Source organism: Pimephales promelas, chromosome 10 (assembly GCF_988280905.1).
Source record: "Pimephales promelas chromosome 10, fPimPro1.hap1.1, whole genome shotgun sequence".
NCBI classification, from domain to species: Eukaryota; Metazoa; Chordata; class Actinopteri; order Cypriniformes; family Leuciscidae; genus Pimephales; species Pimephales promelas.
In genome coordinates, this window is record NC_142778.1 from 10,813,186 (window position 1) to 10,885,274 (window position 72,089).

General features: G+C 40.0%; 1 protein-coding gene across 1 annotated transcript; it reads left to right on the forward strand.

The window, feature by feature from the left end:
* Nucleotides 1–16,145: 16,145 nt before the first annotated feature.
* LOC120485895 (uncharacterized) lies at nt 16,146–57,203 on the forward strand. Its single transcript, XM_089116670.1, has 6 exons — nt 16,146–16,398; nt 16,964–17,102; nt 17,350–17,371; nt 17,433–17,497; nt 17,590–17,710; nt 55,805–57,203. The coding sequence occupies exons 1-6, from the start codon at nt 16,146–16,148 to the stop codon at nt 56,501–56,503; spliced, it is 1,299 nt and encodes a 432-aa protein (XP_088972796.1). The 3' UTR covers nt 56,504–57,203.
* Nucleotides 57,204–72,089: the final 14,886 nt, after the last annotated feature.

Here is a 72,089-nt window from a genome sequence, read left to right on the forward strand (position 1 = left end):
CCAGTAACCAGAGACGTTCTCTTTCATAGGTTTACTCAAAGCTGCATTGCTAAGACACAGTGGGAACGAAATACAAACTCGCCAAGCTAACCGCTGCGTAACTAGTACAATGACCAGATAACTTATGTGACTGGTTCAAGCAGAAAAAACATGGGAAAATGTAGCCATGTCGATATTAGATTACTCTGGTAGTTATATCTACAGTATTAATCTCCAGTATTATTAAATTGTTTGATACAATATTGTTTTATTTGATATTATGTAAATGTGAATTTTTATTTTCTATTGGTTTATTCATTATCACCATATTTTACTTGTATTTTGTTTAAAGATTTAAGTTAATATTGTGTCCAGTTTGGCCCTGAAAATAAAAGGGTATTATTTTTTGACAAAGTGTGTGCAGTTTTGTTTTCTTAAGTACCGTTTCAAGAACTGTTTAAGCACTGGAACCGTTTAAAAAATACAGAGTAGGTACTGGTATCGGATAAAACCCAACCGATACCCAACCCTAGAGGTATGCCACTTCCGCAGGGAACAATAATAAATATATAAATAAATATACTGAGAAATGTAAAAAAGCAAAAATACATTAATACATAAATAAATATACAAAGAAATGTAAAAAAGTACAAAAACATGAGTATTTATAATTTTATTTCCTTATTTGTATAATTGTATTTTCACACATTTATTTATTTATACATTTATTCATTTATTTATTTCCACTTTTATTTATTTCCAAATTCTTTTATGTATTTATGTTTTTGTCTACATTTATATATTTTCACATTTATTTATTTCTACATTTATTTATTTCAACATTTCTTTCTCTGTATGCTAATGAGGGGGCGTGTTTTAACTCAGACATCAGCAATCGAGCTCAGAGTGGCAGTGCTGAAGCTTTGAGGCCACAGTGAGACCTTGTGGTGAGTGACCAAACAAAACACAAGATTTTTGAAGACAATATCACATTTTAAGTCATGTACATCACCAACTGTATGTACAGTGTTGTGCATGAACGTGTTCAATGAACGACGTTCACTGAACTCGTTCATATTTTCGCCGAACGCTGAACTGAACGAATCACTTTTCATACAATGAACGCGAACGAGAGCGGTGCTCACTCTGTCAGGAATGAACGAGCATCACGCACAGTTCACGTTCACGCTCATTTGAAAAGTCAGGTTTTACCTCCAACCCCCGTTTTGAGTCGCCGAATCCACCCCCCGACAGTATTGTGGTGGAGACTTTGTCTATTATCACTGGGTATGTTAGACTAGGTCGAAGTATTCATAGTACGGAGAGGGGGTCACGTGAAGGCAGGGTGGGGAGTCGCATGTGTGCATACTTGGAGCGCGCGAGAGGCAGATCTGGCCGCGCTCGCGCTGCTCGTATCATCACTTATGATCTGCGCTTTTCCATAACGAGTGATATTTTTAACTAAACAGGTCTTATCTACTTGTGTTTGTGTGTCATATGAATAATAAATGCCCCATACATGGAATCAGAATGCTACTGTATGTTGTAAGTTAAGTTTTTCAGCTGCTAGCTGTTCATTTTCTTTAGACAAATATAATCAGGAAGATTGTTTTATTATAAATGAATGTAAATGGCATTTTCATCGTTTACTCACTGTTTACTTCCTTTCGAAGGTGTGAAAATGTGTTGGTTGAGTATTGCACATTACTTTGGTCTGGTTTAGTTACTGCCGTTCAGAATATGCTGGATTTTTGTCAGTAGACTGGTCTTTTCCCCATTAACCTGATCTTTTTAAGTCCTGGGTAATTTGGTTCATGCTGGCTAAATAAAAGTTTCACTGAACATACAGTATACCTTGATTGCACCTTATATTTTCCAATTTCTACATATCATGATTACACATTATTTAAGGGGTAAATATATTCTCTATCTCAACATTATTTTTCTCCTGGCTATAATAATTGTCTCTTGTTTATTGGTACAATAATTTTGATTAGTTTTGGAGTGGCAGTGATTTGCAGCTGGTAATGGATGGTAAAGACGTTCTATTGAATAAGATAGTGGCCTATCTTAAAAAGAATTTAACAAATGAACGTGAACTAGTTCATTTTTAGATATGTGAACTTAGTTCATTTTCTAAAAAAATTAACTATGAACGTGAACTAGTTCATTATCATCTGTGTGAACTGAACTTCGAGCTAGTTCTTTTTAAGTATGAACTGGCACAACACTGTATATGTAGGGTATAGGGTTAACACACAAAGCACACATGAACAGAAACTGCACTTCTAGGGGTCTGATAGCAGACGCTTGGACATGAAAGAGCATGAAAGTATCCACTATTAACAATGTAAACGCGGTGGATAGGGCTAACAGCTTGCGTTTGGCTTTTGCGTTTATTGTCGATGAGACTCACACACCAGCGCAGAATGTGGAGAGAAACCAGCGCACATTTCACTGATTCCTACTCCTACAAAACTTAGCAAACATTGTTCTTGTTCCGGCTTTAAATTCTGTATATTCGACAATTTTCCAACAACGGACCGAATAGCTTATATCACGTCTTTCTCCGCTGCCATTACTGAACTCAAACTGATGCGCTACATCAAAGTCATCATTCTCAGCCACTCCCTCTATTTGCTGATTGGTCCTACAAAAAAACTGATTTCTGGAAAGCTAAGAATATACAGCAGTCCCAGACGTACTACTGGAGGAAAATGTAATGAGCGGAAGTGCGTAGAAGGGCGCAGCCAGGCTAGGTTTGACCCATAGGCATTGGAAAGATCGAGCCAGAGGCCTGCCAGAAATGCCTTCACATTTTTGCCTTCACAGTTTCAGGTAGCCCTTGGTTCTGGTATTAGTCTTGGTTAAGCTGTTTAGTTTTATTAATTTTCCTATGATACCCTTGTCTTCTGTTTGGTAATTCGAATAAGACTTGGATTTGGATTCTTGCTTTCAGTGAGTGTTTGAAGTATACAGTAGGGATGGGGAAATGAAGTCTCTTGAAGCACTGAGGCTTTCCCTTGATTGTTTCGGGACTAGTTTTCAAAGCTTCGGAAAAATGCTTGTCCAAGCACTTGTTCTATTCAGACTGGAGTATTGTAATACTCTTCTGGCTGGTTTTCTAGCTTGCATTGTCAAACCTCTGCAACTGATCCAAAATGCTGCAGCTAGAGTGGTCTTTAACAAGCCAAAGAGAGCACACGTCTCTCCTCTCATCACAAAATTGCACAGGTTGCCTGTTGTCGCTTGCATCATATTCAAATCACTGATGTTTGCCTATGAATCACCACTACTGCTCCCTTTTACCTAAACTTTTTACTTAAGACTTATAAACCATCCAGAAAATTGCACTCTGCAAGTGAACGTCGTCTTGTTCGTCACAAAATCTTTTTCTCTGACCTTTACCTTGACTGTTCCCTGCTGGTGGAATGATCTACCTAACTTAACCAGAGCTGCTGAGTCCGTAGCCATTTTCAAGAAACGGCTGAAGACGCATCTTATTCGCCAGCACTAGATCTAGTGATGCCAACACTTTCTCGTCTATTCAATTTATAAAAAAAAAAATTAAAAATTATTATTATTATTTTTTTTTTTTAGATTAAACTGAGACATATCATATTACTTGCATAGTGTTTTCCCTTCTGTTACTTTAACTGCTTATATTGTTCTCATTTGTAAGTCGCTTTGGATAAAAGTGTCCGCTAAATGTAAATGTTGTAAAAAGCAATCATACTTAAAGGACAACTCCGGCGCAAAATGAACCTTTGGTCTAATTACACATTGCTACCTAGTCAACCGTTATCAGAGATTTGTTTTCATGATTGCCGAATGTAAATAGTTTTATCTCTAAAAACAGTTTAGCCTATAACGCTAGTTCAATGCTAGTATATAGGGCATAGAGTAATGACAAATAAAAATCGCTTGTTATTACCACTAACAAGGCTTAAAATAGCCCCACACCAAAACGACAGCATAACAAGGGTCCCTACATTCAAACCGAAGCGTTGAGAACTTTTTCAGTGTCCACACAGTTTAATAAGAAGATATTTTATACACACAGTAAATTTCGCGAATACAGGAAGAAGCCATCTTTGAAAAATAGTCTCTACCAGTCGATCTACGAACGCCGATCCAAGTCCGCTGAACTGTGCAGAATCTCATATGATCCGTTGTTTCCAGAAGAAACACAAACACAAACCGTTTACTTGTCCTCAATATGTACACGTAGCCTACTGTTCGCGCTCACCTTATCACCTTATTCACATCTCTCCAGCGCACTTGGATCGGCGTTCGTAGATCGACTGGTAGAGACTATTTTTCCAAAGATGGCTTCTTCCTGAATTCGCGAAATTTACTGTGTATAAAACATCTGCTTATTAAACTGTTTGGACACTGACAAAGTTCTCAATGCTTCGGTTTGAATGTAGGGACTCTTTTTATGCTGTCGTGTTTGTGTGGGGCTATTTTGAGCTTTTTAGTGGTAATAACAAGCGATTTTTATTTGTCATTACTCTATGCCCTATATACTAGCATTATACTAGCGTTATAGGCTAAACTGTTTTAAGAGATAAAACTATTTACATTCGGCAATCATGAAAACAAATCTCAGATAACCGTTGACTAGGTGTAATTAGACTAAAGGTTCATTTTGCGCCGGAGTTGTCCTTTAACTCCATCCATCAGACCAAATCTTGACAGAACTGAGTTGAGTTAAAGTTTCTAACAAATGTTTAATAGTGGGAATATAGTGTTTAATTTAATTGGCATACAATTTAAATATATGACCTCATGTTGATTAGATGGACTGGAACATTGACTGTGATTCACACAAATCATATTGTTACCAAATTAAAATCATATTGAAACCAAATTCAAAACCATGGCTAGCTTCCTCGATCAGCAGGTTCAATATTGTTAGGGTTTATTATAGGTGTAGGGGTGGGCTTTTGGGATGGAGAAAGTAAAGGACAAGTAAAGTCCAGAAAATGCTGCATCCATTAAAGGAGCATTTCACCCATTGCAACATTAATCTTTATTGAAAGTGGATCATATGTAGTCAAAATGTAAAAGATTTTTTTTTTTTTAAATTTGGTGCCCTCTTGACCAAGAAAAGACATGCATTAACCAAGGGGCGCATTTGTATGAAAGACAAGTCCCACAATGCACCGCATTGCACAGCTCTGCAAGCCACACCCACTAATCCGGAACAGCGCAAACAGAGAATTCACTTCCGTCTACAAGGCTAACATTAGCTGTCACCAGAGTTTGAAATTCATTTCACACAAAATGTCTATTTGGCTGTGGTAGAGGACGATCGAGGTTGAGGGAAATAATAGGACAGCACGCTGCGCGAGGCCGGTGGCGTGAGTGATAATGAAAGACACCTGTGAGGTGCGTGCCGGTCTCGCGTCTCTCACGGAAGAGCGAAAGCATAAAATGAGGAGTGATGACAGCAAATCGAGAGAGAAACAGGCCTGATTTTATGTTGTTTCATTTCTGTTGTTTGTAACATTACAGCAGTCGTCAATGAGGGGCTGCTGGCTACTTTCGTTTTTATATTTGTTTATTATACTATTAAAATGTTTAAATGTTCGACGGTTCCTGCCTCCTCCTTCCCACAACAACAAACCCCGTAAATACCTCGTAAATACCTCGTTTGTATTTATTTCTGTATGGTGAATTACTGCATGATACCTGGATGTTCTGTCAGGCGAAACTATCACAACACAAATGTCCGCGTGCTCATCTGAATCAGAGATTTCCTCCAGGAGAAATTGCCATTGTTGAAATTCTCTGCAGCAGACGGACTCTATCTATGTTCATAGTTCACAACGTGAGCACAGGCAACAGCAGTCCGCCCAGCTCGAGCCAGTCCAGGCTCCTCGACCGACAGGCAGCCGCCTCCTGTTCCTCCATCATCCTCAGCTGTCTTCACTATACTGTGGCTCGTAAAGATAGCCAGGAAGATCGGATTTGAGTAGCAGACTTTCAAAATGCTCTTTTTCAATATCATGTTTAGTTTCTTCCATCATTATCATACTTCCTATCTCCACAGCGCTTGTTAGCTTAGCTTCCAAACAAGATGGTGGATATTGATTCAGCATCTGCAAGAAGTGAAGTCCCACCCACTGATCTGTAATAGGCTCTTAGGGTGAGTGGGTCCCACAATCTGAAATAATAATGAGCTATGTTTGTAGTCTATACAGATTATAATGAAATATGACTTCCTGCTTATTGTGACGCAAAATGATGATTTTTACGTCATGATAAGCAGCAAGTAAACTGTTACAACTAACTGTGTTAGTTGTGTGTGTGTGTGTGTGTGTGTGTAGTGTCTGCTGTGCATAAGTGAATATTGCTGCCAATGTGTTTCAATGTAGTCATGTATGGGTCATGCCAGACAAAATCAATTGACTTTTATTTAGTATTTTCATTGGTCAGTTTTTACATAAAATATGCAGAATAGAAACATGATGGGTATGCAGAGCTGAAAATACTACACTCCACTTGGTAGCTGAATTCACTTAAACTGAGCTTAATACAGTTTATGTGAAACTTAACTTCCATATTCTGTAAAACAGACTGCATCACTTCCGGTTCAAGTCTTTTGTTTGGGCTATGTGAAAGAAAAAAAAAAAGCTGTTTTACTCATAATGACTCAAAACGAGTGAGCAGAGATTAGCATAACCAATGTACAATGTCAATATGCATAAGCGTAGTGAATGACTAAACCAGATTGAGCAATGAAGCATATTCTCTCACTAATATACAATCAACATAAAAATGTGTTTATTTAATCATACAACTAATATAATGTATTAGAGGACAATGAGTTCTTATTAACTTTTAGATCTGATTTATATGGGCGAAAATTTTGCTGCATTGTAATTCAGTTTTTTTTCTTTGTAGTTAAATGTTTTTAACTGCAAAGAACATTTCATTACTGGTTTAAGGACTTTCCCACTTGTATTGCCAACAGATCATTTCGAGGAGATGAGAGATGCAGGCATTGCTCAAAAAAAAAAAAAAAAAAAAAAAAAACCCTGGACAGACTCTTTTAGAGCGATGGCGCACACTCGCTCTGAATGCCATTAATTGCCAGTCTTTCTCTCCATGACGGCTTCTTCCAAAGGAATCTTTTTTTTCTCTTTCTATTTGAATAGCCAGCCTGCAGGGTTGATAGCGAGCCGGCTGGCGCTTCCTTTAGCCTGTGGTCATAGGAAAAGCCACGCAGTAGCCACATAACGACTAGTGTCTGAGAGCAGGGCTAATTTTTATGTTTTTTTTTTTTTTCCTTTTGCTTTGCATGTTTTTTTTTTCTTACAGACTACAAGTTAACGCAATGCCTTCTGCATGTCCCATTCAAAGATTATATTTTGAGTTCTTACAGCATTTAGATGTAAAAAGACATGTTGTCAATTAGCTGGGATAGAAAGGTATGTATAGCAGCATTTAACTTAACTTGACCTTTTGTAGCGATGTTATTAAACACTGTCACACTGATTGACAGTCATTACATATATATATATATATATATATATATTTTTTTTTTTTTTTCTCTGACAGAAAATGTGTAATTTACACACAAATACACACACACACACACATGCTTTCCCCCAAATCAATCAAGGGCTCAGAGTATAGCAAATCCAGACATGACTCCACATCATCCCCTCATATAGTATTCCCTCAGTGATGGATGATGTTACCAGCTCATGCACCTGGTCAGACATGTTAGGCTCGGGCTCCAGGACGATAAATGGCTCAGATGCTGGGAAAGGCATCACTGCAGGCTCAGGCTCTTTAAAATAAAAAAATAAATAAAAAAAGATCCTTCCCTTGGCTTTGATTTGGTTAGCTGCTCATTGTGTTGTGAAGCTATAGTCTCAAACTTGCTTTGGCAAAACTTTGGTCAAGCTCTCAAGTCATTATTCAACTTCCTCCTAATATTTTATCGTTGCATTCAGTCTTCAAATTTACTGCTGTCATCCCCCAGTGCAGAAAAGATGGGAAAGGTCATTTACAAAAATTAACCATGGTTTTGCTAGACTAACCATAGTTTAACCAGGGCTGCAGTGTGACATATGCGTTGCACATGCTACAGAAAAATTGGTCTGTGCGATGAATACATTTTCCACTGTAGCACACGTGCAATCAAGTTTTGCATGTTCATAACACAGCCGCTTAGTAGTTTGAAGTGATTGTGCTTATTTCTGCATGAGATTGATGGCGCACTGCTATTATACTTGGTAGTTGTAGTATATTGTGTGATTAAAACTCATTGCTGCATTGAGTCACTCGGCTGCATCAACTCCATTTCCCACAATGCAATTTCTACGCAGCTTGCTAGTTGATGACAAAATGAGCCGCTATATTCTAGAAAGCTAAAATTGCTTTTTTAATTAAACAGCAGTGCTTTAATGAATTAATTGTGTCCTTATCTTTAAATTAATTCAATTACAAGTAAACATATTGCAAGGATAAAATAATAATAATAATTATTATTATCTTCTAATGCCCTTACGTGCACATTACTAAAGCTTAACAACAGAGACTTTTAGCCTAAATTCAGTTGATATTTATTTCTAGATATAATAATAATCAACAGTCAAATAACAAATTGTATGAAAACGTAAACTGCACATAAGGCAGTTTCTGCATTAACATAATGTTTTTACACTAATGTTACTGAAATAATTTACACAGTTGCTGTTATATTCATTACAGATATTTTAAACATACATTAAATAATCAAGCATAACAGGTTAACCCTTTGATGCGCAAGCTATGGATACCCCTTCTAATGCACAACGTAGGTCTAAAAAGACCCGTTGTGACGATCTGCGGCTGGAGTGCCCGCTTGAGCCTCTAGGGGGCACTCCTTCCTAGTTTATTGTTCCATTCATGTTTTACCCTGGACTCATTATGGTTTATTTGTTGCACCTGTTTTAGATTGAGCTCCCTGATTTAAGCCTATCCCTGCATCCCAATTCGCTTACTTATACTACGCCCTAAAAATGTACTCTTTTTGTGAAAAAAAAGTACATACTTTTGAGTGTGTAGCAAAAGAGTAGGCAAGCTTTGGGACGCATTATCACGTCGTGCTGCGTGCATCATGTCACCATAAACTGCCCTGTCAATCATCTTGTCACAGTTAAAATCCACCATTCAATCTAATTTGATTTCCTACCGTTTCGGGAGCACGTTCATTTGCCAATCGTGGGTCTTTAATGCGGATACTTTCCTCGTGTTTTGCTATTTGAATATAATGATGCATTTAAAAAGTAATGGCTAAACGTATCCTTACAAATGTTCACAATGCTGCTGCAGATGCAATTTAATGTGGAGAACATTGAATAAATTATTTTCGTTAGGTTAGATAGTGATATTTAATCACTCAAACCTCTTTATCTAAACCTCTCAACATAACCGCGGGACTCACGCGACCTCCGTGTCTGTAGTTGTTTTTTTTGTGTTTTTTAACACTTTTTTACTCGTGTTTTATAGTTCTCTAACCGAATACTCGTCCAACGCGCAATGAGTTGTGGGCAATATCAGCCCTAAGAGTGTGCATCGATCTACACTTCGGATTCTGACCGGAAAAAGTAGACCATCCGGGTATCTTTGAAACACTCATTTCAACATACTACGGTTTGGGACGCACTAATTCTATTTTCGAATACTATTTAGGACGGATAGTATGCGAATTGGGACGCAGCATGAGTTTTCCCTTTGTTTGGTGCTCAGTATTGTATATGTCTGACTGCATTACCTAGCCTTGTTCCAGTTCCTTGTATTCTAGTTTTTCGGTTCCCTGTTTATCTGCCTGTTCCCGGTTTCCCGTTTGCCTTATCCCTGCATGGATTTGATTTTTGTTTGGACTGCTTACCTGGTATTGACCCCTGCCTGTTTCCTTGTACCTGTCTCTGGATTCTCCTCTAAATAAAGCCTGCGTTTGGATCACCTCTGTTCATGTCCCATGTGCAGTTTCATGACACCCGTAGGCCTACTCATTCCCTATGTTATTTCATAATGATGACCCATCTAAAATGACCCCTCTATGCACACGTGATAAAACAAAAGAATAAAGAATACCTTTTGTTAAAATAGCTAATGTCACAGTTGTTTAGATCAACACATTTACTGTAACACTTGAAATATTTTTCTTGGCCACTTTGTCACACATAACACACATATAGCCGATAACACTGAAATTGAGCTTTAGTGCAACATCTCCTCACAACCTATGTGCTACATCCACTCGGATGATGCGACTGCAGTGCACCAGAACGGCACCACACGACGGCGTATGTGAATGATAGTATCGATTTATGACCGCAAATACAAAATAATATGGATGTACAAAGTTTTTGCCCAACAGCAACAATTTATACCTGTATATAACTTTCTATTGCAACTTTTATTTTGTTGACCTAGCTATTAGATAAATAAAATATGTTGACCGCAAGCTAGCTAATAGTATTGGACATGTTTCTCTTTTGCACTAGTAATGGATTTCAAGGTCAAGGTAACCTTAGCCTAAACGTTCAAATATTACGCTATATCTAGATGTCTTTTACAAAATATCTAATATTTACTGTGACAACAAATGTATTATATAAAACTTATATGCATGAATTATGTAAGGCAGGTGAATAGTTTTCTGCAGTAAATATATTATTTATATATATATCAAAGGTTCCTAAATGGGTCATTTTTGACCCATGTGTGTAAAATTGATTTCACAAGTTCACACTTAAAAATAAGTCGGATAGATTCAATTGGTAAACATATTTGGCGTGCTGTCCGGGGAGAGGGCTAAATGCTCACTGATCGAATGGGTAAGCCCTGTCAGCAATGGAACGAGTTAGAGTTGGTTTAGCTGATAAGGGTTTGGTGTGCTTTTTTGATGTGGAAGCAGTTAGATCTAGGCTGAATCCCAATTCTCTGTCTTACCCCTTCCCCTTAGTTTTGCGTATTCACGTGAGAGGAAGGGCTATCCCAATTCTCATTTTGATCTAGGGGTAGGGAGCTTACTTGAAACCAAGGGGTAAGAAATGCACAAGTTTTTTCGCTTAAATGATTGATAAAAAAATTTGACCGTCTTGTTTTGTGCTCTACACAATTATGTACATATATATTTGCAACTATGTTGTTTATTGAAAGGTTTAAAAATCGCTACTTTGCTACGCTAGGCTATGCTAACATTACATTGCTGATTTGCACAATCAGTCCCACATTTCAAGATCACCCAAAATGTCCGGGATTCAGCTTTAGCTTTCTACAGTCGCCATTCATTATGTGTACATTATTTGACACCGACACGTACGTGATCAGCTTCTCAGATGATGCATTCAGCTTCAAACGGATCCCGACTGAGACGAAAACACGGGAATATTAGATCAACAATACATTCAGATTCACCAATTTAAATTAATGAATTCAGTCCGATTGAAACAACACCTTGTGCATGTGAACGTAATGAATAGTGAAGACGGAAAGCAAAAGCCCAATCCCGGACATTTTGACGGCATCTTGAAAGTTTCGAGAAGTTTGTGATCAACACTTGTTGCCCCGGGTGACACAGACGCCAGTTAAGGACGATGCAAGATGATGTAACCGAGTGGTGTCTCATTTCATAGGGGTATGTTTGCACTAGCGCTTACCACTCGGTTTCGAGGGACAAGGGCTAGGGGTAAGACGAAGGGGAAGGGGGAACGGGTAAGACAAAGTATTGGGATTCAGCCCTAATGTAGCTTTTGAAAGCTTTGGATGACCAACGAACAAGCTTGAATCTGTTGCTGTGAGAGTCCTTTTTGGGCGGCTGTGGTTGCGGCACCTATGCGGAAAGAGTGGCTTGAAAGGTGTTCGGCTGGGATGCCAGATTGTGTTAGGACTAATTTTAGATGTTTTTGAAACCAAAAGTGCGTGACTGGTAGGAGTAGGAGTAGGAGATCGTTTCATCATCTACTAGGGATACATCTGAAATGGTGGGATGAATTTTGGGGTTAAAATTAGAGGTAATGGCAAGTTCGGAGCATCTGAGGAACCCAAAAAAAGCCAAAATGAACATTGCGTCCAGAGTGCGAACAGTATTAATAGAAGGATAGCCTAGATGGAGTGTGCGGATGCATTTGGCTAGTAGGTCCAGCGTTAGGGGTTGTCTGGCATCTGGGCGGGTGGGATGGGTCTTTTGGATGCCGTTAATAAGCAGTGATGTCTGTGAGTTTGTTAAAGCAGGAGAGGGTGAGCCGAAAATTAATTTGTGGAAAAATTGGATTCCACTTAAAAAGCCTTTGATGGAACCAACCTGGAGTTTTTTTGCTATATTGAGGTAGGAAACAAATGATGTAACTGTGAGCAGAGAGAGAGAGGTCCGGGAAGGGTAGTTCATAAATTAAATGAAAAGTTTTAAAACATCTCCACGCTGTTAAATATGATTGGAGAGTTCTGGGGGAAAAGGCTTAGAAAAGAGAATCAAGAGAGGCGTCGAGTAGTGGTCTCAAGGAGTGGTTTATGGAAAGATCAATTCCGAATATTTAGGTACTGGCGTTGGGTTGGGGTCTGCTTCTGGAGCCAGCTGTCTGAATTTCTGATAGGATCTGCGCTCGGACGTTGCTGGCGAAAGGTGGCGGTTCCAAGGCGATGGCGTTTGGAGGTATGGGCATCTGAGTTGCTGTAAACAGAGAAAATGGTGATTTTGCCTGAGGAAGCATGTTTTGTGGTAGACAATCCGGGGGCGCCGTGGAAAACGGAGGTGGTCTTGCGTTTGTGATGGCCTCTGGAGCTTGGAAAGCAACCGGTATGAAGAGAGAAAGCTGAGGTGGAAAATAAGGCGACTGGGCCTGCGCCGCTAGAGGAGGCATCCTCACACTAGGGTCTGCTGTAGGCCCCGGCTGGGAAAAAAGGTTAGCGGTACCCGGGGGGTAAGAACAAGGGAGACTTGTCTGAGCCCACGATTCTGGCGGAGGCAACCTCACGTCAGGAGCCACGGGTTCAGACAACTCTCCCTTAGCGGTACCCGGAGGGTAAGAACAAGGGAGAGTTGTCTGAGCCCACGATTCTGGCGGAGGCAACCTCACGTCAGGAGCCGTGGGCCACGAAAGACGGAGAGAATTTGGAATAGTAACAGCAGGTTGCACTTGCCCTGCTAGCGGAGACATCCTCACGCTAGATGGAAGACGGTTACTGTTGGTGACCAGTAATGAGTGATGCTGAGCAGAAGGCGGAGAGGGTAGTGATCTAACGGCGGAGGAAACTGGGGCCCGTCCCAGGCTACCTGAAGAACGATGGTGGTCCAGTCTCGCTGTGGAGGAATACCGGATTAGAGAGGTAAGTGGTGTTTTACCTTTGTTAGTTGTCTGTTGTTTTATTGGAGACCTTAGAGGGAGATGAGGGTTTAGAGCGGGCACCTGTTGGCTGTAGGTTAGAGAATAGTTGGTATAATTCTGCTTTATTCATCCGTCTGGTGTAGTGGACGTCCGCGTTGGTCAAAGCTTGCCTTAGACCTAACACTGTCCATTTCCCGATTGCAGGAATGGTTGGCTGGGCCAGTGAGTAGGAGGATGATGAGGACAAAGAAGAAGGTGTGCGTCTCATTTGTGGAGGTGAGCGCTGTCTTTGTCGTTCTGGCGTATAAGTATTGGCATGGATTGGCTGGCGACCAAGCCCTGAAGCTGGAGACTCGGTGATGGTACCTAGTGGTGAAATTACGTTTTTTGGAGTGGCTGGAATTGAGGCAGAGTCCTGAGAGAAGAGAGATTCGTCATCTGACGGGACGAGTTCAATCTCCGACATGGTGGCTGTTTAGGCAAACCTATTCTGAAGACTGTAGAACATCCTTAGGTGAGTTTGACTGTGCTTAAATATGGTTTTCCTTCGTGCCGATTGGGTAGATATGTTGATTACTGATTGAAGACAGCTGGAGATACTAGAGTATTTGTTGATTACTGATTGTAGACAGCTGATGATGCTAGAGTATTTGTGGTTACTGATTGTAGACAGCTGATGATACTAGAGTAGCCCATTTGACGTGTTAATAAAAAATTAACTACGTTAATAAAAAATAATGTAAAAATACAAAAAAACGTATTTGTATATAAAATACATTACTTTCAAATATTCAGCAAAGAAACATGAATATGGGTCTTTTTAGACCCATGTTACGCATTAGAAGGGTAGTGACACAAAAACGAGTTTTATTCGAAAAGTAAGAAAGGAAAAAAAATAAATAAGGATTTATAATGATCTAAAAGAAGTTAATTGAGGAATAGTTGGAATACTGAATGATGAAATGAATTTATTGCAAAGATATATAAAATGAATACTCAGATGGGTCTATTTAGACCCATGTTGTGCATCAAAGGGTTAAGTAAAACACAATATATTGGCTAATATAGTGCATTTATTTAGTGAAAGAGTTAGTGAACCAACAAGCTGTGGACACTGAATGACTTGCCTGAGGTAAATATTTAGCTATGTGAAAAACTAAGCATTTTATTGACGTATTTCCGCTGTTGAAACACTGATTAAGTGATTACACGAGTCATGATGCCTTTCAGTAAGTTTACTGTATCTTTCAATATACCTTTATGTGTCCATTCATGTTCATTCTGTAACTGAGGAAGAGATGATCACGTTTACTCACGCTCCACACAGCCACTTTAAATCAGGAGCCTAGTAGAGTGATCTGTCACGCCACATCTAAGAGTGCGGAAAACGGCATTTATTGTTTGAATTTCGTGATCAAATAGGCATAATTTCAAAGACTACACTTGCTTATTATCAAAAGTAACAAAACATGGAGCTTACTATTATAGGGTATTAATGGTGGTTAGGCTACAATGCTGTTTCGTTGTGTACACATAAGACATGAGGTCCATTGAGCCAAGGCTGGGCGGCAGGCAGGGGGTGGGGCGTGTTCGGTACGCTATGATAGTATCGCGATCATGGGTGTTGTATCGAGGTTTTTCGGTTCGGTTCGAATATCGTTACACCCCTAGTAGATTCTATATTTGAGTCTGACACCGTTTTGCCACTCCTGTTTTGCCATTTTATATTTTGAGTCTGATACTGTTTTGTCACTCCGGGTTTAAGGTTTCCCAAGCTTTGCTGCTCTTATTGTGTTTTATGTGTTGTTATGCACGTCTTGTTATGTTTTAATCTGGTTGTTCTGCAAAGCACTTTGGTCAGCCTAGTGGCTGGTGTAAATGTGCTATTCAAATAAATAATTCATAATTATACATCTGGACCGGAGCGCAGGCACATTTCGCCCGTAAAGGTAATGGGCGTTAATCTTCCGGACAACATGAGAGACAGTTTAGCCAATCACCACACACCAGCCCAAACTAACCAGTCTGAGCCCACTGCCTGTTTCTGAGGAACTGGTTTCATAGAATCAGGAAGTCAACCGCTCGTTCGGGGGACAGAGGAGAATGCGGCTTACAATAAAGGTTAAGTTTATGAAAAATTAAAAAAGAAAAACCACAAATACATGTTAAATTGCACCCCATAAACAGAATCATGCAAAGAAAAAAAAGAAGTAACCCCCCCCCCCCCCCCCCTTTAATTTACACCTGGTCTAACGGCAGGTCGGAGTAGCTGGTACTCGGGGCATGCCATGTTGCCATGCCCACCTCAGGACTCAGCGCAGCTGCAGATGCCATATGCCCCAGGAGCCTCTGAAATAACTTCAGTGGAACCACACTCTTGCACTTGATTGCCAGGCAAGTCAGCAGTGGCTGAGTGGAGAATGCGACTGAGTCAAAACCGAGAAAAGAGATCCTCTGCACGGGGCAAAGTTTACTCTTTTCCCAGTTGACCCGAAGGCCCAGACAAGCCTAATGGCTCGTGCGACCCAGCGGGACAGGTTGGGAAGTTCAGAGAGGCTCCCAAAGACTGTGCCAGCAGGTCCATGCGAGCAACAGACGTCCTCTCGGTGGTGCAGCGAGGCTGAATGACCAGCCCGGACGTGGACGGCATAGTGGCCAGAGTCGGGCAGGGTCAAACCACACCCTGACAGAGGAGGCCAGGAAAGGACCAGCATTCCACGGGGGCCTGCTCTGCCAGGAGCGGGATGAGAGTGGTACGGCCCGGGGGCGGCACACACTGTCATCCAAGCTTTGGGACTGAGGGGGATAAAAGTGGCGAGGCTCATAAGCGTCATGCACTGTCATCCGCGCACTCTGGGGGCTCAGAGATGGGATGCAGCTCTTTGGAGAAAAGATTCTTCCCCAGCCTTCCACTGGGAGAAGGAGTGGCCCTGCAACCACTCCCTGAAAGAACTGCAACCCACATCTGAGCTGCGACCACCTCTACAGCGTGGCCCGGTGCTGCTGGGGCTGGGCAGGAGGGGGCAGAAGTTGCAGGAGGGATCATTCGGCGGCAAGCGGACTGAGGTGTCTGAGCCGGCGGCTGGTTGGCAGCAGATAATATTAAGAACATTGGTAATATTAAGAACATTGATCTGCATACCCTTGCTGATGAACTTGCATCTTCTCCAGTAAATCTTATTTTTCTACTGTTGATGAATTGGTACAATATTACAACGATGGACTGAATATGATTTTAGATGAATTTGCACCTATGAAAACTCGAACTGTTTCATTTATACATTCGGCTTCTTGGTTTATACCTGAACTGCGTGAACTTAAAACTTTAGGCTGTAGGTTGGAGCGGCTGTACCTTAGGTCTGGCCTTACTGTTCATAAAGACATGTACTGTATGCTGAACATATTCAGAACTATAAGAATGAACTGACTAAAGCTAAATCCGATTACTACTCCAACGTAATTGGAGTTAGCAATGGGAACTCCAGGTCTCTTTTCTTGGCTGTAAACAATATTCTGAAACCATGTGATTCTTCGCCATCTGAAATGTATTCCACTGACTTATGTGATCGTCTTTTGACTTTTTTTTTTACATCTAAGGTTGAAAATGTACATCAGCAATTACTCACTGATACTCTCCACAATGACTCCAGTCAGCCTATCACTCGCATATCTCTGCACTCTGCCTTTGTCATGGGTCGGGGAGGCTGAACGCCAGATGACCGGCCGTCCCAACCCCCGACTCACGTACCACCGCAAGGAGCCAACACCACAGAGGACACAGAGGCAAAAGTAATTTTGAAAAACACAGAATCTTTATTGAATAAATTAGGTTAAAACAACCTCCAGCAAGCTGAAGGAAGGTGAGGTTTCAGCGGTATAGCTGGCTCTTCTCAGAACTCAGGCAGATAGAGAGCAGGTAAGGATTCACAGCGGAACTGTTTCTCTCGGAATCACAGCGGAACTATTTCTCTCTTCACAGGGTTCGGATAGGCAGAGAGGACTAAGGAATCAGCAACGAAGCTGGCTCTCTTTTTAGGGCTCAGACAGACCAAGAACAGGTAAGGATTCACAGCGGAACTGTTTCTCTTGGATTCACAGCAGAACTGTTTCTGTCTTCAGAGGATTCGGGTGGAATCAGCAGCGGTGCTGGCTCTCTTCTCAGGACTCAGGCAGACAGAGGGCAGGTGAGGATTCACTGTGGAACTGTTTCTCTTCACAGGGTCCGGATAGACAGAGAGGAGTAAAGAATCCACAGCGAAGCTGGCTCTTTTCACAGGGCTCAGGCAGACAGAGAACGTGGTGAGGAATTGTCATCTTGTCTCTCTGTCTGCCTGAGCCCTGTGAAGAGAGCCAGCTTCGCTGTTGAAGCCATACTCCTCCCTGTTCATCTGGATTCTGTGAGTAGAGCCAGTTACACTGTTGAATCCTCACCGTTATCCTCTGTCTGCCTGAGCCCTGTGAGGAGAGCCAGCTATACTTTGGAATTGTCATCTTGTCTCTCTGCCTGCCTGAGCCAGCTTCGGTGTTGAATCCTTACTCCTCCCTGTTCATTTGGATTCTGTGAGTAGAGCCTGTTATACTGTTGAATCCTCACTGTTATTCTTTGTCTGCCTGGGCCCTGATAAGAGTGCCAGCCTGCTGTTGAATCCTTACTCCTCTCTGTCTATCTGGATTCTGTGAGTAGAGCCAGTTATACTGTTGAATCCTCACCTTTTTCTCCGTCTGCCTGAGCCCTGTGAAAAGAGCCAGCCATACTGTGGAATCGTCATCTTGCCTCTCTTCCGGGGGACTGAATGAGACCTGCCGTCTTAGGTCACCCTGGCCACCAGCCGAAGTATTATCTCACATGGAGAAAAATAATAGATTGGGGTGTGGATGAAGGAACTCTCACTCTATTGAGCTCATCGATTCTCGACCGTTACATTGCGAGGGTCACGTTCCCACTTAGAGAATGTGACACACCCACGAGCGTTGTCTGAGCGTGATCAAAGCCCAAACACGTCACAACAGCGCTATGTTTAAAACATCTTTAAAAAGACGTGCCGCGTTCACGCTCTTTTAGTGAGAGAAAAGCTTGCAGCAGTGCTAAAGCGCCCAGGGAGAAACACACACGCAGTTCAGTTGGAATGAGCAGGCAGGAATATGAAACTCGCTGGAACTCGCCATCACAGCAACACAGACTGAAAGCTGCTCATCTAGAAGATTCTCGAAGATAGTCAGAGAATAGGCTGCAAGAGTGAAGAAATATCTTAGCTCCAAAGCAAAAACATACCTGATTGCTGCGGTGTTCTCCTTTTTATGCCCATGAGATAAGGCGGAGATCCGCTATGCAAAATCCGCAGACCCATGGCATTTCTTTGCCATTGGATCGTTTTGTAATACTCAAAGTCGATACGGCTTTCTGAGCTAAACCCCATTCATCGTCATCCGACAGACCTTGGAGTGACAACGAAAGGGAACTGAAGTTATCCAAATAATCATTAGTAATCAGTCTGACAAAAAACATGGTTAGTATTTTTTTACTATAATTAAAACATGGTTAACAGCATAGTTAACCAAAAAAAATTTAATTCTGACATTAATTACCCTCATGTCCTTATAAACTTGTTCAAAAAGTGCATAAAGAGTTTGCAAAATGAATTCATATGATTTGATTGATTTAGTCCAAATGGTCTGTAGACACCTGATCGCTTTATATTATGAACAGATTTAATGTCGATGCATCAATGCGTCCGCAAGAGTATCAATTAATGTGTTTATTTTGCCGCCTGTCTGTTCGCCTCTCTATTTTCAGTATCAGCTCCGACATATGCGTACAACCTATTCCTAAGCTGCGGGTGGCGCTAACCTCATTATTGTCTTCTGCTTAACACCGATTCACACACGTTACTTAGGTTTCACAGTCTGTCTATGTTCACACACACGTCTGACTTTCAAGAGCGATGGAACTGTCATAGTGAGCTGGCAATGAAAGTGAAATGTTACACACTACAGTCAGTGTGAATTCATGGGTGTGGAAGTATTTTGCCTTCAGGAAAACAGATGGAGCAGTGGTAAGAGATGTTATCATTTGCAAAGAAGAGTGATATAGTGTATCTCAGGCCTCGTTTACACTGCATGGTTCAAGTGACCCAAATCCGATTTTTTCCTCTCATGAGGCACAGATCGGATATGACCGGTAAACGTGTAAGCAGGAAAAAGACGCATGGATTCCGATTTTCTCAGATCGGATTCAGGCCTCATTCATATGTGGAAATAAATCGGATATGAATCGCATTTGCGTGTGCCATGTAAGCAGACAAATCGTATATTCCCCAGTAAATGCGAGTCGTACGTCATTAAAAAGTGTGCGATTATAGGCGTGATGGAAGAAAGGAGACACACAGTGGAGCAATGCGGAGGTTTCATGTCTTTTGAGTGTTTGGGGCGAAGAGTGCAGGCAAAAATGCAGGGTTGTTACACAAATAAATCCGTATTTGAAGACATTTCTCGAGATATGAGGCACTGTTTTAAGTGCTCGTGGCTACAGTGCCTCTCCTCTTCTTTTCTCCGCCGTACGAGACCAGTGTTCTGATGACTTTTTTTTTTAAATATTGTGGAAAGAAAAAGACTGGATAATTTTATTTACATCCACATCCATTGAATTTTGTGCTGTTTTACTTCACTGCTTTGCTGTCTTACTTTAATTTCCCAGGTCAGAACGTCTGCATTTAATAGTTTCAGCAGTGTATAGTATAAATGCAAAAATCGGATACGGGTCACTTTTAAAAGATGATGTAAGCAGGTAGTCAAAAAAATCGGATATAGTCAGAAAGTCGGATTTGGGCATCAAGACCTGCAGTGTAAATGCCGCCATAGACATTATGTGAATAGAATACTGTGGCGAGCAGGACGCTACCAACGTGAGAGAACGGTGCGAGGCTGGTGGTGTGAGTGTTAATGAATGTCACCTGTGAGACTCAAAAAAAAAAATACAGAAAAAAACACAGAAACATTGCAAGCAATAAGTTCCCAATGTGAATGTCATGCTCAATGTAAAAATATCATATTATAAGTTATGTTATGGGTAATTTGTTTTTATTTCTGTTTTGGATGGATTTGCCACATGTTTTACATTACAATTTTTGCAAATCATACAGTTATCTTGACCGCGTAAACTTCAAAAATATGTTCAGTCTATAGGCAAGTAGTGTTTCTCCACAAAGTGACATCGCCAACTACTGCTCTGGCATGCATGACACAGTGTTTTTGTAATATTCACTGATTCATGTGAACAGGGATCGTTTTGACAATGTCTGAAAAAAAAGCTTTAAGTTTTTAATTAGGGATGTGCACGAATATTCAAATATATAGTCCTTAAGGCTGAACGGGCAGGCAAACGAGTGAAATGCATTGGCTGGCGCTGTGTAGCTGTGTATTTGATGACTGGTGTTTAAAGAATGACTGGCATTTGAAGAATGGCGTCGTCTAAATCTACACGCAGTGTGGAATTACTTCGATAAAAATTATTTTAACTTTGTCAAATGAAAGTTAGTTTTCATAATAGCACCACCACAATGAGGAGTCATATGAAATCCAAACACCAAAACATCATTATTGACCAGTTTACATTTTACATCTATTCATTTCAGCTGACGCTTTTATCCAAAGCGACTTACAATTGCTATATATGTCAGAGGTCGCACGCCTCTGGAGCAACTAGGGGTTAAGTGTCTTGCTCTGAGACACATTGGTGTCTCACAGTGGATTTGAACCCAGGTCTCTCACACCAAAGGTGTGTGTCTTATCCACTGCATCATCACCACCTACACGACTGCAGGTAGGCCCAGATGTGTCCCCGACCGAGCCGAGAAGTCCACTCATCTCATAGCAAAACTTTTTGCAAGATGAATGCTTCCTTTAAGTTTTGTGGAAGGAGACAGACTTAAAGGAGCATTTCACCCATCACAACACAAACGTCCGTGTGCTTGTCTGATTCAGAGATTTCGTCCAGGAGAAATTGCCATTGTTCAAAATTCTCTGCAGCACACTGACTCTATCTGTGTCCGTAGGCCGTAGCACGCAGTGAGAGCACGGACACTTGCATTCCGCCTCAGCTCGAGCCAGTCCGGGCTCCTCGACCGAGAGCACATGCACAGCAGTCCGCCTCAGCTCGAGCCAGTCCGGGCTCCTCGACCGAGAGCACATGCACAGCAGTCCGCCTCAGCTCGAGCCAGTCCGGGCTCCTCGATCGCAGCAGCCGCCTCCTGCTCCTCCATTAGCCTCAGCTGTAAAGATAGCCACGAACATCGGATTCGATCAGCAGACTTTCAAAATCCTCTGGAGAATCACAGAGAGTGAATGAATTCAAAAACACAATTGCAGAATCTCTCAAGCAACAAATGAACATTGCCAACTTGGAGAACGCAGGGAAAACACCTCTTTTGGCTACAGCCCTAGATCCTCGCACAAACACCTGGGTTCCTCAACTACAAAATTAATCTAGTATTTCGAGAACCAAGTTTAAAAAAATTCTAGAATAAAGTTCTACAGAAGAATGTATTCTCATAATTTTGACTTTATTCTCAAAATATTTCTATTTTATTCTAGGGATTTTAGAAATCCTTGTCCTTTTGGGGAAATGTTTTGGTCCTAATGAGGAAAACCTCTTATACTGCAAATCACACTAAGATATGTTTTTTGTAATGTTTTCTGTGATGGTATCATTATACCTAAAACATATAAATTCAATGTGTGTGTGTGTGTGTATAAACCTTCACAGAATTTGATACATTTTAAAGAACCCCTATCATGGATTTTTGAAAATGACTGTTCATGTAGTGTGGAATATAGCTCTAAGGGAATGAAAACATCCTGCAAAGATTTATATCTGAAAGTGCACCGTATATAAAGTTATTGTCTTTCAAAAGTGAGAGTCGACTCTGAGTCTATGAAATGAATTGTTTTTGAAACGAGTCATTATCTGTTTCATAGTGATGTAGATACAAAACATAAGCATATTGGCTGCGCCCAGTTACTGCGCACGCAGACGGAAGTGTAAACTTGAAGTCTAGAGCACATTCCAATACTTCAGCTGAATAGTATCATGTCGGGAAGATGCTGTGTTCTACAATGCATAGATATTTCAGTCACTTGAGCATGTGAAGAATCAGAGTAGTACTTGTAGTACTGCAGTGCTTTATCAATATGTTTATGCGTTTGGCTAACAAACAATAACTGACTGGGTCATCTGACCAATCACCACCGATTAGCGTCATGCAAAGGAGATGTTTGGAAAAATGAGTGGTTGTACGAATCATTTGGGAGTCGGTGAGCAAATCAGGTAAAAAGAAATGCATATTATAAGACAACAAAAGTGTTTTTTTGTCATTGCATTCATGTAAAACTGTTGTTGGGGACTCCCAGAACAATATTAGGAACATTTTAAATGCCATAATAGGTGCTCTTTAATAAATTCTGTATTCATGTCAACCAGCCGGAATTGGGATTAAGAATTGATAGCTGCTTTATACCTGAACCCTAGTAAATCACCAACTGGTATATTGAACTTACATTTACTATAGAACAACCTACCATAATGCCAAATCTATCTTATAGTTTTTATGAATGAAAATTTATAGCATTATGATAATTTGGTCTAATGTCAAAGTAAGTTTTGGGAATTGGGAATAATATGAGGCCAAAATTAAATGACTACAAAATGTACTTTTTTTTTTTCTTTTTTGTAAGTATCTCTTGTAAGTCTTGTAAGTTTCATTTTCAACCCCCAATAACAGGAATAAAATGAAATCATACAAAAAGGTTCAACATTTCCATGTTAGTTAGTATGTGTGTATGTTTCTGAATAAATACGACAGCCAAATTCACTAGAATGTTGACAGTGAACTCCAGATGTGAAAAACGTCCGCATTTAGTGAAGGCACTTACCAAACAGGATGTACAAACATCATTCATACTGAGACAAAAAGTAGGGTTTTGTGGTCTCTTTGTGAGATACACAGTATGCCAGTAGAAGCAGATCTGATGTGCATATCAGCAGGGTCTTTTTTACTCTCGTTTTTTTTTCAGCTGTTTGAGCGTCGCTCCATGACTTACAGGATATCAAGGTGGATGTTCGTATCTATTGATTTACTAACAAGCGTGACCACACTGAAAGTACCTTGTGGGCTTGGTGTGGTAGTGTCAAATTATCCCACAGCATTGACAGGAAGTAAGTGTTTCTCATAGATGACAAAGCTCTTCATGTCTCTTACTGTAGGTGCAGAATACAGCTGACAATTGGACCAGTAAGCACTGAGGATCTAGGTTTAGTATCAATACAGTGATTGACATGTAAGCATTCTGATGAAAAGTAAATTAACATGATACACAATGAGGTACTCTAGAAGCAAGTCAAGCATTTATTTTTTTCTTATTAATAGAAAACATTTTGAGATCACATGATGAGGTTTATCCATGAAGCCTGTTGATGGACTTTACAGATTTAGAGAAACTTATGGCTTTGCATGGTAAGGGCATGTATCAAGTTTACAAAATCCAAAAGAGCAACTGTATAGTCCATCTTATTTTGAAATTTGTCTTCAGTGGTGCAATTTATTTTTAGACAGAGCTCAACTCTGATTATGAAAGAAAAAGGTTTCTCTACTTTCTCTACAGAACAGAAGGCTCAGCGATAATTTAAAAGAGCTTTTACTGTGTTTCAGAATAAACTACAATTTCTGCTAGATTTTATGTGCGACACTACGTCAGATTTATAGAGCAGATTGCCGTTCTGAATGATTTTATTAGTGACAAAATTACGGGGCTTGAAAATTTGACAAAGTAATAAAAAACATTCAGAGCTTAAGTCCTGGAAGCCCATCCCTAGCTTTGCCCATTGTACCACCCCTGCACTATGATGCGTCCAGACTACATATTTCTTAAATCAATTCTGGTATTTTGCAGTTTAATAACCACACTATAGGCCATATCAACATTTAGTTTTTTTTCCCCATTTTTTTTCTTTTTTTCTTTTTTTTTTTTCTGTAGCCCTTTTGGGAATCTAACTGTGAACAGAATAATTTACTTAGGAGGACAACCTTTTGTGTCTAGACCTTTTTAGCAGTAGCTGAGTTAATTTAATGTCAAAGACCAGTGTACTTAACCTTCAAACACATAAATGAAACTGTTTGGGGGTTGATGCTTAGTTTAGATGAGGAGAACAGGAAGCCAGAGATAAGTCCTGGCAGACGTTCACATTGACCTTGTTTGAGCAGGCGGCAGTAATTAAGACGCTAGCTGGAAACCTGACTCCAGTGTGACGCAGCCTGAGGCTCGCTGCAGAAGTGGAGGTCGGAAAAAGAAACGAGATCCTCGTCGGCTCAGTGGCTGCACTCGATAGTGCTGCCAAGGCCGAGGTTAGCCCACTAATTCGTCCAAATGTGCGCCCTTATTCATGGTATCTTTATACATGCAGACACACTCACATAAACACACATACCAATGTTCCCACAGACCAGAGAGGAGAGGAGAGTTATGAGGGCTTTGGTTTTCCTGGGACAGAGGAGAGTTGAGTATGATGTCGGCCGTTGATCTGTTGAGTTCCTGTGGCGGAATATTAAAGGTACAGCAATGCAGTTGAATTCAGTGCAGCTGTAACATAGCATTGAACCTTTTCTCCTTTGGATTCTGAGATTGTAAACACGCTAGCATGCAGAAAACTATATAACAATGGTATTTGACACATTTCTCTTGTGTGATTTGTGGTTTGTTCACAAAGAAATAGGTAATTATGTACCTATCAGGATTAGCTCATTTAAATTATGTTTGGCTGAGGCTGGATATTCCCTAATACCTCCTTAAGTAAAGCATTATCAGCTTTAGCTCTTTTCAATGAATCTCTCTCAATACCCTGCTGGATACATTTTTCTCTCTTCTTTCAAGGCCCCTTATTCTCTTTTACAATACAAAATGTAAAAATATATGTCCAAAAAAGGTAATTAATTAACCCTAATGTATAAAATTAATTTTTTGTCATGCTCTCTTTCCAACAGCAACCATTTGAGTAGGTCTGGGTCACTGGAATGGGAAGAATACAGGAGATATATTGAATTGACATTATACAGTTGGAAAAAGCCAGTTATATAATACATTTTTGAGTGCGACTGTAAACTTTTTTACTGAAATTGTTTTGAAAATGATCACTTCTTAAACGAAACCATTGTAATCGTGATAGTATTCCCATTTTTATTTTAATATTTAATATTTAACTGTAATATTCTTCTTCTTCTTTTTTTTTTGATGTAACTGTAACTAATTACAGTTACCATTTTCTGTATCATGATTATGTAATGCTGTTACATGTATTCGGGTACTCCCCAACCCTGACCATATCAGCCATAGAACAGACAATTGCAGAGGCTGTTTGGTGGCATGAAGGGCCTTTTTTGTGGTCAATTTCTATAAATATATATTTTATATGTTTTTGTTGTTGTTTTTTGGCCTAACACAGCAACAGAGCAAGTAATAACTTCAAGCAGGTCCTTATATGCACGAGAGAGATAACTGCTCAGAAGCAAACTGGCCATTGCAGACTGCCACACAGTTCCTCAGAACCATAGGTGGCTAATAATTAACCCTTGTCTCGCTAAGCGAGCTTCTGAAACCAAATGAGATCTGTAGAGTCTTAAGTCTGAAGAATAAATGAGAGAAAGGGGGGTTACCTGTCCCAGGTTCAAGATAGGCTGAATATGGTATATTCAACATACTGTACATATTAACTCAACAGAGACAGATCACAATTTTAATATTTAACTCCCAGAGGTAAATGCAATTATAAAATCAACTGGACAAATATTACACTGTCGGAATGATAGACTGATTTTTTTATAAATATAACCAGTATCCAATTATTCAAGAGTTAGAAAACATCAGAAAATATCACATGTATACCGGAAGATTCAAGCAAGCTTTTCGGATAACATGAGATCATCTTGCGCAAACCTTATTTATTATCTGTTAGTACTTAGTAGTAGCCTGGGAAAACCCAGACGAACTTCCGGAAAATTTAGATTTGGACTTTAAGTCAGTCTGGCCAAGAGCCCATTCAAGCCCATTTCCAATCTTTCCAAATTGAGGCACCAAACACAAACATTGAGGCGGGCTTTACATGATGACGATCGATCTGATCCAATTGCGCCCAGAGGCATTTGAGCGACATCCGTTGGTGACGCCCCTTTGGAAATGAGCTGTGAATGAACCTTACCCAGACCCACTCTCAGTTACGACTGAGAAGGGTCTGGTGTCAACCAGTTTAACGTAGTAGATGAGAAAGGACATGTAGTCTAAACCAGGGGTTCTCAACTCCAGTCCTCATGACCCACTGCCCTGCATATTTTGTATTTCTCTCTTATTTAACACACCTGATTCAGATCCTCAGCTCGTTAGGATAGACTCTATCCCTGCATCCCAATTCGCTTACTTATACTACGCCCTAAAAGTATGTACTCTTTTTGTGAAGAAAAAGTACATACTTTTGAGTGTGTAGCAAAAAAGTAGGCAAGCTTTGGGACATATTCTCACGTCATCTTTAACAGACGGCTCTATCGCGTGCTGCGTGCATCCTGTCACCATAAACTGCCCTGTCAATCATCTTGTCACAGTTAAAATCCTCCAATCAATCTAATTTGATTTCATACCGTATCGGAGCACGATAATCTGCCAGTCATGGGTCTTTCATGTGTTTTCCTCGTGTTTTGCAATTTGAATATAATGATGATGCATTTAAAAAGTAATGGCTAAACGTATCTTTACAAAAGTTCACAATGCTGCTGCTGCAATGTGGAGAACATTGAATAAATTAATTTTCGTCAGGTCAGATAGTGTAATTAATCACTCAAACCTCTTTATCTAAACCTCTCAACACAACCGCGGGACTCGCGTGTCTGTAGTTTATTAACACTTTTTACTTGTGTTTGTAGTTCTAACCGAATCCTTATTCAACGCACACGCTAAAAAATCCAGATAAAACCAGCCTAAGCTGGAAGTAGCTGGTTTTAGTTGGTCAAGCTGGTCTCCCAGCCTGACTTAGCTGGTTAAGCTGGTCTCCCAGCCTGGCTACCAACTTGACCAGCTAAGACCAGCCTGACCAGCTGAAAAAGTGTTCAAAACCCCTCTAAAACCAGCCTGATAAACCAACTAACCAGGCTGGGAGACCAGCCAAAACCAGCCAACCAGCCTTGGCTGGTTTTAGCTGGATTTTTCAGCAGGGTAGAGTGTGCATCGATCTACACTTCGGATTCTGACCGGAAAAAGTAGACCATCCGGGTATCTTTGAAACACAAATTTCAACATACTATGGTTTGGGACGCACTAATTCTATTTTCAAATACTATTTAGGACGGATAGTATGCGAATTGGGACGCAGCATATGTCTATCCTAACGAGCTGAGGATCTGAATCAGGACTGGAGTTGAGAACCCCTGGTCTGCCTCGGCAAGCGCAAGACCAAGCCAGCTGATTTTCTTGCCTTAAGAAGAAAGTCGAACTGGAGCAGAGCTTAAAGGGATAGATCACTTTCAAATTAATTTTTGGTATGTTTTAGCTTACCTCAAGGGCATCCAAGATGTAGTTGTCTTTGTTTCCGCAGTAGTTTCAATTTTAATATTTTTAGGTCAAACCGTTCCTGTCTGTCAGTCATATAATGCCGGTTTATGGTCACCACCTCAAAGAGCATGCACAGAGAAGTCCAAATTAAACACAATTTAATGACTTGTTAATGTAAGAACACATTGATGGCCTAAAGCCATCCAGCAGTAGTATTGGCAATTCCTACTGCTGGTCACTTCTTCCCGCTACAGTAGGTTACCTACCTAATGTTACTTTCACTTAATTTCACACTCAGATACTGAGAGGCTACACAAGCCCTACAGGGTGTTACAATTTTACTTTGACCACAAGAGCCAGTGACGCAGATCTACTCATCTTTTTTTTTTCTTTTGTGGCTGCAACAGCAGTGTTTCTGCTACATAATAAAGGATGTAGCATTGGGTGAAGGAGACTATCTTTCATTGTCTTTATGGAGGGTGGTGCTTGCGCCATGATTGCATGATTCTATGCAGGCTTCAGTTGTTACACCTGGAGAGTGTTCCCACAGCGTCAGCTATTGACACAACTTCTTGTTCCTTACTCATGGAACCAGGGTTACATACATAACTGAGACTTTTTGTCACATAAGGCATTGCTTCAATTTGTCATGCCCAATATGTAGACCTGTGTGACTATATAATAGTGAAAAAAAAATAATTTTTTTTTTAATTTCAATTATTTTCTGTAAAAGCATTCCTCCTAATACTAATAACTAGTCAATCACATGAAAGCTTGTTAGGGTTTAATCAATGAGGTCACGCAGGAATAATGGCTGTTCATAGCATTTGCATGTACAAGTATTGCTTCAATAAAAAGTATGTGTCAGTTTCTAACAAATAGGTTACTTGCAAATTCCACTCTACAGGATACTATAGAGTAAATGTGGTGTGGTCATCTTGGCACCCAACATGAAATGAAACAAATATTACAGAATAATAATAATAATAAAATAATAGAAATAACGCTATAAAAAAGTGGTTTATTTTCAGTCTTGGTTTCAGACTCGAGGATAGTGTAGCTCAGCACTTCAACATTTCCTGTTTCACAGAACTGCACCCACGTAAAATCCCTTTGTCATCCATCACTTTGGCTAAACCAAAAGTGTTTTCATCTAAAAAAAAAAAAAGGCTGAGTTGTTTCTGTAAACAAATTGTTGGGTTTATTGTGCTGGGTCAAAATGGTGGGTTGTTTGGGGTACTGTAAACACATTCTTGGGTTACTCATGCTGGGTCAAATGCGTTGCAAGGGGGTCATTCACAAATAAACAGCTGATTGGGTTATTTTTGACAACAGGTTTGTTACTTTTTTATTCTTTTTAACTTACTGGATTCTTCACTTCTTCACTAGTGGCACCACGCCACTTGGATCAGCCAGTGTTTTATGGTATATGAATATTTAGTTGTGGTAACGGCAAGCTAATTTCACTCTTCTACATTCAGTCTTTGATGTGGGAGTGTGAGGGGTAACGTATATATTCTGTAAAACATAAAATAGCCACAGCTAGCCGGTTAGATTTTTTGACAAAATTTTGCGTTAATCCAGCTATATCAGCAGCCTTTATGAAATATGCAGTTTAAATTGTAATTTCATCAAGTAAGTATCGTTTTTATTGTGGACGTTCAGTATTTAAAAGTGAGGAAAGCGGTTTGAAGGAAACCGTACACGCACAGTATGTTTTAGTCACTAGGGCTTGCACGTAAAAAACCTCTTAAATAAGTCTAGTGAGTAGAGGTGGGTAGAGTATCCAAAAACTGTACTCAAGTAAAAGTACAAGTACTTATAGAAATATTTACTCAAAGTAAAAGTACCGTTTCTACACAAGCATGATAAATGAGGGCCATTGTGTGTGTGTGTACACACATTCATAAACTGGACGATGATAGCTTATTTCATGTATAAAGTAATGTATATTTCCAAAAAAAGGTAATGTTATACTTTGTAGTAGTGCTATATGGCGTAATAATCTGTTTGGTTGTAAAATGTATTACCTGATGAAATGAAATCGAATGTATCGTGGACTCCTGTGGAATAATTCATTCACAGACAGCTTACGAAGTAACATACGACAATGTTCAACTAATAAAGATCTTCATCGCGGGCAAAAAATATGATGCATTTGCAGATTTACTTTCTAGACTGTACTACTGTAGGTCCATAGCCACTTCAAACAACGCTCTTGATGTTCTTAAATCTTCCTGTTACGACTCGGAGACGATTCAGCGCGTGCAGGATACTGAACAGATCATTCAAACTGATTCGCGAACCGATTTAGACAGATCTGCCCAGCTTGTTTGATGAAGTCTTTGAACAGAATCGACTCAAAAGAGTGATTCATTTGTGAATTGAGCATCACTCATGCCCGAACTAAGGAACGTCGGCCAACATAACAAAGTAAAAGTACTTTTTTTTTTCATTAGAAATGTACTCGAGTTAAAGTAAAAGTACCCACAATTAAATCTACTCTTAAATGTACTTCGTTACTACCCACCTCTGCTAGAGAGTTTTGTGTGGAAAGTCTGCTGGCACATTTAAAACTGCAGTAGATAACTTTTGTAAACAAATATATTTTTTACATATTTGTTAAAACTGTCATTATGTCCTGACAGTAGAAAACATTTCAGGATTTTTCTCCACACAATGGACTTGCGCAAGCAACATGTTTAAGTCCAAATTAATGCAGGCTTTGAAATGCTTCTAAGGCTCTACACGATCACAGCTAAGAAATGGGGTCTTATCTAGTGAAACAATCGTCCATTTTCTAAAAATAACAAACGTTTATATACTTTTTAACCACAGTTGTTCATGTTGTTCCGTATACGACGCGCCAGGCATTATGACATCACGGTGGAAACGTCACGCGTCACGTCATCTATCTATGTAAGTTATCCGTCTGTGTACTACAGTTCAAAAAGGCAGGAAAGGGCAAACAAAAAATCTAATTTTCTCATCCAACTTCAAGATGTCGTCCGACATCTTTGTTTTAATTTATAATTTAATAAATATATATTTCGTGACATTTCCAACTTGATGACGTAATGCCTGGCGCGTTTCGCTGGATAAGACGCAATTCCTCAGCTGGGAACGTGCACATCTGTTTGAAGCTCTTCAAAACCCTTTTAAACTGCATTGATTTGGACATGTTGCTTGGAGTCCATTATATGGAGAAAAATCCTTAAACGTTTTCCTCAAAAACATTAAATGTATTTTCCACTGAAGAAAGACATAAACATCTTCACTCTAAAAATTGCTGGGTTGTTTTAACCCAACTTTTAGTCAAATATGGACAAACTCAGTCATTGGGTTAAATGTTTTAATTACATTTTAACCCAACATTTAGGTTTGTCCACATTTGACCCAAAGTTGGGTTAAAACAACCCAGCAATTTTTAGAGTGCTGGATGGCATTGGGGTGAGTAAATTATCAGGAAATGTTCATTTTGAGTTGAACTAATCATTGAAGTTACCTCAGAGATCACCTAACCACTGCAAACCGGAAATGCTTATACCCGTTTTCCGGTTCGAATGCTAGACGCTCGGCATAACCCCTATTGAAACCTGCTAATTCACTGGCTTGTCATGTTGCTGAAATAATGTTCCGGCAAGCAGGACGAGGCCGAGGGACAGGGACATGAGAGCGGCTCGAGGCCGGTGGCGTGAGTGACGCACCCGTCTTGCATCTCTCATGGAGGAGTGGATAAAGGAGGAGCCTGATTTTATGTTGTGATTTTATGGGCTGCTAGCTTATACTTTCATTTTGTATTTGTTTATTTATTATTAAACTTGTTGAAAGTTCGCCGGTTCCCGTCTCCTCCTTCCCATAACAACTGAACCCCATTACAAATGTACTACCAAACCTTATCTAGCATTAGGCACACATATCACTAGAATAATTACTTGAATTATATTATCGTTATGTTATCTTACTATCCATTTATAACTTATAGGGGGGGGGGGGGGGGGTGCAACGTTATAATGTTACATTACATGTATTGCAAAATACGTGATTGAGGACCAAAAGTTTGTAGTCAAAGAATGGGCAAGCCTTAACCAACGTAAAGCATATTGTTGATGTTTCATCCTTACTAGTGAATGTGCCGCCCATAACTGGTTATTTGCCATCATCGTGGCCCTATTTATCCACTGTGGGGGAGGAGCTGTGGAGAGAGGGCTGTAGTGCAGCAGAGAGCAAGAGAGTGGGACCTGTAAATTGTCCTCATTCAAATTTTCAGGCTAAGTCAACGTTTTCTCAAAACTCCCTACTACAGCTTTAAGAAATTCTCGTCAGAAAAAGCGACGGAGGTAAGTTTCAGGACAGTCTGTTTGTTTCTTCTGTAATGTCTATGTCGGAACCAGGATCGTTTTTGCAAAAAAAATAATAATAAATAAATAAATGTATGACGTGCAAGTTTTACAAACTGAGACTGAGGAAAGAGAAATAAATTTCATAATAAGCATGTTCTCGCCCTGAAAACCCATTACAAGTTGTTAAGACCAGAGGTAGGCCTACTAAGAATAATTTACAGTCATGGACCAAGTGTGCGCGACGTTTGAGGCCAAATAATCATTTTTGCTATATTCAAAACAGTGCCATGATAAACACCAGGGCAGAAAAGTCATAAATGCTACTTTAGAAATATGAATTGTATAAACAGCATACTATTTAAATGTCAATAGTGTTTAGCTGCTAAAGGGGAGACAGCTTTGAATGTCCTGCAAACTCTGCTTCCCCAATCCACCTAACGTTACAGGAGAGGAGGACTTCATGCAGACCATGCTTGACCCACCACAGAGGCACAGAGGTCCTTGCCATGCAACCTGCAAGTTGCTTTAGTGTTACTTCAATAAGGGTAGGCGTTTGATGCTTGATAACTATGAAAGTAATTTAGGTTTAGAATATTTAAAGCTGCAATCTCTGTTTGCAAGATTTTGTTAATTTTTAAAGCTGCAGTCCATAACTTTTTTTGTGTTCAAAATTTACAAAATGTTTATAATGAGCGAGTACATTATGAATCCATTTTCCAAATCGTGTTTTTGTCTTATTGTGAATCACAAACAAATCACTAAATCACTGAATCACTAAATTTGAGGAGAACAGTTTTTTTTCGGCCTATGCATAAATGTATTTAGTCGCATTTTAAATGTTTGTTGATATTCTTAATAAATCAACACATATTAATAAATGAAATCATAATCGTTTAAGAGTTCAAACGAGTTGCTTAATGACTTTTAAAGGAGCATTGTGCAATATCTAGGAGGATCTGTTAACAGAAAAGCCTATGTTTTCAGTGTAATAAAGACCTTAAATTTAATGAACCATTATGTTTTTTTGTTTGTTTTACCTTAGAATGAGTATATAAAAATGAAATTGCATAGTGGCCTCTCTGGTTTATTGTATTACAGAGACAATAATTATTTTACATTCGTAATATATCAAATATTTGTTATTAATTTTAATAAGGCAATGAGACAGGAAATAACCCAGCACATGAGGAAGACTTAACCCAGCAAGATGGCGCTTGTTCTGTCCAATAGTGACCCAGTAGTGTGGTTAAGGTTTTTTTTTTTTTAACCCTGCAGTTTTTAGAGTGTAACCTACATATCTCATAGGGCATAGACCTTATGTACATAAGGCATAGACCTTATGTAGCCCCGCCCCTTTTCAGCACTGTGCTCGTCTTTTGTCTTCTGGTCTGTATATTCACAGCAATCTTGCGAATGAACGGCTCATTTTAAAATCTTCCCGGTCTACTGACATTTGTTAAGACACAATGGCTTTAAACATTACAACACTCATGATAACTTTCGTTAACTTCATATTAAGTAAATCCACTTCAAAGCGAATTACTCCTGGACAGCAATGCCATAGAGATATATAGAGAAACCGCAAAACAGGAAGTTCAAAGACAATATTCTAAAGATGGCGGCACCCTTGTTTCTCTGGTGCATAAGGTCTATACTGTGTGTATATATAGCACTGAGTGCATCCATCCAGGGACCAGCCCTTATATATATATATATATATATATATATATACAACGCATTTTCATTCTTTAACGTCATATAGAACGCTATATGACAAAACGGTACGCATGGCACATATACTACGCACATGGCACCCGTTATCGTTAATATAACACGCGCTGTGAGGGCTAAGTTTAGTGTGGGGTAGGGTGTGCGTGTCATATTCACGCTAAAGGATTTATAACGTCTTGGGTTTGCGTGTTATATTAACGATAAAGGGTGCCATGTGCGTAGTATAACGCCATTTTTGCATATAGCGTTCTATATGACGTTAAAGAATGAGAACGGGCTGGTATGTATGTATTAGGACTGTCAGTTAAACGCGTTATTAACGAAAACGTAACCATGGTTCTCTCTAGATGAGGTAACGATTATTGCTTAAAGGAACACTCCGACTTTTTGGGACTTTAGCCTATTCACCTTACCCCCCAGAGTTAGATAAGTCCACACAACGCGTTCTCATCCCAAAGCGCCATATAGGACGCTTTTGCAAAAGCGTAAATATCCAACGCACATGGCACCCTTTAACGTCTAATGAGACGCTTCGGTTAATGGTTAAGTTTAGGTATGGTGTTGGGTAAGGGTTAGACCACTAGGGGGCGCCTTCTGCCCAAATATATCTGCGTCTCATTTCACGTTAAAGGGTGCCATGTGCGTTGGATATTTACGCTTTTGCAAAAGCGTCCTATATGGCGCTTTGGGATGTGAACGGGCTCGTCCACACATACCTTTTTCATCTCCATGCGTGCTATAAGTCTGTTTGACGCACCCACCGCTAGCCTAGCTTAGCACAAAGACTGGATGTGAATGGTTGCAGCTTTCATACTAATCCAAATGAGTGACAAAATAACGCAAACGTTTTCCTATTTACATGTTGTGATTTGTATAGTCACAGACTGTACAAATATCAAGGCCATATGAGACACAGACATCTTTTAACCGTATAAATACTATATTTTCTGAAGGCGAAGCACTGCTACTTGGGCAGAGTGATAACCATGACCTGAGACGCACCGTGACGAGGAGCAGAGTTCGCTCAGTGTTGGAGTAAAGAGTAGGGGTGCACGATATATCGAATCAATATCGTTATCGCGATATCACGTTGCTCGATATCCATATCGAAAGTGTCGCGATATTTATGCAATATTTTGTTTATGATGCGTCTGGTCCGACATGCACCGTTGCATTTCCCCCCCGACTCATTTCCTGATTCTCCTTCTCCATAAACAATATTAAATCAAGAGAGGTTTAACTTTTCATGCTACAGATTTCCCACAGTGGTCAGAAAGAACAGGAGGGACACTTTGTTTTTCTCAATATAAAGTCGCTACTCGCTCCAAAGCTAACCGCCGTCACTCTCTCACTTCTCCCTTGCTCTCCTACCACACAGTCCCACACACACACACACACTTGCCCCGGCTCGACGCGCACACCAGCGCACAAGTAGCCTATAAACATCAGGCCACGGTCCACCTGGCAACTTCATGCTTTTTCACTGATCGGATAGCTATCTGATTTATCAAAATACGATCTTCAATTCCCGCGCTATATGCAGATTTAATGGAGTGCACGTCACCGTCACGTCAACTTTATGAGCTGCGTTTTATGATCATCAGGTAAAATAAGATCAGTTCGTTTATTTACTTTTAATGAAGATAACTGTGAAAAGCGTCTGCGACTTACTTTCACTTTGATTTACGATAGTTTGCGCGTTGGCTTGATGAAAAGGAAATGTTCAGCAGCTGCTCATCTGCGTGATGTGTGTTGCAGTCGCGCGCCCAGTCATATCTGGCCATAACATGACAAGCCTGTAACGTTCTCATTTTTAGCGTTTTTTACATATGTGGTTTATTCAATAACGAGATGCATTTACATTTGTCCAGTTTCAACTGAAATGCGGCCCAGACCGCCTCCTGAAGTGGTTTGAGCGATTAGATTCAAATACGTCACTAATGCGTTTCACAGGGCATTTACACCTGGTCTTTTCACGATCAGATAGCTATTCGGTCAAAGAAAACGCATATAGTGGGGTTTATGTTGCATGGTGTGTTCTGTAGACTTGCTATTTATTTATTATCTTTTACAGTGTAGTGTACACAACTACTGTGACATGTCCTGTTCTGTTGACATATTATTTAGGCCTATTTATTAATGCTGTACCAGTCCAATATGACTGTCAGTTGAAAAATCTTTTGTATTTTTTCATCCGTTTAAAAATATCGAAATTAATATCGATATCGCAATATTCATTATCGATATCGCAATATCACATTTTTGTCAATATCGTGCACCCCTAGTAAAGAGTCAGCAATTACTAACGTTTGATAGAAAAGCATAGTTTATCATGGGTGTTTGCTTTATTGTATGAGCTGTGACAATAAACAGGGGAGACCAGGTACAGTAGTTTCATTGAATTCCAACCAAAAACGCATCCAGATTTATAAATATCACAGAACATGAATAAATAATTATTATTATTACAGGAATCAATATATCAATATATTTTAAATGCAATTTATTAGCTGAACCAAATGTATTCAACATAAATGCATTACTATAGGATAGAATAAGGGGAAAGTAATAGCACAAATTGTTTTTGCACAATGAACTCAGCCTATCGTACCCTTTTGCAAGCTCAAGTTCGTTATTTCCATGGTTATTTCAAATTTAGGCTACTAGGCGCGCCGCGCGCAGGGTGCAAGTTCAACGCGCTCGTTTTTTTCCAAGCGCGTCCGCACCGCATCAAGATAAAAACATATTCATACCCTAATCATATAATAGTGTCACTAACGTTACATTAGATCTGGCTAATGGCACTGTTACAGTAGGTCATCTAAAAACATAACGGAGCACTTACCTCAGCCGCAGGTGATCCACTTGTCCTGTCTGTGCTATCGATGGGATAGCCGTATCCTTCAGCACATTATGGTCCGTGTGGCAAATTCCATTTTTTCAAAATAGTCGTCCTCATTGAAATGTACCGAACAAACATAATGTCCCTTGATAATCTATTTAGGTGTTTGGATCAATATCCAGAGTAAGTAAGTTAGCCATTTCTATATCCAGCCAGCGAATTCTGTGAAACATGTTACCTTCCCTGTTTACTGTCGCAGCTATTTACGAGCGAAAACCCATGACTGTAAACTACGCTTTTGCTATTTATAAATTGCTGACTCTGTTACCCAAACACTGAGCGAACTCTCCGCTCCTCACCACGGCGTGTCTCCGGTGATGCGGTTCACTCCGCCAAAGTAGCAGTGCTTCGCCTTCAGAGAATAGTTCCCAGGTTTTATACGGTTAAAAGATGTCTGTGTCTCATTTGACTTTGTTATTTGTACACTCTGTGACTATACAAATCACAACATGTAAATAGGAAAACGTTTGCGTTATTTTGTCACTCATTTGGATTAGTATGAAAGCTGCAACCATTCACATCCAGTCTTTGTGCTAAGCTAGGCTAGCGGTTGGTGCGTCAAACAGACTTATAGCACGCACGGAGATGAAAAAGGTATGTGTGGACTTATCTAACTCTGGGGGATAAGGTGAATAGGCTAAAGTCCCAAAAAGTCGGAGTGTTCCTTTAAGCTAGCTTACGCTATGGGAAAGATTAATCTTTTCCGGGAAGTTGAAGCCAAAAAATGATCCTATAATTTGGGTATCCATTGTCAACGCAGTTCACCAGCAGCAGACCATGACCGGGCTAGCTAGCAGCTCATTGGTTCACTCTGAGAGAACTGCTACAGCCTATGAGAGGACTTGGCTGGACTCGCGGCCAATGAGAGGCTGACACGCTCTCATTGCATCAAAACCCGCCAAAACGGGCGTGGCCCGAGAGTATAAAAACCCAAGTCCCCTGCTGTTTTACTGATTTTCATCTCTTCAGCGAGGCTACACGCATCTGCTGACTACGAAAAGAAGCCATCGCCGTCGAGAAGGTATCTCTAGCAAGTGTTTTAGGAGTCCGAGGAAGCCGGCCGTCTTCGCCACCTTCAGCCGCCCCTTTTTTTATTGAGATTTGTTTTTGTTTGTTTCGTTTTATTGAAATTGTTGAATTTCATTCAAAAATGTTATAATAATACTATAATATAAGTATAAATAATAATACAAGTAAGAAATTAATAATGTTTTTTTTAAGTCATTTTTCAGTTTTCGGCCAAGTGCATCCATAATTTTCGGTTTCGGCCCAAAGTTTTCATGTCGCCGCCTCCTTTCTAACTTTGCAAGTGTAGCAGGGTGGATGAACTCCACCTACTGAGAGCGTGCACGTGCGTGTAGTTGAGTGGCCGCAGTGGGATGGCGTATAAAGGAAGGGGATTGGGGCGACCGGATGTGTACTTTGGCGGCGTCGGATGAAACTTTCATCCGTGGCCGTCTAAGGGCCGCCGATCCGTCTCAGGTAACGTTAGTTTGGTTACGTGTGAGTTATACACCTTGCTGCTCTCAGCGAGATATTCATAGCCTGTCATTTACAGCGGCATGTTCCCGATTGAGCATCTGTATGCCTACGTGGCGCATGGCCATGAATGGGCCAATTACATCTGTCCGGTATGTATCATTATGTCCGTGTCGACCTTAGTTATGTTACTTTTATTAACCTTGTTATGTTCGGCAGGGTTATCGGCATATCTGAGGGCTCCCCCGGTGTATCTAATGGGATCGAGATTGATGGGAACGGTTGAATGGGACTACGTTGCTGTTTTGCTTCTATGGTGTATCTCCTGGTAACTGCGCACGCCGTGATAATCTGGTGTGCTGGTCGGTCGGCTTTCACCCGCGGACACCTGTTTAACTCTGATGGTATCTCCCGGAGTGGATCGAGGTTCCTGGAGAGGGGTGGCTGGCTGTCATTGTCTGGGGTGGTTACAACTATGCCGTGTGTCTGGTTGCAGCTAATTCTCACGTGTGTGTGTGTGTGTGGGGGGGGTGTATATGGGGATAGGGGCTCATATTAAATTAGTGGCTAGCCTGTACCTCCAGGTACCACCACTCCGGTCAACTGGGTATATTGTTGTGATGGATACAGATGGGTTACTGTGAAGTTGATCCTGAGGTTTATGGTGATCTTTTTAACTATTTATTATATGAATGCATATGAGAAATAAAATTACTTATTTTTGTACATGTGACTCCCCCATATTGCCCACATGATAACGAACATGTGCGTCCTAAGGGCGGTTAGTCCCCAGTATTCTGGGGTGGCGTAGTCGATATTTAGCTTTATTGTTCAATGAGCCCGAGTCTGTGATGCCACACAAGTACTGCGCATGTCAACTTATTCTACTAACCATATCCCTAACTTAAAACTCTACTAGAGGTCAAAGATCTCTTCAATAGTACACTTGACAAAGTCAAAGAAACTATTTTCATAGCATTTCCAGGGGAGGCTTTACCAAATATTAATGGCAAGTAAGTCACTTATCTTTATGTTGGCCACCTTATCACAGGGGCCAGTACAACAGGAGTCCACCCCCTTTCTAGGACAACTTGCCTGGTTGTCCACCCTGACAATGGCCTTAATTGGAGAGATGTGTGGGTACAAATGTACAATTCAATATTTTAGTGTATCATTCGTGTTATGGGTCGTTGTGCTTTCTCCTGTCATGTTTCCTCTACCAACTTCCCTTGGAGCGAAATCCATCCATGAGGGCTTAAGTAGCTTTCCAACAGGACATTGACCTTGAGTACCTGGCATTGATTTCCTGTGGCGTTGCACAGAAAGCGGTCGTTACCACGCTGCCTAACAGCAGGGCGTGATTGGGAACAGATTCTTCAAATCCCGATACACAGAGCTGATGGATGGCCTTTGTCTGCAGCACATCAATTCTCACCTGCCTCAGCGGAGGTGACACCTGTGCTGAATTTATCATAATACACCAAACTGACACATCAACCTGGGAAAGACGAACCAGAATGAAATTCCTAAATAAAAACTCTCTCAGAGGACCTGGGCCTGAAACATTCAAACTCCTAAGGGATTTTCTGACAGAACAAATGTACATAAATAAAGCACAAGCCAAAAAAAAAACAACTCTTGATTTGGTCATTATTGAAATGACATGCCACAATATTCAAGAAACTACAGAATCCTTTCATTTGATTTCTATAGGAGAAATTAATGTGACAGTGTTTTTTTTTTCTTCTTCTTCCTCTTCTTTTCTACAAATGATTGCAATCTAAACAAATGGACTGAAAATATGGTCATATGTGTTTAACACTTGCTAATTTAATTAGTCATTTCCAAAAAAGAGAAGTCTGTTTTTTCTTCTTTCTGCCCAGTGGAGCAAAGAATAAAACCAGCTCTGGAGAAGGTCCACATTCTCTGCCTGCATCTTGACAAGCTAAGTGCAGAATTAACAGCCTGTGAAGAGATGAAGAGAATAGAGAGTTTGAACAAACAGCTTATTTCTTTCTGCCTCTCTTCTCTCTCAGCAATGCTACTCAGGTATTGTCTCTATGGCGACTGTAAGGGGGCCAGGCAAGACCACAGCGCCAGGCCCCAAACCACAGCCCATTTAGAATGGAGCAGACGAGTGTTTAAGCTTTACCCACTGGCCCCTCTCCTCTTCCCTCCCCTTAACAGCACAATGCCCCCTTTCAGCCTGTGAGCGGCCCTCCATGAACCACAGACAACCAGTCTTCACCCTTCCCCCCCCCCTCTCCATTAACCCCTACCGCTAAAGAACTTAACACCGCACACCAGCCACCCAAATACACTCCAGAAAGCAGATGTGCTGTGGTTTCATTAGGCTTGATGTTTAGTCAAATGAAATAAAATCACAATGGTTTAAGTTTGTCCTTGTCCTTAAAGGAATAAAGACAATTTTGAATTGCTTCCAATGCCTGTGTGCTAAATTTTATGGAACTGAGAATGTTGAAGGATCTTCACACAGTTCTTTTCCACACAGTAACAGTTTTTAGTCTGTCTGTAGTCTAAAGCTTCAAAAGCACTGTAAAACTCTATTTGACTATATGACTTGTGTATCATATTCCAGGTCTTCTTATGATATCTAAATGTGTGGAATAGACTGCAATTTAAGTCATTGTCCACTGAAAATCTTCCTCTCCACTGCATATTTCAAATCAAATTACAGTATTTTACTTTCATTATCTTCCATGCCATATAGACACACCAAATATACTGTTATATATTTTGATTATTTGGTGATATCTATTAATTGTTAAAACAAACTGAATTTTAGTCTTGGCTGGTGAACAGTGCGACGGATGTGGAGTTTCGACCAACATGTCCACTTTGGCTTTAATCACTAAGTCGTGTTTTATTTGGATTGTATTTTGTGTCTACAGTGTTTTTTTTTTTTTTTTTTTTTTTTTTTTAAGTGCTCCGCTTTGCTTTGCCCTTTGAGACACCCTTTTCAGTCTACAGAGGGGCTTTGGAGGGTTGGAAGGTAGACTTTTGGTCTGGAGACCACACACACACACACACACACACACACACACACACCAGAAGTGAGCCGAGGACCATATCCTCTGCTCAGACAGTTACTATGTTATTCCACTCCAGTGTTCAGTAACAAGATGAGCAATTCCCAGTTATGATTTTATATATTTAATGTAAGAAAGGTGTCTTGCATTATGCGAGCAACAAACTATAATTCATTGACAATGTAATTGATTTAGAACAAGACCTTAATAAAAACTGTGAACTAGTAAAACTTCAAAAGATGTCTATAGAATTTCTCAAACTTTGCCCACATTTGCCAAGACACAAAGGTCTAGAACTCAAAATTCAAAATATTAATCAAGTTCAAATTATCAGAGCGATACCATTATTATTTTTTTTAGATCTTACTGTGTATAAATAGTTATTTATTTATAAGCTATTTGTATGTCTCTGAAGAAATTTTAGTCTGAGACAATGTTGATATTTGAATGAAACATAACCAAGATAACTAAAAAGTCTTCTGAGCTACTAAAGAACAACTAAGGAGCAAACACATTTTTCTCTTGACTTTGTTGCAGAATTTTATCTTTGTTGTCTTTGTTGTATTCTTAGAGTGAATGACATAAGAGCAATTGCAACTTTGCAGTTTTGTCCAAATACTGAAGTATGCTTCATCTCCAGGCTGGACGTGTCTCTGTTCTCTTTATCCCATTTTCTCTTCATCCTCCCTTTTCTTTTGATCCTTTTTGTCTTTCACTTCGCCTGTAATGTTTGATTGAGTGGAACATTAGACAGGAAAATCCACAGATGTTTGCCGGACCGAGTTGTGCTCCTGATTAGCATGCTTTGATAAAGAACTGCTTTGAATGATTCTTTAAAGTATTGATTGCTGGAATACAGTGATCAGGTGGAAGAGGAATTAGGCCAAAGGATGGAGGGAGGATTAGGAAGGATGAATTAAATACTTTGTAGAGAAAGTACATTATGTATATATATATATATATATATATATATATATATATATATATATATATATATATATATATATATATATACTGTATATATATATATATATATACACATGATTTATATTTTGTGTATATATATATATATATATATATATATACTTTCTATATATATAATGTATATTTTGTGTATGTGTGTGTATATATATATATATATATATAATCTGCAAAATGCAAAATAAACATGATGAAGATTTTATTTCTAAGTTGTTAAAGCTTGGTATTTGTCATTCATATATCCTAATAAGTAAAAGTGTGCAGGAAGGACTATTCCTACAGTATCTCACATGACCCGTAAAATGACTCATGTTAAGCAAGGATGGTCTGGGACTAATAAACAGCCCTATGCCTACTGTCTTACCAAATTGATATAGGCCCTATATTGATTTCCACTGTAAGGCAAGGCAAGATTATTTATTCAGCACAATAAAATACAGAGCAAACAGTGGCACAGTATTCATTAAATGCACAGCTAAACAAATGTATGTTTAGGTCCTGCAAACATAGCTGTTTTTTTACATTTGATAACATTTATTTTGACACTGCAGAAAAAGTGGGATGGGGGCAGCCAGCTGCAGGGAAGAAGTATAGCATTAGGAGCCGCTTGGAAAAAGTTACCAGCCAAAATTAATTTTTAATATGAGAGCCAGGCAGAACTTAGAGTAGGGCACAATGTTGTAAAACTGCTGGCAATCTGGAATAGATAAAGGAAATACAGTGAAAGTGGCTTAAAGAAGCAAAGTTGATTCTTTAATAATATATTTGACATAAAGAATTAAATGTATGGACCAAACCTAAATAAATGTATCTAACAAAACTTGTATTTTTACTTTTTACAATGTGTTTTTCATGTAAATATTCAGAAACAACTTTTTATCAGAAACAAAGCTGGTGAAATCATGAGAAGACCCTTAATCACTCTAATATTTACCTCAGTTACCCATCTGACTAAGGCATTTGTCATTACTTCTAAGACTCTGATACCTAAATATTTGTCTTCCCTCCCTACTCAAATCCCAGTTGGTGGGCTGGTGAAAATATTGGATATGTTCATAATCAGTGTGTTAAATTATTCAGTGTGTTAATTTTTCTCTGCACATATGAAAACGCTTGACATGTTTGTTTATTTAGAGGGTAAGGATATGCCCCTGACATGTTATTTTTTTAGGAGACGCCTTTGGCTTACATGTGCTGTAATATGACCACACATGTGCTACACGTTTTTGGTTGACTAGAAAAGGGAGGGTAGAGCAGAGTCTGCTTAGCTTGTTTACACAGTTTAGCATTACTGCTGGTCTGTCCCCATTTGGCACCCTAGGCAACACCCCGTCTCACTCTAAGAAATAAAAAATAAATGCACAACGATTTAATACTATCCAAATATACATTAAAGGAATTGTCACTCCAAATGAAAATGCAGTCATCATTTATGTTGCTCCAAATTTGTGACTTTTTTCTTTCTTTCTGTAGAACGCAAAAGCAGATATTTTGGAGAAGGTTTCAGCTGTTTTTGTCCAAATAATGAAATGCAATGGGGTCCAGGACTTTGAAGCTTTAAAAATGATATCAAGGATGACCTGACTTGTATATCCTAAACTCAATAATAATACAAATCATCTTTTGATTATTATATTTTTTTTATTTTATTTTAATCTAGATTAATTACACGCTACCTGTGTGCAGCGTAATATTCTGGAGCCCAGTAATATTATTATCGTAGATAAAACAGCTGAAATCTTCTTTGAAATATATTATATTGTATTCCACCGATGTTATGAAAGAATATATGCACAGTTCAACAGGAATAATAAACGTATGTAACCTGGTTACCTAAAAAAGGGAAGTGATGCTGCGTCATGGCATTGATGCTACAGGAATGCTTATGTTTGAGTTATCTTAAGCCTAGTTCACACTACGTGATTTTAAGCCCGATTTAAGCCCGATTTGCAAATCGTTGAGTCGCCGACAAGTCAGGGTGTTATCGCGTGCAAATCGCGGGCGATTAGCGGACGATTAACGCTCGCCAATCCGATAGTGTGAAAGAGCCAACAACGCATCAAAGACAGCTCGCAGACACCTCGCAGACAGGTCACCGAGCTCAGAAAAATATCTAGCATGCTAGATATCTCGAGCAGCCGCGCGACTCAATCTCAGTGATGTCATGAGTACAGCCAATCATAGCAACGCATGGGTTGAGGACACCAGGTAAATCTTACTTTTTCTTTTTTGCATTTTTTTTCTCAGAGCAGATCGTCGAGCAAACAGTGTGCAGCACTAGTTTCTGTCTGACGTCCATATTCGCGTGTTATGTTCTTCTCTGCAGTTTCACGTCATTTCTGGTTCGTTTTATTGCGTGGTTTTTCGTGACAAAACATGGTTTCTAGACCAGATAGAATCGTGTTGTTGTCAACTCGTTATTTGTTTGATTATTTTCAGGATTTAGACCGTACTATAGTACTGAAACAGCTCTCATTGAGTCACAAATGATATGCTCTTATCATCCGATCGTGGTATCTCTGTGTAGTGCGTTGTTAACTCGTGTAGTGTGTTACGTCCTGTTGTGGATCAATCACGTTGTGTTGTGTGGTGTGAACAGCTAAACAACTTGAACACTCATGATTTCACTGAGAGCAAGTCATTTAGTGTGAACTGCACAGTTCAGCCCGACATTTTAAAATCATGTAGTGTGAACTAGGCATTAAGCACATTTGGAAACATGCAAAATGCAATAATGAAGCAAGGATGAATCCAAACGCAAGCACTTTTAATTAAATGAAAAGGTAATACAGGATAAACAAAGAAACAAGAACTCAAAAAGGTTATCAAGGGGTAAACAAAGAAACTCAGAACAGGGCTACAAGCAACAATGACCGACAAACAACAACTGGAGAACAGAGGTATAAATACACAGACAAATAAGCTAAACAAGGTAACAAGGGGGCGTGGCTAATCAGAAACACCTGGGGAGACTAATCACCAAAAAGGGGAACAGTTGACATGAAAAGACAGGGGAACACATGACAAACAGGGAATCACATGATATACAAAACACAACAAAAACCTACATGTAACACAAAACCATTGAAGATGGTGTCAAAAATTGAAATGCATGTCCAATCTGTAAAACCTAATGAATTTGTGGAATCTATATGAATTATAGGTAACACTTTACAATACGGTTTGTTAGTTAACATTAGTTCCCAGACAGCAAACTGACATTGAATCAACGTGGAAACGACGTCTCTCATGACATTGAAACAACGTTGATTTTGCTCATCGAATTAACGTTGAACCAACGTCAGACGCGGCATTCTTCAAAGCTAAATGAAAATCGAAAATTGGTTTGCTTTCATAACGTTGAAACAACGCGTTGATTTCAAGTTGATTTTCCGTTAGTTTTGAAAGAATGACGCGTCTGACGTTGGTTCAACGTTAATTCGATGAGCAAAACAATGTCAGATCAACGTTGTTTCGATGTCATATTTCCACGTTGATTCAATGTCAGTTTGCTATCTGGGTATACAGCATTTATTAATCTTTGTTAATGTTAATTTCAACATTTATTAATATTTTATTAAAATCTTGTTAACATTAGTTTATGCACTGTGAACAAACATAAACTAACAATTCACAGCTGTATTTTTATTAAAGCTACAGTTCGTAACTTTTTTGGGGGTTAAAAATTATCCAAAATTAATTTTTGAGCAAGTAGGCCTACATAGCCAACCAGTGTTCAAAACTATGTGCTTGCCTAAGCCCTATTCAAAATTGTAAGCTTAATAATGTTTTTATTTCCCGTGGTTCCGCGGAAAATTCGAGCATGTCTTTGCATCAATACGTCACATCTGTACACAAAAGAAGGTGTCTTGGCTAATAGGCTATGTTGCGTGTGAGGATGTTGGAGGTGGAGATTTATAGCCTTTTTTCTCACAGCAATGCACTTGATAAAATTAACATATTAATTTGATGGCAGATCCAGACAGGTTCAAACGGCAATCACCAGTGACAACTGGAGATTCACCCGTTGTAAAATGCAAAAGGACTGAGAGTTTGAAAAAAGAGACTGCAACTGGCACATAAGAAAGGATAAACATCCGGAAGGGCTTTAAATGTAATCACGCAATGCTGATGTTGTTAACATTAACAATCTGACAAAAATGTATCATTTGCATGGTTTGACGTGATATGATAAGCGATCGTTATGCTACGTTCACACCGGACACGCGCCTGACGCGTCTAGTTTGACACTTGACCACTTTGTGTTAATTCGCGTGTCAAGAGTGAAACTGGCGCGCGTAAAAACAAAAGTTTGAAGCGAAATTTACGCGCGTCGCGGCCATTGTTTTTATGTCGACCGAGCATCTAGAGAGTTACTGCTCTGTATTTACTCTGGAGAGCAGAACAGCAGCGTGGGGATTATCGTCGCCGTATATTTGTGTCCACCGGACCCTTCGGAGCCGAACCGTTTGGCGAGTTTCACCATTTGCTCGCTCCAGGAGCTGCGCTGGATGACGGCGTCAAACGCGTGAATGCACAAATGGCACTAACTGAATCATTCGCACGTAATGCGCTTTAACGTGCCAGATGCTCATTTCGCGCCATTCGCGCGAACTTGACGTGCGAATGAGGCGTATTCGCGTCTTCCGCGCCGCGCTCCACGCCTCAATAGCGCCGCAGGAATTTTTCGCGCGCGTAAAGCGTCTTTGCATTGACTTAACATTGAAATCATTCGCGCCTGACGCCCTATTCGCGTCCGGTGTGAACGTAGCATTAGATTTAATCAGTGTGATTTACTGCAATGCTGTTTTCCATTTAGTTGGTCAGAACAATCGTGGATGTTACTTGTTCAGATGGCGATTTAGTGTGAAAATTCTTATGTTGGTTATACTTCCAAAAAGTAGAATCTTTGATGCCGAATGCCAGCCTTCACACCAGCGTGGTGACTGACAGCTGCACATTCTCCTCAAAACATTGGATTCATCCGCTGTGTGCCACGCCGAGGTACAACTTAGATAAAGTTTATAATTTGCAGAATAACTGCAATTGCAGATTTTGAACAGAGATGGCAACAAAGAGGAACAACTGGAGACTGCAGCTTTAACTAACGTTAACATAGATTAACAAACAGAGTAACAAATGGATTTCGCATGGTTAGTTCATATTACTTGTTACTAGTGGTGGTTGAGGAGATTCCCCCTTCCATGTAAAGCGCTTTGAGTGCAGAGAAAAGCGCTACATAAATGTAATGAATTTATTTATTTATTTACTTTACACTAACTAATGCTAATGAAACTTATTGTAACGTGTTACCGAATGATGTTTAAAATAACTTTTGTATTGAAAAAACGTTCCCATCCCCTTTTGGAATCTGATCCTAGACCAAAAGTTATGGACAGCATTATCCCAAAGCAGGTATTGATATTCGAGCCTGTTCTCATCCTTTTTGACGCCATATGACATTTAGTCGAAATACTACACACATGGCACCCTTTAGAGTCAATATAACACGCAGAACCCAAGGCGTCATACAGGTGACTGGCATCCTTTAGCAACAATATGAGACGCAGACCCTACCCCAGACCTTAACCTACCCATAACAGTGCGTGTTATATTGACGCTAAAGGGTGCCATGTGCGTAGTATTTTGACGAAATGTCATATGGTGTCACCTATATGACACCGAAGGATGAGAATGTTTTGGATATTCATAGGCTAAGCTCTAAATACAAGCAGCAACATATTCTAGAAACGTTATCACTGTAGCTAACTTGCAAAAATCTCAATTTTTTCTGCTCATGTTGTGCTGAAAGTCAGCAGCAGCCCTCATGAACCCGAAAATCCTTACACCAGTGTATCACTGCTCTTGGCTCTGGGGACCCTGCGAGTCCATTATCGGATTGCCAGGACTACATGAAAATTGTTTCGTAAATCGGGTGTGGGGTGAGAGTTGTTTAAGTGAACTAATGAGATGAGAGGCCTTGGACTTAGCAAAGTGAAGGGTCAAACACAACATATACTGTCACACTGTTGTGCAAAGGAAAGTTTCCTTGATTAAGATGTGTAACAGCAGACATTGGACTTTTTCCTCCAATAATGTTCAAACATTTGTGCTCTTTACTCTCCAGACGGAGAGTAGAGTATTGGAAAACCAGATGCTATGTGGCCTTACATAACGATCGTTTTCGTGAACAAGAAGCCATTTATCAAGATACTATTTAATGCAGCTCAAAAGGTAAAAGGTGATAGCTGGTGTTATCCAAGGTGGCTGCAAAGCTCAAATGAATTTCAATGAACTGCTCTGGGTCTGATTCTTTCTGCCTCTTTGACAGAATAGTAGTTTGAGTTGTAGTTCTCATGGGTGTACTTCTTAACCATCTGCTTGTAATGATGTCTATTTGTGTTCCCCCTATCTTTGTGCACTTGGTTCAGTCCTGTTCCCTTTTTCCCGCTCCTCATTTGTGTTCATGTATGCCACGCCCCTTGTTATCTCATTTAGCTTGTTAGTCTCTGTATTTAAACCATGTGTCGTGTTACAGTGGTTGTGGGTTCTTGATGTTGTTAGATGTTGATCTTGTTCTCTGTGTCTCAGTTATGTCTAGTCTTTGGTTTATTTAATAAAAGTACTACTGCTGCTGCATTTGGATCCTGCTTCCTTCGATGTTCCAACCGGCAGCGTGACAGAAGAACCCACCGCTAACTTGGATCCAGCAGCAATGACCTCCAGGAATCCAGTTGCACGGATTATGTGTCTCCGTCAAGGAGACCGGCCCATTGAGGAGTATGTACAGGATTTCCTCGATTTGGCAAATGTGACTCCTATTGACCCTCTGTGCCTCATGATATTTTTTAGAGGGGGACTATCAGAGCCACTCGCGTCAATCATGCCACTGCATCCCCCTCAAGGCACAATAGGATTTTATATTGGCTTGGCCCTACAACTGAGCGATTCAAAATATGTTGTAGGGATAATGGACAAGAAACGTGGTACTGCCACATTAGCCCTCATTCCAAGGATGGCCACCGCTGAACCGGTGTGTCTGGACAAGATGGCCGCCGCCGAGAACGATCTGCCGGAACTCAGCCCTGCCGAGCCTGCGCTCACCGTCAGCCCTGCCGAGCCTGAGCTCACCGTCAGCCCTGCCGAGCCTGCGCTCACCGTCAGCCCTGCCGAGCCTGCGCTCACCGTCAGCCCTGCCGAGCCTGCGCTCACCGTCAGCCCTGCCGAGCCTGCGCTCACCGTCAGCCCTGCCGAGCCTGAGCTCACCGTCAGCCCTGCCGAGCCTGCGCTCACCGTCAGCCCTGCCGAGCCTGCGCTCACCGTCAGCCCTGCCGAGCCTGCGCTCACCGTCAGCCCTGCCGAGCCTGCGCTCACCGTCAGCCCTGCCGAGCCTGCGCTCACCGTCAGCCCTGCCGAGCCTGCGCTCACCGTCAGCCCTGCCGAGCCTGCGCTCACCGTCAGCCCTGCCGAGCCTGCGCTCACCGTCAGCCCTGCCGAGCCCGAGACCGTCCAGCCCGAGACCGTCCACGCCCCGTCTGCCCCTAATCTGGGGACTCAACCCAAATATTTTTTTGGGGGGGGCCCAGTGTCCCAGCCGCGGCCGCCCGAAGGGTCGTCACCGCCGTGGCCGCCCGAGGGGTCTTCACCGCCGTGGCCACCCGAGGGGTCTTCACCGCCGTGGCCGCCCGAGGGGTCTTCACCGCCGTGGCCGCCCGAGGGGTCTTCACCGCCCTGGCCGCCCGAGGGGTCTTCACCGCCGTGGCCGCCCGAGGGGTCTTCACCGCCGTGGCCGCCCGAGGGGTCTTCACCGCCGTGGCCGCCCGAGGGTTCTTCACCGCCGTGGCCGCCCGAGGGGTCTTCACCGCCGTGGCCGCCCGAGGGGTCTTCACCGCCGTGGCCGCCCGAGGGGTCTTCACCGCCGTGGCCGCCCGAGGGTTCTTCACCGCCCCGGTCGCCCGAGGGGTCTTCACCGCCATGGCCGCCCGAGGGTTCTTCACCGCCGTGGCCGCCCGAGGGATCTTCACCGCCGTGGCCGCCCGAGGGGTCTTCACCGCCGTGGCCGCCCGAGGGGTCTTCACCGCCCTGGCCTTCGCCTCGTCCAGCTCCGCCCTGGCCTTCGCCTGCACAGCCTGCTTCGCCCAGGTCGCCTGCTCCTCTTCTGCTCCACGGACCTGGCCCTCCATCCCACCCCCAGATTCGCCTTACCTCCACCGCCCACCTGGACAGTTTTGTTTGTTTGTCTGTGTTGAGCGTCTGGAATCCGCTCCTTAAGTGGGGGGCTATGTAATGATGTCTATTTGTGTTCCCCCTATCTTTGTGCACTTGGTTCAGTCCTGTTCCCTTTTTCCCGCTCCTCATTTGTGTTCATGTATGCCACGCCCCTTGTTATCTCATTTAGCTTGTTAGTCTCTGTATTTAAACCATGTGTCGTGTTACAGTGGTTGTGGGTTCTTGATGTTGTTAGATGTTGATCTTGTTCTCTGTGTCTCAGTTATGTCTAGTCTTTGGTTTATTTAATAAAAGTACTACTGCTGCTGCATTTGGATCCTGCTTCCTTCGATGTTCCAACCGGCAACGTGACACTGCTTTACAAATAAGCAGCATATTGATTAAATGACTGGCCCTAATTGGGCTGCGATCTCTGGCCTCCAGACATATGACTGAGATGACAGGAAATGGATAATTCTCTGCTGCATGAAAACAGTCAAATTGAACAAAATATATTTTTTCTATTACTCTGTTTTTTTTTTTTTTTAATTTGTTGTAGATAGTTTTAGATTTTGTTTATGGTTTCATGTTCCCTTTGTTTACTTCCTGGTTTGATCAGTTTCCTTGGTGTTTGATTCTGTACACCCGTTTCTTGTTTAATTCATTTTGTAGTGTATTTTAAGCCCCCCTTTTTTTCATTTGTCCGGTCTCATGCATGGTTTGGTTGAGTTCTTGTTTTCTCTACTCCTGTGTTCCAAAGTTTATATTTGGTTTTAATTTATAAATGCTTGCTCCCAAACAGGACAGTGTTGTACACCATATATAGTTAGGAGATAAAGAAACAGTGCACAAACTTCATTGTTTCTGTCATATAATCAATGCGTCAATGGAAGTGAACATGATTTGAGAACAATGGCAGTCTCTCAAGCCCCCAATACATTGAGGACCACTGGTTTCTTAAATGCTACCACAGAGATCTACGTACATACTATATGTTAAGGCACAGTAAAGCCTTTCATGGATACTACATTCAGTTTAGGAAAGATCACAAGGCATTTTCATGATGACTGCACTTAATAAATGTATATATGGTTTTATTTCTTTTTTTTTTTCAATACTTCAAGAACTGACCTACTTCTAAAAAGCACACCTTGAGACTTTTAGATGCCTTAAAGATACTTAAAGAACCAAACAGTATGACCTCCTACTGTAACTCTCCTTCCCACTGCTCTGGACTGGTTATGCAGCCAATGCAGTCACCTTTCTTTTAGAAAAACAGGATTGTATGTCTCTTTTTTTTCTATTTGAAGAAGCAAGTTTTCTGATTTGGGTCGCATGTTGGCAGTTTGAGTGTCTGGTGCAGTTTGACAGGGTAATGGCCGGATTTCAATGTTCCATGACCGCTACCATCTGAGAATGCTGTTAGCTGCGTGTGTCACTCGGCAATGCTGGAATCAGACATACACACTTTGCCATCTCCAAACCACAAAGTCTACCTGCTGTGGCGTCCTCTTTTTCCTTTTCTCAGGCACCTCATATAAATTCAGACAGGGCCTGTTTATAATAATTTAACTGCATATTCATTTTAAATGTTCCTTCTGCTGCTCTCATTGAAAGGACATTATATAAAGTAAACAGTTATTTTAAACAGATTTGTCTATTTTTTGAAACAGAAGCCTCTGCGTGCGTATTTGAACTGTATTATTTAGAGGTAAAAGGTTTGGTAACACTTGCACGCTATTAATCCTTTGTTAAGCATGAGTAAACAGTTTATTCATTATTCATAAAGCATTAATAGACATTAATAAGCAGTTTATAAAAACAGCTATAAATGATTTTATTTCTTGATTTATAAGCATATGATGCGTTTAGTAATTGTATATTCATACTTTGTTAATGATCAATTAATAATTTCTAAATGAAGTAAAGCATAATTTACAAACCAGTTATTTAGGAGTTGTCAGTCATTTATAAGATAACTTAGAACATATTAACTGTAGTAAGATAGTTATAAAGCATTTAGTAGTGGTCAGTTAATTTTGTGAGCTCATCTAAAGTGACTATTCAAGCCTTGTAAACCATTTATAAAGGAGATTAAAAGCGCATCTTCTAAAAAGTAAAATTTAACAAACACAACACAGTGATACAGATCATAGAAATATTTAACAGCCTTTTAAATCTCCTTTATAAATGCTTTACAAGGCTTGAATAGTCCTCACTTTAGATGAGCTCACAAACATTGTTAACTGACCAGTACTAAATGCTTTATAACTACCCAAATTAACTCTGAATTACAGCACAAATGTTAATAAAGCATTTATAAACACACTAAGTAACCATCACTATATGTCTGAATAAAAAGATGTATGAATGTACATTTAAATAGTTTATTAATCATTTACTTACACATTCTAAGTAATCTAATGAACCACTGAAAACTCTATAACTGTTTTATAAAAGTGCAATTCATTTAGAAATGATAAATTGATCATTAATAAAGGATAAAAATACAATTATTAAACAAATTATAGATATGTTTTTAAATCAAGAAGAAAGAATTTATAGCTGTATTTATAAACTGCTTATTAATGTCTATTAATGCTTTATGAATTATGAATTAACTGTTTACTTATGCTTAACTAATGATTATTAGCGCCAGGCTTGTGCAAAATTCTTAATTTCAGAATTGGCCTCCATTCAATTCATGAATTGGAATTTGAATTGAATTGACTCCACCCCACAGAAAGTTGAATTGGAATTGGAATGATAGGAAGTGGAATTAAATTCATGGCAATTCAAAGAAATTCCACACAGTCACACAACAGAAAGAATGTGTTGAATCTCACAGGGGACTTTCTCAGTTTGTGGCAAATCTATTTTGAGTATTTTTTTTCCCACATTAATTTCCCACATATCTCGTACAATTATGTGGTTTTGTTTTAGTAATACCATGTATACTTTTTTTCTTGATTAACCCTGAAAGAAATGTTGAAATGTGACAACATGCGCCATAGGTGGGGTACATTGTAACATGTGAGGGGCACATTTTAACATTTTAAACTATGTGACAGCTTAAAATGCTATCTTATCTAATCAAAAAAATATACAAGTCAAACCAAAATATTTTTCTTGATAAAATACAAAATACAATTATTACCTTTTCCATAAAAAATAACGGTATTTTTTAATAATTTAAAAGAAACTAATTTTTGAGTTTGACAACAAACACAGTGGAAAACACACACTGTAAAACCCAATGAGTTAACTCAACTCAAACTGATTGAAGAAACTGATTGCTACATACCGTTTAAGTTTAAAAACAACTACATATGAGTATTGTGAACTTATATATATCGAGTCATATTTACTCATAATTTAGTGTTGGTTTAGTCAATCATTTTGAGTAAAGTTAACTTAAAGATTTTAAGTTCATGTCATTAATTTAAACTAACTGGTTTGAGTTAATTTAAGAAATTGAATCAAGTTGAAACAACTATATAGCTACTGAAATGGTTTGAGGAAACCGATTGCCGTGAATGATTTAAGTTAATTACACTCAAATTAATAAAGTTACATTAAGACAAGGGGAAAATAGTAGTATAAAGAAATGATGAAAGAAAATTATGCAATAACAGTATTTATTGATTTATTTATTTTTATTTTTTATTTTTTTTACAAAAGGTCATCAGGCATAAAACAAGTGTGCTGTTCAGTCCAAATGACATTAAAAACAATTTAATCAAATACACACTAAGCATTAAAGGGTTAGTTTACCCAAAAATGAAAATTCTGTCAATAATTAATTAATAATGAATAATTGTTTCTACCCCTTAAAACTTAAGTAATTACAGACAGAATTTTCATTTTTGGGTGAACTAACCCTTTAAATCAACTATTCCTTCAAGACCATAACAGACTGTCCAAACTGGGTAATTTTAAGACTAAATCAGTATGCAAAATCAGTCCAAATAACATTAAAGGGTTAGTTCACCCAAAAATGAAAATTAAGTCATTAATTACTCACCCCCATGCTGTACCAACCCCGTAGAACATTTGTTCATCTTTGGAACACAAATGAAGATATTTTTGATTAAATTTGAGAGGTGGATCACTCCTACATACTGCCTAAGGGAATGACACTTGACGGCCCAGAAAGTCATTAAAGAAAATGTTTAAATATTCCATGTGCCTACAGTGGCTCAGCTATAAGTTTATCAAGCGACGAGAATACTTTTTGTGCATATATATGTTTTTCTTCATAATTGTAATTTAGTCTATGTTGTAGACTAAGTATAATCACAATAATGTATTTATTGCAAAAATGTCAAAACCGCTACCAAAAGCCGTTCACATGATTAATGTGTTGCAGTCGCAGTCCTCTCTGGTAGTATTATAATAGTTTTGTATGAGGTACAGATCAGAATTTAAATTAAAAATCCATGAAAATGTTAATCTAGATTAGAATATAGTTAAACTAGATTATGGTGATGTTATATATATGCATGCATCTACACAATGTTTACATGCTTTAGACACTGTTTATCATGGTGCACTGAGGTTTATAACAAATCTGAAAACTCTCACTCATCATTGTGTGTTGTATGCTCGGGTTGGTTGGTCTGCGCTGTCCATCCGAAGACAAAAACACTGGCATGTTTTTATTTATAAATCCATCCTGGGTTTATTACCATCATATCTTTGTACATATATCTGTAAAAAGTATCCTTCTAGCTATAGCCTCCGATCACAGGACTTATTTTTACTGTCTGTTCCAGTGGTACGAACTGAATTTGGGAAAAAGGCATTTAAATTTGCTGCTCCCTCTGCCTGGAATTGTTTACAAAGTACGTTGAAACTGGGGAAACTGGTTTCGTTGGACACTTTTAAATCAATTTTAAATGATTTAGAGAATGAAACATCGGGCTGTAGATGTTTTAGCTAGTTCTGTATTTTGATTTTGAAATTGTACTTGAGAAGTGTGATCCCCCTATAGTTGGAACACACCCTCCGGTCCCCCTTCTTAAAAAGAGGAACCACCACCCCGGTCTGCCATCCCAGAGGCACTGTCCCCGACCGCCACGCGATGCTGCAGAGGCGTGTCAACCAAGACAGCCCCACAGCATCCAGAGACTTGAGGTATTCGGGGCGGATCTCATCCACCCCCGGTGCCTTGCCACCGAGGAGTTTCTTGACTACCTCGGTGACCTCAGCTAGGGTGATGGACGAGTTCACCTCCGAGCCCTCAGCCTCTGCTTCCTCAATGGAAGACGTGACGGCGGGATTGAGGAGGTCCTCGAAGTATTCCTTCCACCGTCCGACGACATCCCCAGTCGAGGTCAACAGCCGCCCACCCCTACTGTAAACAGCATTGGTAGGGGACTGCTTCCCCCTCCTGAGGCGCCGGACAGTTTGCCAGAATCTCTTCGAGGCCAGCCGATAGTCCTTCTCCATGGCCTCACCGAACTCCTCCCAGGCCCGAGTTTTTGCCTCCACGACCACCCGGGCCGCAGTCCGCTTGGCCTGCCGGTACCCGTCAGCTGCCTCTGGAGTCCCACGAGCCAACCAGGCCCGATAGGACTCCTTCTTCAGCTTGACGGCATCCTTTACTTCCGGTGTCCACCACAGGGTTCGAGGATTGCCGCCTCGACAGGCACCGGAGACCTTACGGCCACAGCTCCGAGCAGCCGCTTCGACAATGGAGGTGGAGAACATGGTCCACTCAGACTCAATATCTCCAGCCTCCCTCGGGATCTGGTCGTAGCTCTGCCGGAGGTGAGAGTTGAAGATCTTTCTGACAGGAGATTCGGCCAAACGTTCCCAGCAAACCCTTACAGTACGCTTGGGTCTGCCGAGTCCGTCCAGCCTCCTCCCCCGCCATCGGATCCAACTCACCACCAGGTGGTGATCAGTTGACAGCTCCGCCCCTCTCTTCACCCGAGTGTCCAAGACATATGGCCGCAGGTCAGATGAAACGACCACAAAGTCGATCATCGACCTACGACCTAGGGTGTCCTGGTGCCACGTGCACTGGTGGACACCCTTATGCTTGAACATGGTGTTCGTTATGGACAAACTGTAACTAGCACAGAAGTCCAATAACTGAACACCACTTGGGTTCAGGTCGGGGGGGCCGTTCCTCCCAATCACGCCCCTCCAGGTGTCACTGTCGTTACCCACGTGAGCGTTGAAGTCCCCCAGTAGAACAACGGAGTCCCCAGTCGGGGCACTTTCCAGCACCCCTCCCAGAGACTCCAAGAAGGCCGGGTACTCTGCACTGCCGTTTGGCCCGTAGGCACAAACGACAGTGAGAGACCTATCCCCGACCCGTAGGCGCAGAGAAACGACCCTCTCGTTCACCGGGGTAAACTCCAACACATGGCGGCTGAGCTGGGGGGCTATAAGCAAGCCCACACCAGCCCGCCGCCTCTCACCATGGGCAACTCCAGAGTGGTGAAGAGTCCATCCTCTCTCAAGGAGTGTGGTTCCAGAACCCAAGCCATGCGTAGAGGTGATTCCGACTATCTCTAGTCGGAACCTCTCAACCTCACGCACAATCTCGGGCTCCTTCCCCGCCAGTGAGGTGACGTTCCACGTCCCTAAGGCTAGATTCCGTGTCCAGTGATCGGGTCGCCGAGGCCCCTGCCTTCGACTGCCGCCCAATCCTCTCTGCACCGGCCCCTTACGGCTCCTCCTGCAGGTGGTGAGCCCACGGGAAGACGGTCCCACGTCGCTTCTTCGGGCTGAGCCCGACCGGACCCCATGGGGAGAGGCCCGGCCACCAGGCGCTCGCATACGAGCCCCAACCCCGGGCCTGGCTCCAGGGTAGGGCCCCGGCTGCGCCATACCGGGCGACGTCACGGTCCTTGGATGTATTTCCATCATAAGGGGTTTTTGAACCGCTCTTAGTCTGACCCGTCGCCTAGGACCTGTTTGCCTTGGGAGACCCTACCAGGGGCATATAGCCCCAGACAACATAGCTCCTAGGGTCATTCGGGTACTCAAACCCCTCCACCACGTTAAGGTGGCAGTTCAAGGAGGGGCACTTCTCAGCCTCCCTGGGAAAGTCTATGCCAGGGTACTGGAGAGGAGAATACGGCCGATAGTGGAACCTCTGATTCAGGAGGAACAGTGCGGTTTTCGTCCTGGCCGTGGAACACTGGACCAGCTCTATACTCTCTACAGGGTGCTGGAGGGTTCATGGGAGTTTGCCCAACCAGTCCACATGTGTTTTGTGGATTTGGAGAAGGCATTCGACTGTGTCCCCCGAGGCGGCCTGTGGAGGGTGCTCCGGGAATATGGGGTCCGGGGTCCTTTGCTAAGGGCTGTCCGGTCCCTGTATGACCGAAGCAGGAGCTTGGTTCGCATTGCCGGTAGTAAGTCAGACTTCTTCCCGGTGCATGTTGGACTCCGGCAGGGCTGCCCTTTGTCGCCGGTTCTGTTCATAATTTTTATGGACAGAATTTCTAGGCGCAGCCAGGGGCCGGAGGGCGTCAGGTTTGGGGACCACACGATTTCGTCTCTGCTCTTCGCGGATGATGTTGTCGTGTTGGCCCCTTCACACCAGGACATTCAGCATGCACTGGGACGGTTTGCAGCCGAGTGTGAAGCGGCTGGGATGAAAATAAGCACCTCCAAATCCGAGGCCATGGTCCTCAGCCGGAAAAGGGTGGCTTGCCCACTTCAGGTTGGTGGAGAGATCCTTCCTCAAGTGGAGGAGTTTAAGTATCTTGGGGTTTTGTTCACGAATGAGGGAAGGATGGAACGGGAGATTGACAGACGGATCGGTGCAGCTTCAGCAGTAATGCGGTCGATGTACCGGTCTGTTGTGGTGAAGAAGGAGCTGAGCCGTAAGGCAAAGCTCTCGATTTACCAGTCAATCTACGTTCCTACTCTCACCTATGGTCATGAGCTTTGGGTCATGACCGAAAGGACAAGATCCCGGATACAGGCGGCTGAAATGAGCTTTCTCCGCAGGGTGGCTGGGCGATCCCTTAGAGATAGGGTGAGAAGCTCGGTCACTCGGGAGGAGCTCAGACTAGAGCCGCTGCTCCTCCACATCGAGAGGGGTCAGCTGAGGTGGCTCGGGCATCTGTTCCGGATGCCTCCTGGACGCCTTCCTGGGGAGGTGTTCCGGGCACGTCCCACTGGGCGGAGGCCCCGGGGAAGACCTAGGACACGCTGGAGAGACTATGTCTCCCGGCTGGCCTGGGAACGCCTCGGTATCCCCCCAGAAGAGCTGGAGGAAGTGTCTAGGGAGAGGGAAGTCTGGGCATCTCTGCTTAGACTGCTGCCCCCGCGACCCGGCCCCGGATGAGCGGAAGAAGATGATGATGATGATGAATTGTACTTGAGTTGCTTGTGTGTATATATGTGTTTGTATTGTTGGATGTTATTTGTTACACTCAAATGTGCTGTGTCTGTCAGTTTTGGCCAGGACGCTCTTGTGAAAGAGATTTTTAATCTCAATGTGCTTCTTTCCTGGTAAAATAAAGGTAAAAAAAAAAAATAATAAATAAAAATAATCCGGCTTCGTTTCGCACTGTTAAGGCACGCGCGCTTCTCCATTTCAAATGAACTACACCGTCACCGACTGAAACACGGCATGTCACAATCTGTGATGAAGTAGGGAAGAGCCAATGAACGTTTGATGTCACTGCCGTAAAACATGACGTAACGCTTCTTGAGAGGGCAATTTTTGAATTTGAATTCATCAGCATGGTATTTGACGTGTACGCTCGCTGCTGAGAAATGGAGATGAAGATCACGACTGGATAAAAGGCCGAGTTTTTTCTTGCAAAACACGTAGGTTTTGGATTCTAAAGATTTGGATTACATCAAGCTAATAAAATGGATGTCTTTTGTGAGTTTATGTTGTGTTTTATTGGAGAAAACGCTTTCTGTGTCTCACGGTAAATAAACTATATTACAAAATGGTTAAATGAGTAAAGAATGTATTTTTAAGGTTTTATAGTGTATTCTTGTTTAACACCATGCAGGTGAAATGAGCAAAAATGTTAATATTTATGAGTAACATATTAATGTGACTGAAAAATTAATAAGACAGTTGAATGCAATAGAGTGAATGCATAGTGAATGCTACGATTTTAATATGCATAAATAGTGATACGTACAAATTTGTCCATCGGTAGATTTATTCATACATAAATAAATTATGTTTTTGTGCTGTCAATACGTAAATGGTTTACATTTTAGGACTGTAAATACGTCATCATTATACATTTCGTCGTGTATAAAACGTAAATAAATGTACGTATGATAGAGCTACACTTTACGTACAAATAAACACGTATTCTCATGAGGCCACATATACTGCTGTTCTAATGGCAGTGAAAAAAACATACGTTTTAGATATAAAAGGTTTCTTTCCAATAGCGACGATATATAAATTATTCTACAATATACATTATCCAGAAACAGTTGAAAATACATATTCAATATTTGTGTGTTGTGTTTCCTGTAGTCATTGGAGTATATCATTATTAGCTTAGCATGAAGTCTACTAGAAATCAACAGCAAATGATTAGTCTAGGTTGGCTTGGTTGGTTATTAGTGTGTGTCGTGTGTGAGTGTTCACAGAGATGCTGTCTTTGCAGAGCATTTAGAATCACTAATTTATGAGTTTTTATTTTGAATAGAAGGCATCTATCTATGCAGACAGAAGAGAGTTAACCAAGTCATTAGGCCTTGAAAAAGAGACAATACAGCAATAATTCATAAAAAAATGTATGTGTGTGAATATTTGCTGAATTAAATATCTCCCATGTGTATGACTGCTTACTGTATATATCAAATAAGTAGTCCATTGATAATATAAAGTGTTAATTTAAAAAAGTAAAAGAGTACGAATTTGGGCTAAGGGATGATTCTGCAGAGCAGAAGTGCACACACTGGCAGAAGTGTCCACCCGCAGACCATCTCAGCACTCCTGTACTGAAACAAGACTCATTGACTTGATTGTCTTATGCCTGGTCCCATTAGACTTGGTGGAGATGAATGCTGTTCACTCTTGATGCGTGTTAATGAGAAAGTGTTTAATAGGTTGGCTTGGAGTGGATTGGAGTGGATTGGGGAGGAGGTGGACATAGGGAAAATCTGTCAATGGGTAGGGGAAGCTGATGGTGACTGACCATTATTAATGTGTCCACTAATAAACCATCAAGTTTATGTACAGCAGGAAACCACCATATAGACCAAAGAAATGAAATGGAGAGAAATAAAGAATATTGTATTATATTATGAAAGACAATCCATTAAACAAGTTTGGACAGAGTTTTTGATGGTTAGGAATAAGTAACACACATTTTTGAAGGTGGTAATGTTAAAGTTGTTGTTGTCAATATCCCCAAGCAAAAGTACAGTATGGATTTAGTAGCAGTACAGGATCTTTCCCTTTTGAGCTCTGGAGTTAACTGTATCTTGACTCCATCTGCTTCCTCTTCCCCTCCAAATGACGAATTGGATTTTTGTGCTCTGCTCTACAGGAAGGGAATGGTATCCATGGGGTAATTCTAAATTAAAAGTGAGCAGTAATTATTTTATGAAGAAGACTACTACAATGCCATGAGCAAACTGCAACTGCACATACAATTGTCACTTTAAGCAATTCAAGCAGGTCATTTTGCCTTTCATGCTCACATGATACTAGAAAGGAATATTTTTACAAATCTATTTTTTTTTTTTTTTTTTTTACATTTTACAAGGCACTGACATATTTCTTTGTGCATGGTCTACACCCTTCAAAGTATTCACTTCCACAAGGGCTTTTCCCTACTCCTATGCTTTTCTCTGCGAGACACTTAACAATTAAATTATTTGTACTGAACATGCTCAAATATTTGTCTAAAACTAATTTTCTTCCCATATGTAGGACTTCTCATATGTAGTTCATTGACAATATCAAGTGTTCATGTAAAAGATCACAAAAGAAGTTGAGAATGTTGACCTGCCTGCCCCCACGACACCCATGCGGAGAAAGGGCAGCCAAAGAAGGGGCATTTAGAATCCTTTGACCCTTTTCACTGTGAGAAAAATTCTCCATTCACAATATGGTATTTTTTTCCCTCTGCGCTATAGTCCAGTAGCTGATTCCCTACCGCCACACCAGGACCGCCATCACTGGAGCTCTTTGTCCTGATGCTCCAGCATTCCAGGAATGCCCACATGTTCCAGATGCCTACCTCTTCCTTGTTTTCACAATTATGTATCTGTTTACTTTCAAAAGGGGCCTTTTTTGCTTAGTCTCTTGGTCCTTGTGTCCCATGCTCTGCTGGAAACCAGGACATAACCTGTGATGTACCTCATGTTAAGTAGTCTTTAAGTAAAGTATGACTAGGCAATGTAGACAAAACATTCCACTACCAGTCATTGTGTTATAATATACAGTAGGCCCATATGAAAAATGATAGATTCCAGAGCTAGAAAGAATGGCCAACATTTGAGCAATATTTTTTTTTCTCTCTCTCTTTTTTCTTTGTGAGAAAATATTACAATGCATTTGAAAGAACTCTGTGATAGCACTCTCAGAAGCATAAGCTTTGACCACAGTGAAACCACATCCCACGGTCAGATAATCTTGTGACACAAACAGTTATACTGTAGAGGTCAGTGATGTAGACTGGGTTAAGGTTTAAGTCTAGGTTGACTCACCCGACTTACTGCAGCAATCTTCCCTTGTCCATTCAGTGGCTGAAAGATTTTTATCACCGGGTGACTGTGATTAGCTCGGCACCAACAAAACAAAGGCAGCATGGCCTTATGCTGACTACTTAGTACCTTGCTCTCACACAAAAACGCACACAAAGTTGCTCAAAGGACAATATAAAATGTATCAGACATGATCTGCATTGTATTTAATATTCATATTTAATATCATGTTTCAAGTTAGTGATGGCCGCCGTGAGCCGTGATGGCCGCCGTGAGGACCAAGATGGCCGCCGTGAGTGATGTTTGTGAAGTGTGAGAGGAGAAAAATCGATTTAACTTCAAATTAAGCAGGTTTTGTGAGCGTGTTGAGGTTGGAATTAAACAGACTGTCACGGGTGGTGGCGCGTCAGCGGAATGGGCCCAAAAAAGAATGTGCAGACAGAGGAAGTCGACGATATTAAAAAATCGCTCGACTTTCTAACGGATGAGATGAGTACAGTGAAGACGCAGCAGAGCCGCCTTCTGGAATTATTAGAGGAGGTTAAACAGCTGCGCCTCCAAAACCTTGAGAAGGATAAAAGGATTGCGGAGCTCGAACGGAGGGTTGACGACTTGGAGCAGTACTCCCGGAGGAACGACGTGCTCATCACTGGTATTTCTATCAAACCACGCTCGTACGCGCGTGCGGTAGCCGCGGACAGCGGAGATGAGCCGGGGGAGAGGGAAGTGCGATCAGTGGAGCAACAAGTGGCAACTTTTCTCCAGAGCAAAGGAGTTGAGCTGGACTTGGATTGCATTGAAGCTTGCCACCCTTTACCGAGAAGGATCAACACCGATAGACCAGCAGTCATCTTGAGATTTGTTAACAGGAGAAACAAGACGGCCCTGTTAAAACAAGGCCGCAAACTCAAAGGGACGAATGTATATATAAATGAACACTTAACAAAAAAGAATGCAGACATAGCGAGAAAAGCAAGATACCTCAGGAAACAGGAAAAAATCCAGCACACATGGGTAACAAACGGAAAAATCTTCATCAAGTTAAATGGGTCTCCAGAGGAGGCGAAAATTCTCATAGTAAAAACATGGAGGAGTTGGACAAGTATCAATGATCATAATGCACATCAGTCATCTGGAAACATCTAAGGTAATATCTGACTTATATTATCACAATGAGCACTGAGCCACATATTGGTGGTCAAAAGGACAATTACGTTGAGATAGACTTATTGCAGAGAATTGAACATCTTCGTCAGTTGGATTTATGTGGAATGGAATATACTGAATACAAAACGCATGATGCAGAGACTGATATTGATCCCGATAGTAATTTCCTTTCTATTAATAATAATTGTAACTACTATACAAATGAAAAGTACAACAACAATTGCTTCATTGAGGATAAATTGACTATTGTTCATTTCAATAGCAGAAGTTTGTATACTAACTTTAATGCAATACGGGAATATCTTCAAAGTTTTGTGTTTCCTTTTAGTGTGATAGCGATTTCTGAAACTTGGTTCAATCAAGAGAAAGGAATTGATTTTGAAATGGATGATTACAATCTGCATTACGTGAATAGACAAAATAAAACGGGAGGTGGGGTCGCACTATATGTGCACAAAACTATAAAATATTCGCTTCTAACCAATATGTCATTTGTATGTGATAATCTAATGGAATGTATAACAATAGAAATCAATAATGGTAAGAAGAAAAAAAACATCATTATAAGTTGCGTTTATAGATCACCTGGGTCAAGTATTGATACTTTTAATGAAGAAATGGAGAACATGTTTTCAAAAGTTAACAAGCCTTTATTTATTTGTGGAGACTTTAACATTGATCTCTTAAATCCAAATAAACATAAATTGACCGATGACTTCATTGAAAGAATGTACTCCATGTCTTTATTCCCATCAATAACTAAACCAAGTAGAATCACATCACATAGTGCAACCTTAATTGATAATATCTTTACTAACAACTTGACAAATAACATAATTAACGGGTTGTTTATTTGTGATATTACGGATCATTTACCTGTTTTTGTCATATATGACTGTAATGTTTCTAAAACAAAAGAAATCTGTAACGTAGGCTGCAAAAGACTATTAACTCAAGATGCAATCAATTCATTTAACGATGATCTGAGAGTACAAGACTGGAGTTCTGTTCATGGAGAGACTGACACAGACAAAGCTTATAATATCTTTTTAGAAATATTCACATATTCATACGACAAGTATTGCCCTGTTTCAGTCTACAGTAAATGCAACAAATATTTCAAGTGTCCTTGGATGACTAAAGGTTTACAAAATGCATGCAAAAAGAAAAATAATCTCTATTAAGTATTTATTATTAAACTGAAAACTAAAGAAGCAGAGAATAGATATAAGTTGTATAAGAATAAGTTAACGGATGTATTAAGAATAGCCAAGAAATGTTATTATAAGAAATTATTGATTGATAATAAAACTAGTATAAAAGGAACTTGGGAGGTATTAAATAGCATTATCAAAAAAGGCTTAAAAAAAACGACTTATCCTGAATATTTTGTTGATGCACATGGTGAACATCATACTAAGAACAGGGTAGTGAATAGCTTTAACGATTTTTTTGTAAACATCGGCCGGGACTTGGTATCAAGTATCCCAGATGAACAAATAGAGCACAATATTGATAAAATTGAGATAAATTCAAATACCATTTTTCTTTCGGCAGTTAGTGAGGAAGAAGTAATGGATATTGTTCAAAAGTCGAAAAATAACTACTCGATGGACTGTTATTCCGTCAATATGGCATTATTAAAAAAAGTTATAAATAACATTAAAGCACCCTTAACGCACATTTGTAATCTGTCACTTCAAAATGGTTGTGTTCCCAAGAAGATGAAAATTGCCAAAGTTATTCCACTATTCAAAAATGGAAATAAACATAACTTTAACAATTATAGACCAATTTCATTGCTTCCTCAATTTTCAAAAATTCTAGAAAAGATATTTAATATTCGTTTAGAAAAATTTGTTGAAAAATATAATTTGATAAATGAAAGTCAATATGGATTTAGAAGCAAGAGATCTACATCTATGGCTATAATTGATGCCACAGAAGGATTATCAAATGCATTAGACAATAAAAAATTTACCATTGGAATTTTCATTGATTTGAAGAAAGCCTTCGACACAATTAATCATGCAATATTATTTAAGAAATTGGAAAGGTATGGGATACGAGGGGTAGCGGGCAATTGGATAAAAAGCTTTTTAAGTGATAGAATGCAATATGTGCAAATGGGGGAGTCCTCTTCTGATTGTCGTTTAATTTCTTGTGGTGTCCCTCAAGGGTCCGTATTGGGCCCCAAACTATTCAATTTGTACATCAATGATATATTTAATGTTTCTAAATTACTCAAGTTAGTTTTGTTTGCAGATGATACCAACATTTTCTATTGTGATGACAATTATGATAAAGTTATTAACGTTGTAAATACGGAATTAAGGAATATTAAAGAATGGATGGACAGTAATAAATTGTCTTTGAACTTAGATAAAACTAAAGCCATTTTATTTGGTAATCATAAGGAAAAAATGGATAAGATGATTGAGATAGACGGGTTACAAATTGAATATGTCTCTGAAATAAAATTTTTAGGAGTTATAATAGACAGCAAACTAACTTGGAAAACTCACATCAGGCACATAAAAACCAAAGTCTCCAAAAGCCTTGCGATAATAAATAAAGCCAAACAGGTACTTGATGAGAATGCACTACGTATCTTGTATTGTTCCTTAATTTTACCGTACTTAACTTACTGTGTTGAAGTATGGGGAAATAACTATAACAACTTAATACAATCACTATTTATTCTACAAAAAAGGGCGATACGCATTATAAACATGGCTGATTATCTTGATCATACAAATCCACTCTTTCTTAAATCTAAATTATTAAAAATACAGGACTTAGTTAAAGTTAATATAGCAAAATTTTTATTTAAAGTATTTCACAACCTTTTACCTTCTAACATACAAAAGTTATTTACACATAGTGAGAAGTCGTATAGTTCGAGGAGTTATGGGAACTTTGTAATACCTGTGGTCAGAACAACTAGGAGAAGTTTTTGTGTGTCTGTATGTGGAGTTAAACTTTGGAATAGTTTGGGGCTGGAACTGAAACAAAGCAAAAATATTCATCAATTTAAAGTACATTATAAACAGAAGGTTTTATCGCAATATATGTCGGAAATGGTTTAATTTTGTGAGTTGTATTCATTGTATTTTGTTAATATTACCCTGTAGGTATTCTGATTACCATTGTTGGTATTTTCCTAGATGTATCCATGTGTTTATACTCTGTTTTATTTTACCTCGTAGGTAATTGATTACCATTGTTGGTATTATTATAATTGTTACCTGAGTTCATGATCATGGTGCGTATTTAGGATATGTTTTGTTTTGTTTTGGTATTGTTTTGCCTTTGATGAGGGAGAAAGGGTTTCCCTTCCTTCCCTTCTCATGTTTTCATTTATGTACTTATATTCAGAATTGCTATCGAGTATTACGATATTGTGTAAGGAAGTAATTATTATTGTTTTGTTTTTCCTGTTTTTGGTAACCGGGGTGGGTTCAAATAAGTTTGACTTCTATCCACTCCGTTTCGAGCAATAGATTTAGGTTTGGTTAAAGTCGATGTAAATATTATGAATTTAAAGGCTTGTACAGATTAACCAAAATGCTGCGCATTGCCTTGTCATGTGTAACTGTATATTGCTCGAAATAAACAAATAAATAAATAAAATAAATAAATAAATATTAGGTTTCCTGTACTGTGCCTCTACATTTGTCCATTTACTTCTTTAGCATTGCATTTTATTTTGTTTCTTTAGTATCTTTGAACAATTTACGTGGAATCGTTTCCTTCTAATGAGGATATTTTTATTTTACTACAAGCTATTTAACACAACAACATAGAACACACAAACAATATCATTTAAACAACATGCATTTAGGCCCACCTAAGCAAAATTACATATGACATTATTCAAACTATGTATCTTAATTACTATTTGTAACATTTACTTACTTTAATGTTATTTTTTTATAATGCATTATGCAATACAGATTGTTTTGCATAACTGTGTAAAGTTCATGCAATGTTCAAGTTAGTTATAAACAGCTCTATAAAAGACAATAATGTTATTATTCAGCTCAATTCATTTGATTCAAGTCTATGTTGATTCAGTTCAGTTCAATAACAATGTCGATGATGCAGACATTTGTCACAAACAAAGCCAAATTGAAAGCCACATTGAAACAAAGCCAAATCAGCTATTAAGCAGATCTGCAGAAAACTTGTGTCATCATGGTTCAAGTTTTGTTCTTAATAAATAGTGTCAGTGGAGTCAAATAAATAATATTACTGAATATTTAGACACTTTAATCCCCCAATTATGCAAGCCAAAGGTGAAAGATAGAAAGTGACAGAAAAGTAGACAAAAAAACCTTGGGAGAAACCATGCTCAGTCATGGGGCCAGTTCTCCTCTGGCCAAAATAAATGTTATATCCCATATATATATATATATATATATATATATATATATATATATATATATATATATAGTGTATACACTGTAAAAAGTGTATACACTATATAGTGTATACACAGTAAAAATATGATTGTTGGTTTAACTTAAAGTAAGAAACCTGGTTGCCTTAAAATTTTAAGTTCATTGAAAAAAATGTAGATGATATAATGAACGAGATTGGTTTAATCAACAGAAACTATTATTATAACAGAAAATAACAGAAAATATTATGTATTCTTAATCACATAAATTATCTAAGTTGTTTGATAATAGGAAAAAAAGTTGTGATAACAAATAATCATGTAAATATTTTTTTTACAGTGTAGGCCTTAAAGGACAACTCCGGCACGAAATGAACCTTTAGTCTAATTACACATTGTTACCAAGTCAACCGTTATCTGAGATTTATTTTCATGATTGCCGATTGTAAATAGTTTCATCTCTAAAAACAGTTTAGCCTATAACGCTAGTATAATGCTAGTATATGGGGCATAGAGTAATGACAAATAAAAATCGCTTGTTATTACCACTAAAAAGGCTCAAAATAGCCCCACACTAACACGACAGCATAACAAGGGTCCCTACGTTCAAACCGAAGCATTGAGAACTTTGTCAGTGTCCAAACAGTTTAATAAGCAGATGTTTTAAACACACAGTAAACTTCGCGAATACAGGAAGAAGCCATCTTGGAAAAATAGTCTCTACCAGTCGATCTACGAACGCCGATCCAAGACTTGAATAAAACTATTTTATTTCACCATGCCTTTAAACTGTTCGATGCATTCATCTTACAATGCCTTTATGTTCTTGTTTCATAAAGTTTTGGTTCTCTGGACATTCAATGGGACATTGAATTCAAAGGGACAGGAAAATTTGAAAAATCTGTACTTTGTGTTTCAAAGATTAACCAAAATTTTAGGTTTGGGTTTGGTACAACATATGAAGGTGAATAAATATGACAGAATATTCATTTTTGGGTGAGGTATCCCTTTAAAGTATAAAATCCCTAGCCTTTAGACCCTACTGTATAATATTTTCCATTCCTGAAATAAGTGTGGATATTGATCAGATGGAAGATCTGAAATCATGTACAGTCAGTTTTCAGTCCTTTATTGGAACACTTTAGATGGTGAACTTTGTGATACAATCTTTTTATTTATTTATTTATTTATTTTACTTTTCTCTGACGTTCATGTTGCCATGACCAGTCTGGATCCAGCCCAAAACATTCAGTTGAGCAAAATCCAAGCTCATGTAACAAGATCGGGACTTCAAGATGATGGCCTACCACAACAAATTGGTCTTGTGGAGCGAGTGATACATAGCAAGAGAGGAGGCTGGGTTGTGTGTTGGGATTAGGGTCCGAGATATCGTTCTGACGTAATGTGAGAGCTCTTGTGGCTACTGTGGGTGAAGGGGGCTCATCGCATGGTTTGGCAGTGTCCCAAGATCTGAGCTTCAGTTACCAACATCACGTCTGTGTCAGTTAACCTTTGCTTGATATCATGACTGCATCTCTCTCTTTTTCTCTTTCTCTGTAATATTTTTTTTTAACCATGTATCGCTTTTTTCCACAGATTGCCTTTGTTTCTTATTGGATGTATTACTTTCATCCATATTTTACATTATGTCTTTATAGTTTGTGTATTTCCATAACTCATCACAATCGTTTATTCATACTTTCTCAAGTATCTTCTTTTGTGTTTTATTGGAGAAAAAATGGGTCATGTCAAACATGTATATGATCAAATTAGTAAAAGAACAATATTTTGCTAACTGCCTAACAATTCACAGCTTTGCTAACACTGATATTAGTCTAACCAATCACAGTAAACAGTAAAGTGAATACTGAAGCTTAAATCTTTGTTAGTTATATTATGTTATACACACAATTTGTTTTCAAAGACATAATTCCATCATGTACACACTTGAACATATATGAACATCAATTTCTTTATCATTTTATTTGGGTTACAAAATCATTAATAGATCATTTGTGTTGAGAGGATGAACTGGGTTGATGTTTGCAGCTCTTCAGATCAATCATTTCCTTTCACAGGAAGTTGCCAGAGAGGCCAGAGTCTCATTCTGAAATTATCTCTGCACTGTATTTTGTCAAAGCATAATGACACCATGCATTGCTTTCTTATTTACTGAATTTTGCAAACACCACAGCAAGAACGAGTTGTAAGGAAGCATACTGGCAATACTAGGATGATTGGGTAGAGCATTTATCTTAGTCTTTGTCAGGGTTCTGTTACTTCTGTCTGGTTTAATCAGAGGGTGACAGAGCTCTGACATTCCCGGTTGGTCATGTGCTTGTGTACTAGTTCAGTTTATTGTAAAGGTGCGTTCTATTATTCATCCGTCTCGGAGATCCGAATCGGACGACAGACGTTGCCTAGCAACACGCCCCCTTTCTTTGGATTTCACCTCTCGGACGTCGGACAACCGTGAGGACACCGAGCAAGAATTCCGTTTCGGAATTCAAGATGGCTGCGCCCTGTGACTTGTAAGAATTAATTCTTTTCATTGTTTTTGAACCGCTTTAGTATTTTAAATGACAATTATAATCACTCGTATTACTGCGTCCCCTGTAGGTATGGGAATCAGTTGTTGTGAGTGCAATTACTAACGTTGCTAGCGTTGCTAACAGAAGATTAACATGAAAACATTAAATAAAGTGAATATTTTCAAGTTCAATGGCTGTGTTTTGATAAGGTGTAGTCATATTGTTTTTTTTTTGTTTTTTGTTAGTGCCTGGTATTTGGCCAGTGCTACCATTATAACAGTTTTCCGGGTGGCGTCCATTTTTTTTCTCCGACTCGGACACACAAAACATAATAGAACGCTTGAAGTGTCGACGTGACGTCAAATCCGAGGTCCGAATCGGTTTGTTGGCTATAATAGAAAGCACCATAAGCACATGGCTTGTCATGTGTTTCCTCTGTGCCATGTGCTCTCCTGTCTATTGCCTAGCCCCCCCATCTTGCTATCTGATTATTGGTTAATTTGTCACACCTGTCCTGCTCCTTAAACTCCTTTGTTTGTTCCCCTATTTATTCTTCCTTTGTTTGTAGTCATGTACTGGTTCGTTTTCAATGTCTTCTTGTGGTACCTGTTTATGCCTGAAACCTCTCTTGTTTTCCCCCTCGGGGTTGTTTTTGTTTATAGCTTGTCTTTATTTTGTATTATTTAATAAACATCATCTCATATCCTGCTCTTGTATCCTTGACTCAGTTCTGAATATTCTGTAACAGTCTTAAAGTACCGTTATAATGCTATTTTAAAGGTATCTTACAATAGGTTTATGCATGCAAGGTCAAACACTTTCTGTTTCTTATAACATACACTCACCTACCTAATCCTACCTAAAGGATTATTAGGTACACCTGTTCAATTTCTCATTAATGCAATTATTTAATCAACCAATCACATGACAGTTGCTTCAATGCATTTAGGGGTGTTGTCCTGGTCAAGACAATCTCCTGAACTCCAAACTGAATGTAAGAATGGGAAAGAAAGGTGATTTAAGCAATTTTGACTGTGACATGGTTTTTGGTGCCTGAGTATTTCACAATCTGCTCAGTTATTGGGATTTTCACGCACAACCATTTCTAGAGTTTACAAAGAATGGTGTGAAAGGGGAAAAACATCCAGTATGCGGCAGTCCTGTGGGCGAAAATGCCTTGTTGATGATAGAGGTCATGAAGGAGAATGTGTGGACTGATTCAAGCTTATAGAAGAGCAACTTTGACTGAAATAACTACTCGTTACAATCGAGGTATGCAGCAAAGCATTTGTGAAGCCACACACACTACCTTGAGGTGGATGGGCAACAACAGTAGAAGACCCCACCGGGTACCACTCATCTCCACTACAAAATAGGAAAAAGAGGCGACAATTTGCAAGAGCTCACCAAAATTGGACAGTTGAAGACTGGAAGAATGTTGCCTGGTCTGATGAGTCTCAATTTCTATAGAGATATTCAGATGGTAGAGTCAGAATTTGGCATAAACAGAATGAGAACATGGATCCATCATGCCTTGTTACCACTGTGCAGGCTGGTGGTGGTGGTATAATGGTGTGGGGGATGTTTTCTTGATATTTTCTTAGTGCCAATTGGGCATTGTTTAAATGCCACAGCCTACCTGAGCATTGTTTCTGACCATGTCCATCCCTTTATGGCCACCATGTACCTATCCTCTGATAACTACCTCCAGCAGATAATGCACCATGTCACAAAG

Excerpts from the sequence above, each read along its gene's own strand:
- LOC120485895 (XM_089116670.1), top strand. The coding sequence starts at position 16,146 with ATGCACTGTCATCCGCGCACTCTGGGGGCTCAGAGATGGGATGCAGCT. Across the intron at positions 17,498-17,589 it reads CTCAGGCAGACAGAGGGCAG|GGCTCAGGCAGACAGAGAAC; the intron begins GTGAGGATTCAC and ends CTCTTTTCACAG. Across the intron at positions 17,711-55,804 it reads TCCCTGTTCATCTGGATTCT|GGTGATGGACGAGTTCACCT; the intron begins GTGAGTAGAGCC and ends GACCTCAGCTAG.